At 32.5% G+C, this 72,089-nt stretch overlaps 5 protein-coding genes and 1 pseudogene across 5 annotated transcripts; 3 read left to right on the top strand and 3 right to left on the bottom strand.

Moving 5' to 3' along the window:
• Positions 1-3,389: 3,389 nt before the first annotated feature.
• On the bottom strand, positions 3,390-7,316 carry LOC107623518 (DNA/RNA helicase protein). Its single transcript, XM_016325828.3, has 3 exons — positions 5,933-7,316; positions 5,322-5,604; positions 3,390-4,394 (listed from the first exon to the last, which is right to left on the bottom strand). Exons 1-3 carry the CDS (start codon positions 7,262-7,264, stop codon positions 3,583-3,585), a joined length of 2,427 nt encoding a protein of 808 aa, XP_016181314.1. The 5' UTR covers positions 7,265-7,316; the 3' UTR covers positions 3,390-3,582.
• A 14,040-nt stretch (positions 7,317-21,356) lies between these two features.
• LOC107622056 (transcription factor RADIALIS-like) lies at positions 21,357-22,791 on the bottom strand. The gene is made up of 2 exons (XM_016323986.3): positions 22,492-22,791; positions 21,357-21,685 (listed from the first exon to the last, which is right to left on the bottom strand). Exons 1-2 carry the CDS (start codon positions 22,752-22,754, stop codon positions 21,661-21,663), a joined length of 288 nt encoding a protein of 95 aa, XP_016179472.1. The 5' UTR covers positions 22,755-22,791; the 3' UTR covers positions 21,357-21,660.
• Positions 22,792-34,001: 11,210 nt separating this feature from the next.
• LOC148582013 (uncharacterized) lies at positions 34,002-35,930 on the top strand (annotated as a pseudogene).
• A 12,711-nt stretch (positions 35,931-48,641) lies between these two features.
• LOC107621314 (serine carboxypeptidase-like 45) lies at positions 48,642-51,981 on the top strand. The gene is made up of 9 exons (XM_016323343.3): positions 48,642-48,897; positions 49,325-49,429; positions 49,997-50,092; positions 50,219-50,388; positions 50,628-50,912; positions 51,006-51,130; positions 51,232-51,324; positions 51,408-51,525; positions 51,598-51,981. The coding sequence occupies exons 1-9, from the start codon at positions 48,642-48,644 to the stop codon at positions 51,745-51,747; spliced, it is 1,398 nt and encodes a 465-aa protein (XP_016178829.2). The 3' UTR covers positions 51,748-51,981.
• A 1,238-nt stretch (positions 51,982-53,219) lies between these two features.
• Positions 53,220-53,911, bottom strand: LOC107624265 (10 kDa chaperonin, mitochondrial). The gene is made up of 3 exons (XM_016326753.3): positions 53,700-53,911; positions 53,471-53,610; positions 53,220-53,392 (listed from the first exon to the last, which is right to left on the bottom strand). The coding sequence occupies exons 1-3, from the start codon at positions 53,802-53,804 to the stop codon at positions 53,344-53,346; spliced, it is 294 nt and encodes a 97-aa protein (XP_016182239.1). The 5' UTR covers positions 53,805-53,911; the 3' UTR covers positions 53,220-53,343.
• A 1,075-nt stretch (positions 53,912-54,986) lies between these two features.
• Positions 54,987-55,804, top strand: LOC148582012 (uncharacterized). Its single transcript, XM_088494990.1, has 2 exons — positions 54,987-55,286; positions 55,562-55,804. Exons 1-2 carry the CDS (start codon positions 54,987-54,989, stop codon positions 55,802-55,804), a joined length of 543 nt encoding a protein of 180 aa, XP_088351116.1.
• Positions 55,805-72,089: the final 16,285 nt, after the last annotated feature.

Below are 72,089 nucleotides of genomic sequence, written 5' to 3'. Positions count from 1 at the left end.
ATCTAACATATAATGTCTTGGGAAAGCCGAAGGCAATCCTAGAACTTCTGACATATAATTAAATCTTATAAACATAATTAAACCATGAAAATGAAATAGGCAACTAGTTAAGGGTCTTTAGACTATCTAATACTCCTCAATCCAACTCCTCCGAACCTCCCAACTGTCACTGGAATCGGTTGTTACAAACACATTTATTACATACAAGAAAATCACAGGTAGAAGGCATTTACAGCAGATAAACAAGTAGCAAGTAGTTATGCAATCAATTAGGCATTCCAAACAAAACACACTAAACAAACATATAGATGCATATGATGCATGCCTGTCCTAGTGGCTGATGAGTCTCATATGTCGGTTATCAAGCCAACCCGACATGTCTGGTAGCTAACCCGGACACAATCTCTTTGTTGCGCATTAATACCATTAGAGGAGATTCGTGCTCTGTCACCATTAGAGGGTATCTGTGTCCTGTCATCCTTACAACCAGAAAGAAAAATACAAGCATATCACATTCATTCATTAATCACATATGCATCTCTAACATACTCGCCACATTTTCACACTTCCTCAATTAATCACAATCATTTAATCATCAATTATATTTAAGTAATAATTCTTCTTTCATTTTCACTTACATTAAATCATTCACTCAATCATTCATTTTTTTAACTTTTTTCATCTCCAAGTTATCACTCCTCCCTACCTTCTTCTCACCACTTAACATACAACTAAGGTTTATGGGCTAAAAAAGTGAAAATATAGGATTAGAGGTTCAAAATTACCTTTTAAAACACAAAACTCACTTTGTTTATTTCAGGGGTCACGTGTACGCGTGGGCGTGCATTTTTGCTTCCTCGCGTACGCAGCCGTGTGCCTGCATACGCATGCGTACCAAACAGAAGCGAATGACAGCATATAATGGGGTCCGCATACGCATGTATAGCAGAAGCTTTAAAAAGCTGCTAAGTCCAGAATTTTCAGCTTTGTACACCTAACTTTGATCGAGCATAACTTCCTCGTTTTATATAATGGGCCTTGGTCCCCATTTGGGTCCGGTGCAATCGGTTTGGCCTGTTAGCCTATTTTTGGGGCCAAATATTTTAAAATTAATGTCTAAATTCATATTTTAATTAATTCTACCACATTAAACGAATAAATGACCATTTGTACACATAAGAGATGAAAACGCTGATATTTGTACCCATGAAAGCTCGAAACTAATCTTGTACCCATGATAGATGCTGTCCATGTGACAAAAGTGCCCTGCCTTGGATCTGAGCTTGGTTTGTGGGTTTCCGAACCTACCTGGCACTCCCACCCCCCTCCCCAAAGCCATATCTGAGCCAACCATTCACCATCATCATCTTCATCTTCTTCACCATCATCCCCATCTATCACTGTCTCTTCTCAGCCACCATAACCTCCATCACCATCACCTCGGCACCGCCACAGCCACCTCCCTTCACCACAACCTCCGGCGACAAAAACACATGACATACACACTAACAGAGGAAATAAGAGAGCAAGGAGGAAGAGAGCAGAGAAACGAGAGATTCAGAGAGTAAAGAGAGAGCACGAGAAGAGATCCGAGAGAGGGATGGTATCGCGCCGTCACCAGCCACCGTCATGCACCACCACCGCCGTCAAGACGCCGAGCCACCACGCAAGAAGAGGGAGACATTGTCGTTGTTGCCAACGTCGAGGGAGAGAGCGTGCGTCGCGAGCCAGAGACGCCGCAAGGGGGAAGAGGAGCCGTCGTGCTCCGCCACTGCCCAGTCACTGTCGAGCTTCGAAGAGGGAGAGAAAGTGCGCGAAGATGAGAGAGAGAAGGAAAGCCGATCCTGTCACCACCGCCACACCCAGTCGCCGTCATCATCACAGGAGCTCGTTGCCGTCACTAGCGGGAGTCGCCGCCGCTGTCGCCGAAACCACTGTCTCCGTTTGTTTCTCAGCCTTGTCTCTGTTTCTAATTCCTCTCTTGTGTGATGAGATCGCTGCTGCCGTGGTGGTGGCCGTGGGGTTGTTTGTGCTTAAACGAAGCTAATACTGCTGCCGCTCCATTCCTCTGTTCTTTTCAAGTTTTAGTAAGTTGTCCTTGTTCCAAAACCCTTATTGTTACCGTTCTATTTTCATGGTTGATTGAGAATTTTGAGACATTATTGCATTAGGGTTATGTCAATACCTTTGCAAGTTGTTCGATGGCATTGTTGTTGCGGGAAGCTGTTGGTGCGGCTAATGCCGCTACTGCTGCTGATTCGATTTAAAGTCGTTGTCGCCGGAGGTTGTGGTGAAGGGAGGTGGCTGTGGCGGTGATGAGGTGATGGTGATGGAGGTTATGGTGGCTGGGAAGAGACAGTGATGGATGGGGATGATGGTGAAGAAGATGAAGATGATGATGGTGAATGGTTGGCTCAGATATGGCTTTGGGGAGGGGGTGGGAGTGCCACGTAGGTTCGGAAACCCACGAACCAAGCTCAGATCCAAGCCAGGGCACTTTTGTCACACGGACAGCATCTATCATGGGTACAAGATTAGTTTCGAGCTTTCATGGGTACAAATGTCAGCGTTTTCATCTCTTATGGGTACAAATGGTCATTTATTCCACATTAAACTATAAAATTTTATTTTTTAATTTCCTGATTAATAACTAATTTATTCGCTAATTATTTACTAATCTCTCGGATTTTACATGAAAATCCTAACGCTAGTAACAAAAAGCAACGCAATTTCGAAACCTACCTCCCACAGAGGACATCACAGAAACAATCTGTCTGGATTCCACTCTGTTCCAGACTTAAGTACCACAGCTTCAATTCCGTGCAAACACTTGAGTCAAACTTCTTTTTTTTTCTTCTTCTTGTTCCTCAATATGGAAGATTCGCTACCAACAGCGCTGCCACAATTTAGGGATAACGAGCTCGATTTTTCTTAAAGTGAACCCATGTTCTTAGTTATCCGTTAGGGTTTCAACAGAAACCATCTTCTTTCTGAAGATAAAAGAGAACGAAGGTTTTCTAATTAATTTTGTTTAATTAATCTTTAAAATAAATAGTTTATTTTGAGTTGGCACTAAAAGGACAGCTCACTCAAAAGAACAGTGCCAGCAAAGAGTAAAGAGAGCCACGTGTCCACTCAAATTAACAACGCCACACATTGATGGCCGAAAAGGTGAATGTGTCCGCCGGAGTGGATAAATATTGTGCACGCGTGACTTATTAAATGATTGAAGTATAATCATGTCCAACATGTAAATTTTTAAGTGTATTTTTGTACCTTCTTTCTTTTTTTTTTTAAATTTATTTGTCTATAAAATCTTATTTATATTTAAAGTAACTAAAATATTATTTTTTTGAAGTTTATTTTCCTAACACAATTCTCACATATCATACGAATGGCAAGGTCATAGGAAACTGTATAATAGGCTTTCTATCCCCAAAAAGAGTAGGTCACCACCAAACATAGCTTTGGTTTAATTAGTATCTGAACTAGGGTGCCAAAGTAAGAGGTTAGGAGAAACAAAAATAGCAAAACAAAATAATTTCCTCCCTTCCCAAAGCAAGGAAAGTCCTAATCGAACCATCATTCTATGGACATAAGGAAACTTAGATCTTTATAGTTCATGCCACCAGATTCACTTCCCCTCTTGTTAAATGTTTCTCTTGCTAATTCCCTCTTCTTCTCCTGCAACAACAGTATCTTTTCCTCAATGCTGTCCAGAACAACCAATCTAACAATCTTCACCGCCTCTTTCTGTCCAATACGATGGATGCGATCCATTGCCTGTTCCTCGACAGCCGGATTCCACCATGGCTCCATGAAATACACCGTGGTGGCGGCTGTGAGATTTATACCTGCACCTGAAGCCCTAAGGCTTGCAAGCAGAACGGTCGGTCCGTTTTCTTTAGTGTCTTGAAATTGATCAATAACATTAGCCCTCTGTTTAACTGTCATCGAGCCATCAATGCGCAAAGTCTTGAAACCAGCCTCCTTCAAAGGCGCTTCCAATAACACTAACAACTTGCGAAATTGTGAAAACACTACCGATTTTGCTGTTGGCTTCTGTTCTCTTGATTCTTTGAGAAATTTTATCAAAGCAGATGTTTTGGAAGATAACTTTTTATCCGATGATGAGGATGAAGAGGTACTGTCAGCTTTAGAAGGCTCTATTGGGGCTGAGAACAAGTCAGATTCAGATAGAGCTTGACGGCAAAGAGGACAACGGGATCTGCTGGATTGTAGAGATTTCAGAATACAGAGTCGGCAGAAGATGTGAGCACAGCTGGTGATAATGATGTCCGCTGAAGGAGAAATGCAAATTGGGCACTCGTAATCTTCACATTCTTGCAACATCTCAACTAACTTTTGCAACAACTCTGGGTTATTCGAAACATCTGCTCAAAAACAGTATGGTTAGTAGAATATACTAAATGTCATTTTTACCTCTTCTTCAGTTATCAAAGAAAATAGATATTTCTATCTGAATCAACATACCAAGACATCATTCATATTGTGAAACCAGTAGCCGAAAGAACTGTGTATATTCTTTAAAATGTTCTAAGGGAGATTAAAACGAATTCATCCATATTCCAAGATTCAAAACACTGAGCACTCTGGAATTTGATAAAAAGAAATTAATTGTACATCAAACACTAAGGACTTGTTTGGGTGCCATTCTCGCAAAATATCTTTTACAGAAGTAAAAGTGATTTTATGTTTGGATATCTCATGTAAAAAAATCTTTTTATCTATCAATTATTTTTTGGTAAAATAAGATAAAAGTATTTTTTTGTTCATTTATTATGTGAAAAAACATTTTTTTTAAAGGAAAAAAGATCTTTTAAAAAAAGATATAAATTGTAGCTTCTCAAAAAAATTATTTTTTTTATTTTTCTAGTGTTTTTACTTTTACTGTTAGAAATTTGCCAAACACACTAAAAAATAAAAAAATATATGAAAAAAGATTTTTTTATCGATTTAATGACACCCAAACAAGCACTAAATTATGTTGAACATTCTGATTCTAATACTGCACTAATCCAGAGAAGTGCCAGTAATTTTTCAGGAATTATGACTCAGCCTCAAGTGGTAAGTTTGGTGTCTCTTTAAATTTAAGGATCAAAAGTTCAGCAACATGCGTTAAAATTTTGTGAAAATCCTGTTCTCAGGTTTACACTTACATTTCATGAGAAGGATGTAAATTTACTGTAATAAAGTAAGCGACGACCCTGAAGCAGTCACATGGAATTATAAATTGAATATAGGAATCTACTAAGTAAATATCTACTGTTTACTGTGTGGCAAGGAAAGAGAGTATATACCTTCAAGATTAGTTGAACGGAATGTCGTTGCGAGATCAGTGGGGCACAATGCTAAATCAGTACAGATTTGGCGAAGACGCAAAAGCATACTTAGTACAACAGGAAAATTGTTAGTTCCATTGGTAAAACTCCTCATTAAAAGCATCGCTTCTTCTTTCATCCGATCATACAATTCACGTTCTTCTGAATTAAGTTCAACATATTGAGTCTCAATAGTTTTTGGTGGCACCCCTAACAATCCATTATCTTTTGTTCTTCTTAACGAAATTGCAGCCATCAAAACCTAATGAAACAAGTTGGTATAACAATCAGAAAGACTGAAACCACTTATACAAGAAACAAAAACCCAAAACACATAAGAACAATCAATGAAGTTCATTCAGCCCAAAGAAAGAGAACAATCAACACAACTACACAAGAAATAAGAAAAATAATACATGTGTGGAACAGGCTTAAAATACATGTTATAAACAAATAATGTGCTGAATTCAGCTTAGGCTAATGACTAATGTAAGGTACCACAAGGCAGCATAGTATGCAATGTAACACAATGCAACAAAAGCTTTGATGACAATGATAAAGATAACTAACAAGTTATTATTGTAATATACCTGCAGGCGTGAGAGGCCGCTCTGAAGGCCCTGATTAAGAGGCCGTTGCACAAGGCTGCGCCAATAGCTCTTTATGGAGAAGGGCTCAAAATGCAGGAAAGCCATGAGAGAAAACAAGTCCAAGGAGCCATTCTGAATAGGTGTGCCGGTGACAGCCCACCTCCTCTTGGCATTGAGACTAATAACCATCTTGCTCTGCCGGGCATTTGAATTCTTGATAGTGTGAGCCTCATCCAATATGATCCTCCTCCACACCACTTTCTTCACGGGCGAGTCGGGGTCATCCTCCTCCACGGAGAGTGTAGAGTAAGTAGTGAGCACCAAATCATAATCCATGAGGTCCTCAGCATTCTTAGCCCTCTTGTCACCATAATACATGCAAGTCCTCAGTGAACCAGGCACAGTGTGTTCTTCCAATTGCGAAATCCATGTCGAAAACACAGAAGGAGGGCACACTACAAGCGTTGCACTGCTCTCCCCAATCTCAATCTTTCTTCTCTTCTTTCCCTTTCTCTGACCAGAATCCTTGTCAAGGGCAATAAGAGAGAGCAAAGTGAGAGTCTTCCCGAGCCCCATTGCATCGGCCAGGATCCCTCCCCTCAAAGGCTCTGGCTTAACGCACGTGCTGTAATTGGTCAACACGTTGACAAACTCGCCCCCTTCTCCCACCTCCCAAAACGGTGGAAGCTCCTCGCTTTTCTCTCTGTTGAGTAGCCACCACAGCCCTTCCTTCTGGTGCGCCATGAGCTTCGACCTCACAATGCTCTCGGGAGGCTCAAGCGCGTGAGACACACGCTCCTTGACCGTCAAGCTCTCATCAACAAGCCTGAAAATCTCGTCCACACTCTTGAACCTCGAATCAGCGCGGGTTTCTTTAACGGCAACGGACTCCGATAACGTAAAGGAGGCGTCGTTTTGGGTTATGAGGTGGAGGCCTCTCTCGGAGATGAGCTCAATGACAGTGGGGAACGAAGGGAGAGGGGCGAAGATGTGGATTTGGCAGAGGAGGCGGAAGCTGTTGGTCTTGGAGCGGCGGTTGGGGACAATGGCTTCGACGGTGATGAGTTCAGAGTCGATGAGAGGGGAAAGCGCGGCGGCAACGGTGCGATCGATGTGACCGACCTGGATGGAGCGGGTGTTGAGGACTTTGATGGCGTTGGGGTCGTAAGGGTTGAGGGGTTCGCGGAGGAGGGCGACCATTTCGCGGCCGTTGACGATGCCGGAGTAGTAGCGGAGGCCGACGATGTTGGCGTTGATGAAGCCGATGAGGTGGGGGTCGCCGTCCTCTTGGGTGTAGGGTTGAGAGATGTCGGTTTCATCTCCCAAGTCCATGGCTTCTCTTTTCTTCTGTCACTCTCAATCCAATTTTCAAACTTCAAATTCCAAAAGACCAAAACTGAAATGTTTGCTTTTAAAGATTTCGCCACGTGTGTCTTTTTATTTTATCCTCTACCATATACAAGTGTGTTTGGTTAATGGTTAAATTATTGATTTACTCAATCACTTAGGGTGTGTTTGGATTTGCGTTGGAGAACGAGAGAAGCTTGTTTGGGTTTTTTGAAAACTTTATCTTTATGTTTGGCAATATTTTTATGCTGTAAATGCAGAAGTGATTTCTGCTTTCAACCCAGGTTTACCAAAAGCTAAAAATTCTAGCTTTTCCGTTCACCTTTTCACGTTGGATTGAACTTTAGGTTCTATGTACCAATTATGTCCTTCGTAATTCATATGTTTATTTTTTTTATAGTACTTTTTTCTAATACTCTCTTATGTATATTATTATTTTTTATAAAATTTTTATTTTTTTATATGAATTCTTTTACTGTTATTGTTATTTCTTTTTTGTATGGAATATTTTTTTTACTTTGTATTATAATTCTATTAATTCTATTAGAGTACTAAAAAATATTGAGAGTACTAAAAAAATATTAAAATTTATTTAAATATTTAAAATAAAATTATAAGAACATAAAATAATTATTTAAATTCATGTCTTTTTTGTAATTTTTTATCTAAAAGTGATTTTGAATAATGTAATCCAAACAATATTTAGTTTATTATAATCCATTTTGAATAAGAATTATCAAACATAAACCACGTTAATACTAACTTACTTTTGATCAAAATCAATTCTACAAAATCAATTTTATACAAACTTCAGTTTGCAAACCGTAATCCAAACACACACTTATTAGTTGAATTGGTAAAATTGGTCATAAAAAAAAGTTTATTTTTAAACGTTTTTTGTTAAGTATAGAGTGTTTTACACTTTATTTATTCGTTAAATTTAAATTTTTTATTTAAATAGTCTGAATTTAAAAAGGTAATCTGTTAATCAAGTTAACTATTTTTTTTATAAATTTTAGGTTTTTTTATAAGTTTTAGATATTAAACTGAAATTCAAAAAAAAATAATATATAAATATTAAAAATAACATATTTGTATAACAAAAAATGTTATTGGACTTTAAAATTAAAATAAATAATACACAAAAAATAAGTTGAAAATTCATATACTAAATTTAGAAAAAAAAAAAAGATGTATTAAAATCTTAAAACAATAATATTAAAATCAATTTTACAAAATTAATTTTATACAAACTTTCGTTACAAATTTTAATCCAAATATACGGTAAGTATTCTAATAACTAATAAGTTTAGATGTATAAACAATATTTATAAAATTTTAATTTTAATGAATTTGATTTAAAAAATTACTTATTAGCAAAACTTAAAAGTGAGAATTTTTCTTAACAAGCGTAATAAATTACTTAAAATAGAATTGTATTTGAGGTTTTTGTTTGTAGCTATGCAGTATGAACAAAGATTTGAGAGGTTTTAGAAATTTGGCGAACTTACAGGTTAATTTTGGTGAACTATCAACAGTGGTTTCATGATTTAAAAAAAAAAACGATAAATTATGCTTTCAATTTTTCATTTTTTAATGAATGAAATTATGTTCATTGGTGTTTATTATTTTTTGGTCTTGATGTTCATTGTTAAGAAAGTGAGACTTGAGGGGTTTTTCAATTTAATTTTATTTGGAAGGACATTTTTTTGAAAGCCCATTTTGAAAACAAACAAACCAAAAGGACTGGATTGTATAAGGGAGCCCAGTTTGGAAACAAACATAGATGGATTAAATGAGCCATAATGCTCATCTTTACCGAATGACATTTCATTTGGGTTAGGGCCATTATTTTGGAAGATAAAGGTAAAGTCACTGTGCCAGGCTGAAAGAAATACATACCAAAAAGAAGGATGTCAGACCGAAAGAAGAGAAGGGAATGAACTAGACAAAAAAAAAAAAAAGAGAGAAGGGAATGAATGCGAGTGAGTGAGTGGGGGTGTTTGTGTTTGAACATGAAAAGGATTTATGTGTTGAAATATTTATAGAATAACAATATTAGCTTGTTTTGCTTCTCAAGTCAAGTCAGTTACAAATTTTAGAGACACGTATTCAAGCAGGTCTGATCCATGTGGACTAGGTCACCTGTATTGGGCTCTACGCTATTATGCCGATTTTGTTAGGTCCAATCTCAAACATAACTTATATGTTAACATCGAAGTGGGCTGAGTTTATATTATGTTATGAAAAACATTTTTATTATATAATAAAATATATACCTTTTATATGCATTTTAAATAATTTAGAATTTATATAAATAGATAATTTCATAATAATGAAACGCATGTAAGAATTAATTTACTTATATTTGATTATAAATTTCAAATCTAAATTGATTGGTTCCAAGTTCCGACGCAAATGCCTTACATCTAAATATATATTAAAATTACTTACAATTAAAATTTTTTTCCATGGTTTCTTTTGAGTTTTATTTAAGATTTCCACTATTTGTTTTAAAGTATGTTGTAATACTGTATATATACATAGCAAGCAATCAAAGAGTGCTTCATGTATGTGCAGGTATAGCTTTGTGTCCAACTACACAGTTAGCATTATCGTTACATTTTATGACTTTGAGGCTAAAAGATGGTGAGAAAAATTTTAGATGAGACACTGCAGGTATAGTTCAAATTGTTATTTGAGTACTTCCCAAATTTGTTCATATTTTTTGATAGAAACAAGAGACTGAGAGAATAATATGAAAAGTGTATTATTGAGTTGTACCCAAAAGTACAATATACAAGAGGTATTTATAGGTGCTAAATGAATCAGAGTAATAAAAGCATAGAATCCTATAATTAATATACAGATATACTACATAAATATAGATGATACTAATTGATCCTAATTAATGCTAATGATTCTCTAACATCCCCCCTCAAACTCAAGTGGGAGCTAAGGATACCAACTTGAGTTTGGATAACAAAGTCCGGAAACGAGTCGGGTGATGAGCTTTCGTGAAGATATCAGCAGTCTGATCTAGTGTTCCAACAGCAATGAGACGAATAGCATCAATAAGGATACGTTGCCGAACAAAGTGACAATCAAGCTCAATGTGTTTGGTGCGTTCATGAAAGACATCATTATGGGCGATCTGAATAGCACTGCGATTATCACAAAAAACATCAGTAGGGGACGACTGAGGAGCACCCAAATCTTCGAGAAGCCAACGAACCGAGACAACTTCAGCAGTGGTGTCAGCGAGGGCACGGTACTCAGCTTCTGTGCTTGAGCGAGCAGTGAACGTTTGCTTCTTAGCACGCCAAGAAATAAGAGCGTCGCCAAGAAACAAACAGTAACCAGTAGTAGAACGACGATCAGTGGGATCACCAGCCCAATCAGCATCGGAGTAAGCCTGAAGAGATAAAGAGGAATGGGCAGAAAAATAAAGACCATGAAAGAGAGTGCCTTTGATGTAGCGAAGAATGCGCAGAACTGCCGCATAGTGAGTAGTACGAGGAGCTGACAAGAACTGGCTAAGTACATGAACTGGATAGGCGATGTCTGGACGGGTGACAGTCAAGTAGACCAGACCGCCAACTAACTGTCGATAGAGAGTCGGATTATCCAAAACAGTGCCATCCATAGGGGTAAATCGAACATTAGGCTCAAGAGGAGTAGACTCAGTGCGACTATCTGTAATCCCAGCACGAGCAAGAAGATCTGAAGCATACTTAGCCTGAGAGAGATAGATGCCATCATCGGTGGAGATGACCTCGAGACCAAGAAAATAGCTGAGAGAACCAAGATCTTTCATCTCAAAGGTACGGTGAAGTGAGGCCTTGAGAGCAGAGATACCATCAACATCATCCCCAGTGATTATCATGTCATCAACATACAAAAGTAGAAGAACAACTCCATGTTCGCTTTTACGAATGAAGAGCGCATTCTCATGAGGGCTAGAAGTAAAACCAAGACTGCATATGGTAGTGCTGAACTTGTCAAACCATTCACGAGGAGCTTGCTTAAGTCCATAAAGTGCCTTGCGAAGGAGACAAACCTTATCAGAAGGACAAGGATATCCCGGAGGTGGTTTCATATAGACTGTCTTTTTCAAATCCCCATTAAGAAATGCATTCTTCACATCCATCTGACTGAGAGACCATTTTTTAACCGCGGCAATGGCAAGAAGAGCTCGAACAGACGTAAGGCGAGCGACAGGGGCAAAAGTCTCTTCATAATCAATACCATACTCTTGCGTACAACCTTGAGCAACCAAGCGGGCCTTATAACGGTCAATAGAGCCATCAGAGCGAGTCTTGATCTTGTATACCCATCTACTGCCCACAACTTCCTGATCAGAAGGAGGATCAACCAGATCCCAAGTGTGTGCTTTTTCAAGTGCCTGTAATTCTTCTTGCATTGCTTGTTGCCAATTTGGGTTGGAGGAGGCTTCTCTGAATGTCTTAGGTTCATGTTGATGAAGAATAGTAGAAAAGCAATGATAATCAAGAAGATGAGGAGGTGGATTCCTTACCCTAGAAGAACGAGCGGGAGGAGGAGGCATGACGGTAGGAGCAGGATCATCGTCCGGTCTGGAATCAACGGGAGATGGAGAAGGCGGAGGAACAGGAGGCTGTGGAGGGTCACTCGAGATAGAACCTGTAGAATCATCACTAGGAAAAAGATCAACATTGGGGTTAGTAAACAAAGGTGACTGAGTAGTAGGAATCGACTCAAAGGATGAGAACCGAGAAAACATGTGGTGCTCCCAAAAGACAACATGACGAGATATACGAATACGTTTAGAAAGAGGATCCCAACAACGATAACCCTTATGTTCAGTGCCATAACCAAGAAAACAACACATACGAGCCCGAGGTTCAAGTTTACTATGTTCATGAGGCTGAAGAAGAACAAAACATACACAACCGAAAACTCGAAGAGAACTGTAATCTGGGGGGGTATGATAAAGACGCTCAAAGGGAGTAACATTACCAAGAACAGAAGAAGGGAGTCTATTGATAACATAAACAGCAGTAAGAACAGCTTCACCCCAAGTACGCTCAGGACACGAAGAGGAAAGGAGCATTGCACGGACGGAGTCAAGAATGTGACGGTGTTTGCGTTCAGCTCTACCATTTTGTTGAGACGTACCAGGACAAGAAAACTCAGACAGAGTACCCTGTTCTGCAAGAAAGGCTAAGAGTTTGGAATCACGGTATTCCATAGCATTATCACGTCGGAAAACCTTAATGGCTTTGGAAAACTGAGTTTTAATCATAGTAGCAAAGTTGATATAGATCTGAGGTAACTCATGGCGATTAGTCATCAAATAAACCCAAGTAAAACGGGAATAATCATCAATGAAAACAACAAAGTATCGAGCTCCGCCCATAGAGGCAGTGGGAGCGGGGCCCCAAACATCAGAGTGAATGAGATCAAAAGGAGAGCAAGCAAGGGATGAATTATTGTGAAAAGATAAAGCAGGTTGTTTGGCAGTTTGGCAAGAAATGCAGTCAAAAGATTCATTCGGAACCTGACCTAAAACACCCTGAGATACAAGAGGACGCAGTTTTCCTAAGGAGGTGTGGGCAAGACGTTGATGCCATAAGTGAAGGGTAGAGGGAGAAGAAGCAGCACAGAGATTTGGTACAGGAGGAATATGAAGACTTTCAAGTTCAAACAACCTTCTGACCTTACGTCCAGTCCCGATGATCTGTCCCGTCCGAGGATCCTGTACACGACAACCAGAAACAGAAAAGGTGACGTCAAAACCCAGATCAACAAGTTGACCAACAGAAATAAGATTGAAGTTTAATTTGGGAATGTAGTAAGTATCAGGAAGATTAAGAGATGACTGAGATATAGAACCCTTGTGTGTTGCATGCAAGAGGGAGCCATTTGCAGTATTGACAGAAGGTCCATTTGTAGTTGCAGACATAGACGAGAAAATATTACGCAACGGAGACATGTGATTAAAGCAACCTGAGTCAAAGTACCATTTAGAAGTACCTGGAGGGCTCGATAAAGCAGCAGGGGTATTACCAGAAACAGAGAGAAGATGCTGTAGAAGAGATGCAATATCAGATAGAGAGACAGTGGTAGGTTCAGTAGTAGCAGCAACAGCAGAAGCAGGCGCAGGACGTGGTGGACGAGTAGGACAGGTAGTAAGCAAATGTCCCGAGAGCTTGCAATAACGGCAGAACAACTGTGAACAATGGTAGCTAATATGCCCTTTCTGGTGGCATGTGCGACATTCAACAGAGGGACAGCTGGAGAACGGGTGCCCAAAATGGTTACAGTTGCGACAGAAGACCCCTTTTCTGTCTGTGGCAGCAAAAACATCTGACTTTTCCATAAAAGTAGTCATAGAGAACAAGGAGAGGAGAGAAAAACTGCAATTTCGGAGCAGAAAATGAGGAAACGGATGGCAAAATCGGAAAGAGCTCACCAAAAAACCTTAGGGAGGGTCCCACTTGTCTGCCACGTCAGCAGCCACGTCAGCGCCACGTCAGGGCAACGGAGACACGTGGCAGCCCGTGAGAGGATGAGGAGGACGAGCTGGCGTCGAGGTGGCGGCCGGGTCAGCGCGCGGGCCGGGTCGGGTCAGGAGCGGGTGCGCGGGTCGCAGGGATGGCTGGTGGCGTGACACGTGGCGGCTTCAGGATCGTGTGATCAACAGCAAGATCCAACGGCTACTGAAGCATCTCGGGGGAGGATCAATGGAGGTGGACAGCGATCTTCCAGCGGCGCGTGGGGGCGCGTGCGGCGGTCTCTGGAGGAGATCTTGGCGGCGTTGGAAAGCTGACGGAGAGAAGAACACGATGATGCCGGAGGTGACGAACCAAAGCGTCGGTAACAGCTCGAAAATTGCGAGCAAAGTGGCACGGGTGGAAGCTGGAGGGAAGATCAACCTGGTCGTGGCAGCGTCTTTCGGCGGCGCGTGGAGGCGCGTCCGGGGGCGGATGGCGACGGTTCTGGTTGCGTTGGAATCACGGCGACAAGAGGAACAAGATGGTTATGGGGGTGACGAACCAAAGCGTCAAAAAGAGAACGAAAAAGGAGGCCAAAGAACACTGCCGACAAGGAAAAACAAAGGGGCTATGAACTAATATTCATCGGAAAAAAAAAAAGACCTAAGCTCTTGATACCATGATAGAAACAAGAGACTGAGAGAATAATATGAAAAGTGTATTATTGAGTTGTACCCAAAAGTACAATATACAAGAGGTATTTATAGGTGCTAAATGAATCAGAGTAATAAAAGCATAGAATCCTATAATTAATATACAGATATACTACATAAATATAGACGATACTAATTGATCCTAATTAATGCTAATGATTCTCTAACATTTTTAAACTCCAGACTAGTCACGCGCAAATTAGAGGATGGACTTGGAGGCTAAGGTGGATGAAGAAACAAATCAAAGACTTACTAAACGAGTCATAGAAGAAGTCAAAGAGAAATGAAAAAAGCAATATTTTCTATCAATGCATTCTCAGTTTTAGGGGATGACGGATTCACTGCTAAATTTTATCAACACTTCTAAAAAATAATTAAAGATGATCTTAATGCTGTCATAAAGAGCTTTTTTGCAGGGAGAAGAATGTTGCGGTACTTCCAAAATTTGTTCACATCTTCAAACTCCAGACCAGCCACGGGCAAATGAGAGGACTTGGAGGCTAAGGTGGATGAAGAAACAAATCGAAGACTTACTAGACGAGTCATAGAAAAAGAAATAAAAAAAGCAACATTTTTCTATCAATGCTTTCTCAGTCTCAGAGGATGACGGATTCACTGCTAGATTTTACCAATACTTCTAAAAAATAATTAAAGATGATCTTAATGCTGCCATAAAGAACTTTTTTGCAGGGAAAAGAATGCTGCGAGCAATGAATCATACTCATATATGCCTAATCCCAAAGGTGCCAAATACAGAATCCATGACCCAAGTTCGTCCAATTAGCCTTAGCAGTATTTTTTACAAGATTATTTTCAAGATTCTTGTTCATAGAATGTAGGGTGTGTTGGATAAAATTATTAGTGATAATTAGAGTGCCTTTACTAAAGGGGTTTGATTAGTGATAACATCCTAATTGCCCACGGATTTATATATTTTCCGAAAAACAAAAATTATGGAGGCTATGAGATGGCAGTAAAGCTCGATATGAGTAAGGCTTACGACAGAGTTGAATGGTCTTTTGTTTAGGAGATAATGAAGAAGCTTGGTTTTGCAATAAATGGGTGGACTGAATTAAGGAGTGTGTTACCACGGTGTCCTATTCTATTACTGTAGATGGACAACCATATGGTTTTTTCAAACCATGTAGGAGATTACGACAAAGTGATCCCCTCTTCCCTTACCTTTTTCTACTTTGTGCAGAAAGACTTTTTCATCTGTTCCACAGAGGAGAACAAAGGAGAGAAATCTTAGGTTTAAGACTCAATGGTAGATGCCCTATAGTCCACCACTTATTCTTTGCAAATGATTCCATTCTCTTTTGCAAGACAAATGAGATAGAATGTCACAAGTTGATGGAGACACTGGAGTGCCATGGTGATGTTAGTGGATAGACAATTAATATCTCTAGGTCATCTATTTTCTATAGTAAAAATACTCATAGTTTAACCAGAGAATTTTTGTCTCATTTACTTCAGATTACGCACATAGATAGACAAAATAAGTATTTGGGACTGCCAGCAGTGGTTAATAGATCAAAAACTCATACCTTTAATTTTATAGAGGAGAAAGTTGATAAGAAACTGCAGGTTTGGAAGCGATCATTATTATCGTTCAGTGGGAGAGAGGTATTAATTAAAACAGTGACTACGACAGTTCTGCTCTATACTTTGAGCTATTTTAAACTCCCAGACACACTGCTAGACGAGATTCAGAGAAAGATGATAATTTTTTGGTGGGGACAAAGGGGCTCGGAAAGAAGATTACAATGGATCAGGTGGGATATAATTTACAAAGAAAAGATGTATGGAGACTTAGGTTTTAAAGACTTGAAAGCCTATAATTTAGCCACGTTGGCTAATAAACAAGAAAACCTAATTCTCTAATCAGTAGAATTTACAGAAGCAAATATTTTAATTTTTTCTTTTCTACGAGCTGACACAGGTCGGAACCCTTCTTGGGTCTGGAGAAGTCTGCTAGAAGAAAGGAAAATTATCAAACAAAGTATCTGTTGACAAGTGGGGCGAAGCAGTCAGATTAGAATTATGGAAGAGTGGTGGCTAAAAATGTGAAGTCAATATCCGAACAACAGCAAACAGTTACAAACCCAAATTTGATTTGGGTTAATCAGCTCATTCATAATAGACAGTGAAAGGAGAAATCATTTCAATGCAGAAATTGCATCAGAAATCTTACAAACTGCTATTATGGAAGTAGGAGAAGATCAAATTACCTGGGGAAGCGAGAGGGATGGCAGGTTCACGGTGGCTTCCGGTTACAAAACAACTTTTCAAATGGTGCATTCTCCAATTAGCCAATTACCCTATTTGTGCAGGAAAAAGAGACTATAGAATTCGTTGTGGGAACTTCAATGTCCGCCGAAGATTAAGATATTCCTGTGGAAAGCCCTTCATGACGGCATCCCGCTTCGTCGTCGACTTCATGAAAGGCTACCAGCAATCCCAGAAATCTGCCCTAGATGTAACAATTTGGGAAAAAACATTTAATCACTACTTAATTGATTGTCCAAAGTCACAAGAAGTTTGGCAGCAGTCAGACCTGTGAGCTTATCTGGTGCAGAACTGCTCAGAGAAATTTTGGGTGCGATGGAGCCGGTTCGTGGAAGAAGCACGGCGAAGACATCATTGGAGAAAAAATTTAGCACTGGCAGTAATTATTCTATGAAAAATTTGGACAGCGAAAAATCTTCTTGTCTTTGAGAACAAAAGCACTTCACCATATTTGATTATTACTTTAGTGCATGAATTCATGGAGGAGGTCCAGAAGAGAAATGAGACTTAATATGTGTGTTTAGTCATGCTTCGTTAAAGATATGCTAATTGTTTGGAAATCCCTTTCTTACATTGTCGTATGGTTGTCCAATGTGGACCCACAATTTTTATTTATTTTTCTTTAATAAATAAATACCATTTTGCCTTTGAAAAAAAAAGTAATTAAGATATTTTCTGTTTATACTCTGGCCCAGCAAAACGAAAGTTAGGCTTAATAACGCAAAAAGGCCCACCAATAAAGGTGAACTTCGTGATAAGCCCAACCTCTTTAAAGAGGTCGGACAACCACTTAGAGGCCTAGTTCTACTTAGCCTAACAAGTAACTGTTTTCTTAAGATTCTCCTACTATCTCTATCTTCTCTAAAAGGAAGATCCCAACAAACTCTCAAGATAAAGGGAATGCTTATCTATCACAAAAGATAGAACTACTCCAACAAAAGTAGTTATTTACTCTACTATAAATAATACACTGATACAACTCACATTCTAATCTACTAAAAACCTGCTAAAAATCCTTGCTAACTTAAGAATCGGAGTCTCTTGCAGGTATCACTTCCCATCTCCTCACGAAGAACTCAGACAGATGGCACCTCGAAATCAAAAAAGTCAAACGCTGCCATATCATTCAGACCCAAATTAACGTTTTAAGTAACTCTCAAAACATTTTCATACTGCAACCCCTTTTTGTTTGAGTTTTTTGGTTGATGGAGGAGAGAAAATTTTATGTGTGGGACCATCATAAATTTTTTATTCTCTTCTACTGTTCATACTAAACCAAACCAAGTGAAAATCAATTTTTTTAATCTTCTTCTTTCTGAATGTCTTTCTTACTATTTCTCTTGATCCAAAGGTGTGTTAATGTTTCCTAATGAAGAAGGGTTTGTTTTGTGGAAACGTGATAACAGTTAAAAAATGAAGATAATTGTTCATTATTTAGTGGACCATTAACATTATCAAGAATGCCGAGGCACCAAGTTGTTGAACAAACAAACCTATATATTTATGTGCATCTACTATATGTATCCGATGAATTGTCTAATTCAGGCTTCAACATTGGTTGGACCATTCTCATCTCATCTTTCTATTGGTCGTAACAAAATGCTACTCTCTAGTTTCTGCTACTTATTATATGCAAAAACCATAATCTACGGGAAAAAATCTCGTTTGCCATTTAAAAAGAAAAAAAAAAGTTCCATTGGCACAACAGTATAATATATAATCACGTGATTGATTTTTCTAAGATATATGGGGGCAGTGAAATGCATAATATATACAAGCTGCTGCTTGATGCTGGATACTTCAATTATATATATATAGAGATCAGTCAATGATAACCACCCTTGGGCTGAATAAATATTAAATAAATTTGAGTATAAACTTGTGCAAATTAAAGTAATTGATATTATAGTGTTATAAAGGGTACTGTACTACTGTGTATCTAATGAGGAAAATAATTATTATTTTTTAATAATGAGAAGAATAAATTTAAAAATAATCTTATACATCTAAATCTTTTTATTAATTAAGTTTAATTAAATTAGTTTAACATAATAAAAATCAATTATAACTAATATTATATTAAGTTTTATTGCTTTATTTAATTAGATTTTATTTATAAAAAGACTTTGATATGTAATATTATTTTAAATTTAAACCCTATAATAATGGTCGTCATCATCATGATTTATGAAGTAATTAAGATGGTGAAAATTATATAACTAAAACTTTAATTTCTTAAAGGAGAAGCATGGGTAAATAATTTTTAACTAGTTAATTTTAAATAATTATAATTAATAATTATTGATTTATATTTTAAAAAATAAAATTTAAATCTTTACTAATTAATGACAATTAATTGATTAGTATGAGATATAGCTCAAAAACACATGTTATATATTATCTAGCAGAATTATTTCCTAAAATATTCTTAACCTTCTTCAAACATAATTTTTTTTATTCTCATGAACATAAAATTTCTAAGGCAAAACCCAACTAATTTATTTATTTATTTTTTCGGTGGGAAATGGTGAAAACTACTATATATATGCATAAAATAGCTAAACTCAATGTTAAGATCACGATATATATGCATGAAATTAATGGTTTCAGTATATGTATTCAACAGCAAACCAAACTCATCACAAACATTGTAACTAATTAATCACAATAATGTTTAGGAGGCAACCAAAAAGCTCAAATAATTAAAATTATTTTATTTAATATTTATTAATTATCGTTAGAATAATTGTATAATTTTAGATGTAATATATATGTAATTTGAATATTATGTGTATAAAATTATAAATATTATGTTATATAAGATAATTTTAGATATTATTTTTCTAACATTACCAAATTAATAAAGATACTATGGGCACACGTATACATATTAGAGTAAAACAATATTAGAGTAATACTACACTTCCAAGTCTTTTTATAAATTAAATTCAATTAAGTTAAACAATAAAATTTCGAATAATACTAGTCATAATTGATTTTTGTTATATTAAATCAACTTGGTTGAATTTGATTAACAGAAAAACTTGAATATGTATGTAGTATTTATCTCTGTCCCAACAGATAAAAGCCAGACCCAATAACACAAAAAGACTCACCAGTAAAGATGGACTTCACCAAAAATCCGACTTCTTTAAGGAGGTCGGATATCAACGTAGAGGTCCAGCTCTACTTGATTTAGACGAGTAACTGCCTCCATATATTTCTTCCCTACGTCTAGAAGGGATATTTTAACAGACTCCCAAGATAAAAGGAATAATTATCTACCAGAAAAGATATAACTATTACAACAAAAGTGGCTATCTACTCTACTATAAATATACTAGCACCCCAAGTATAATAATACATGTTCTACTTTACTAAAAACCTACTTAAAGTTCTTGGTAACTTAAGCATCGGAAGTCTCTTACAGGTATCACCCCATCTCCTTACGAGGAACTCGGATAGGCGGCACCTCGACACCAAAAAGGTCGGACGCTGCCACTTTAAGGAATTTGAACCTCTCAGGTCCAAATCAACGTTTTAGATAATCTTCAGAACATGTAGTATTATTCTAATTATTATTGACATTATTCAAGTAAAATACGATTTTACTTTTGGAAAGACCGAGAAGAGACAACATGATATTCTATGCTCAATAAAAAAGGACAATTGACAATGGTAAATGCATGTGTTATATATAGAAACCTCACTCAATTTGGTTTTTAAACTATCATTATTCAAATTTCGCTAAACCCGTACTAATAGTTAATGCAATAATTAATGTATCATAATAAAACTCTCAACACCTTTTTAATCTCCAAACCTAACTTTTTGTTTGGGTTTTTATTACACCATCATACTTGATGGGATATTGCAACACTTACCCTAAATAACTGGCTTAAAAAGAAAGAATGTAAGAAAAAAGGAAACAAGAATAAGCAAAATGAAGGGCCAAATAGATGTGCTGTCAATGTAAATGGTCAAAATAGTAATTATGTTTTCTTTGTGAATCAATAGTAACTGATTCTCTCTATATATTTTTCAATTCCATTACGTTACCAACAGCATTTCTATCAATTTCTGTTAACTCTTATTTATAATTGTGTTTAATAGAAGTGTCTTTACAGATATGTCTAATAAAAATATCTTTTTTATGCCTATATCTACTAATAAAAGTATTTTTATAAATATATTTTTTAAATTTGTCTCTTTATACATGTATTAAAATATAATAATTAATTATTATTGATAATAAATTGCCAGATAATATGTTGATACTTTATACCTTTCTTATATTTTTTTACCACTCAAAGCAAATTTCCCGCTTCTTTATACGTTGTGAATTTTTCGGGGTCCAACAAGCAATGATTTCAGTTCACTGAATTTATATATATACTTCTGCGGTATGATCCATAAATATCTTAGAATTTCCTTCATATCATTATTTTATGTTATTTGTAAATATTTAAAAAAATAATAAAATTATTATATACCATTTTATATAAGATAGGTCAGTTCAAATGTTAAAGATTCTATGTATAGCAGCTATTAGCATTGATATTTCTATTTATGATACATTGTAATGATAATTGAAGCTCATAGTAAAATTAAAGCTTTAATTTATTTAGGATAAGAAATTGAAACAGTCATTCATTCTTTTTGTTGACAGCATGAACAATAGAAAAATAAAAATACAAAGAGAGATTCATAGAATATATATGATTCTTATGATAACTAAGTAATATATATATATATATATATATATATATATATATATATATTCTCATGCCACTGTATTAGCATTTCCTGACATTAAAATACTACTACGGATTTTATATCATGGAAAAAGGTATTTGGTTACGTCGGTCCGAAATTAGAGGTTGATGATGATAGTGTTTGGGCATTAATTTAGCTTTAGATTCTTAAGCCTGCAATCAAAAGAGGAAAGGTATAAATTAAATTATTAATTATATAGATCCGGGAAGATCAAATAATAATATACTTACTCTATGCAGAGTTGGTACGTATATATAATAACTTAGCTATGGTTGAATTTAATGACCTTACTATTTATATGTGCACACATGGCATTTTCTTAAAGAATGCAAATATAGACATTTTAAGTAAAATAGTGTTAATTAAATATTTAAAAGCCTTAGTACGATCTAGGAAAGATAAAAATTAAGTTACATTTTTTTTTGTAAATAAGTAGAGTATACATTGTTTTAAAAAAAAATTAGAAAATGCAAATTAAAGTTATCAATATAAAGAACTTTTCTTAAAAAAAAAAAGAGATTTATGAAAAATATATGTAACACACAAGAGATTACTCTGTGTGTGGAGTTGTTTTAGAGATCTAATTATTTATATATTCTTTTTAAATTTTCCTTTTGTATATCTTTTATTTAAAGTGATTAGTAAGAAATAGAAAAAAAAAATTTATCTTTTATACCATAAAAATATATAAGAAGTGTAAAGAAAAAAAATAGTAAAAATATCATTTTTTTTTCTAAATTGTTGAAAGAAACAAAAATCACATATCCAATCTAAAAGTGATTTTGAATGGTACAAGTTAAACAATATTTATTTTACTATAATTCATTTTGATACAAAAATTATCAAACATAAATCACTTTAACACAAACTTACTTTTGATCAAAATCAAGTTTGCAAAATCAATTTTATACAAATTTTCGTTTGCAAACTGTAATCTAAACACACACTATGTTATTACCTATTGTTGTCATCTTCTTGTTGAGAGGTTGGATTAAGATTTTTGTGGTATGGAAATGGAACTTGGCCAGATTCAATGAACTTAATATCTCGAAGAAGAAGCTCATAGTGGGTCTTGACGTCGTCGGGGGTCTTGCCGCCGCCAACAGCGTTGGCGACGTTATTCCAACGGTCAGGAGTGTCCTTGTCATAGACAGCCAGTGCCCTCTCAAAGGCCTTGTTGTCCTTGGCACTCCATGAACCTGAGGCCGACATTGATGCCATTCTTCTTCTAGAGGAAAAGAAGAAGAGAAGTATATATGTTATGGTTCTTGTTGAGAAAAGGGTGGGAAATGCTTGATGCTATTTATAGGGACTAGTAGTGTGGGGTAGTGCCAGTTGGCATAAAAAGCTTTGCACCAAAAATGAAAGCGCTGTTTATTTGCATGATTTGTGTCCTTAGGAGCCACGGAAAGGAACAATATAATCACCATCCATTATTCTATCTTATGTTAATTATGTTTCTATGTATGAGAATCGGTATCTATCTTCATCTATTCTTCCCACACTAGAAACTAAGTTCTTCAGTTCAATACATGACTTGCATTCTTGCCAACCTCTACTTCTTTTGTATTCTCACTATCTACCATTTAACATGCTAATTTACATATAGAGTACGTTAAGTGTACACTAAAATCAACTACTAAAATTAGTCACTAATATAAAATATATATTAAAATATAAATATATACTGAAAATAAATTAAACCATACATATATTTATACACAAATACATTGATAATTAATTTTAGTGTAAGAATAACATTTTTGTTAGACAGTCATTCGTATAAAATATACATTAAAATATAAAATATAAAATATATATATAAATAAATTAAATAATATATTTACACATAAAATTATATACATAATATTTTTGAATAACTTATAGGTATTTTAAACGATAAAATAAAAAAAGAACTAATTTGATATTTAAATAATATTGACATGGTACAATTAATTTTTTATTATTAAGATAAATTATTTTTTTAATAATTTCTTATCAAGTCATACTTCTGAAAAAAAAATCACTATTTTCACGAAAAAACTTACTATCCAAACTAATTCAAAGAAGTTTGTATCAAAGTGCCAATTAAAAATTATTCAGGAGTAGCTTCTAAAAAAAATTCATAGGGCCAAAAGTTCATGTGGATCAAAGTTGTTCAAGGTTCGGCTGACGACGGACATTTAGGTAGGAAAGTTTCAATTAAAATAAAAGAAAAATATGTTATATAATACATTTTTTTTGTCTAATTAATAATATATAATAGATAAATAATATGTTTTTCGCTACCAGTAGTCGAATAGTATGATTGTACATAATTTTTTTAGATCATTCGTTACAGTTGGATTATCATAAAAATTATTAATCCATCTCCTTCAATATTGTCATGAAAAACAGATTCATAATCATGAGCTATATAATAACATCAAAATACAATATATATTCATGACTATCACTCACAACACTCCTTTTATATGTTTTAATTCCTAATACATGTTACTAACATGCCACTAAAATATAAAGCATTTGATTTTAATGAGTAAATAAACAACATACATGACTAATCATATATATATATATAAGAACCTTCTGTATATCTATCCGGTGCTATGACGTCATGGTGTGCCTATCAATTATTCTGTGCACAGATGCTCAAGAAAGGGAGGTATATATACCAACTGAGAGTGATGATAATAATAACATATCAAAATCAGCTCAAAATAAATAATAAATTGTTAGAGAATTTTAATGTATAAAATTCTCTAATAAATAATAAATAATTTAAATTCACTAAAAATTAGTTCAATATTTTTTTTGATATTTGCAAAATATATACTTAAAATAATATTATATTAATGTTAGTATACAGTTTTACAATCATCGACCGTATTTACTATACGTGATTCCTTCTTAAAAGTTATTTTACGTACGTGTGCAGTTAAAAAATAAATTATTGGACTTTATTTTATTTTTTTAAATTATTATAATTATGCATTATTCATTAAATGCTACTTGTAATATAATTGTAATATTGTAATATAATTATAATAAAGATATTTTTCTAAAATAAATTTAGAAGAGAGAATAGTACTTTCATTTTGGAGGAAAAATGAATTCATGAGAAATTGACACTTCACTTTTATTAGTTGATAATGTATTAAATATTGATTTTATATAATTATAATAAAGATATTTTCTTAAATTAGTATAATCATGCATTATTCGTTAAATGTTAATTGTAATATAATTATAATAAAGATATTTTTCTAAAATAAATTTAGAAGAGAAAATAGTGATTTCATTTTAGAGGAAAAATGAATTCATGAGAAATTGACATCTCACTTTTATTAGTTGGAGGAAAAATCCAATTTTAGTATATTTCTCGTTATTATATATTTTTCTCTAATCATATATCCACTATTTTCTTTCCTTCGTTTTAGCATTTTGAATCTGGGTTAACTTGTTATAGTTCTCACTCATCAGTCATTCTATTAGATGTAGTTGATAACTATTGAAATTCTTTGATTAACATAGGAGAAAAATATATTAATATATGATAGAATTAATATGAGTATATTTTGTTATTAAATACACAAAATTAATGTAAAATAAAATTACACATAAAAAAGCAAAGAAAATAAAATTAAAATAACAAAAACGATAAAAAGATTATTTTTACAATATTATTTTGTCATTTTTATGTATAGAAGATTAAAAAATAATAAACTTTTGACTAAATTAATTTTATATTTGTTATATTCAAATTAAATAAGTAATAAGTTATATTATTTTAATTTATTCCTTAAATTTATATATCATAAAAATCAAATCAATATACAAAATTTTAAATTGTGTGATACTTAAATATCTAATCAAATTAATTAGTTGATATAATTAATGCATCATAATGAATTATATTTAATGAGTTAAACAAAATAAATTAAGAAACACTCTCAGAAACATGCTACGTTGACTCTACCATTAAATGTAAAAAATCGATTTTTATATAATAGAATCGATAATATAATAGACGGCGAGAAAGAGAAAGATAAACATTTTAAATCTTAGGTTGTTTTATTTGGATGTTGTAATGTGGGTATCACATTATTTTACTTATTCTACCCTATGAACCTTTTTGCAACTTTATTTCAGTATCAATAAAATTTCATTACCTTTTAGTAATAAATTAAAATTTAAAATAAAATTAAAAAAAGTAAAGAATATAAAATTATTGATTGAAATTTTATTTTATTTTTTGTTATTATAACAGATATTTTTATTTAATATACCAACACCGTACAAAATTAATCGTAAAAAAAGTATAAAATATAAATAATATACTGAATTAAGAAATAAAATTATATTTATTATCTCATTTTTACTTTTAGCAGCACAATAGAATATCATGTACTCAACATAATTTAAGATGCAAATTATAATTAATTATACTTTTTATTTTAAAATATTTAAAATTAATCTTAATATAAATAAAAATAATTTAATATATTAAATAAATTAATAGAATAATATAAGTTAACTATTTTTTTATTAAATTTGTTATTTTTTTCTTAGTACCTTTAAAATTATGACTTTTTTTTTAAATTTGACCGTGAAATAAAATTAGAGTTGTTGGTCTACACCATTAAAAAAAAATAATACTATGCAATTACATTTGTACATATAACATGTTCCTAAATTTTTATATGCTAAATTTAAGATTTTGTATTTCTTTGTTTATGCCATAAATAAGTATTATTTAGAATGATTCGTATTGATTTAAAAGTTTAAAATTTTTGTACGTATTAATTTTATATTTAATATTAAAACATGAAAATTTACTGTGTTATTTTACTATTTTTTTTTTTTACCAAAGATAGGAGACTCGAACCCGCAACCTCTTAATTGAGTATGGGGAGACTATGCCATTTGAGCTATTACTCATTGGCTATGTTATTTTACTATTAATGTATATAGTATTATATTATAAAATATAAAAATTAAAATGATTATTATATAGCTTAGATGGATTGAATTTTAGTAATTTTAATTAGTTAATAATATAAAATAAGATAGAAGTAACTATTTATAATTGAATAGTTTTGGTTGATTAGACTAAAAAAATAAAAAAACACTCTAAATAAAAAGCCAAATTAACTTTAATATTAAATTCATTAATACGATTTTAATTTTATATAATAGTTAGATAATAAATTAGTAAAAGCAAATGGAAGGATGGCTTTAATTAGTATTTGATAAAATATTCATTTAGAATAATTAAAAAAAGTAAAAGTATGATATTATTAAAAATAATACATTTTTATGTTTAAAATACATTTAAATAAAATATTTATAAAATATAAAATTTAGAATAACATAGCTTGATGAATATTAATCATTAATGAATTATGAACTAACATAAAATTATAATACAATTTATTGACGAAAAATAATCAACAATTAATATTAATAAATATAAAAATCATCCAAATACTTTGATTAAAAGTATGAGTGGTTAATTATCATTTATATTATTAATAATATTTTATTCATAACTAAAACTAAAAATATAATTATTCAGATTTAGATTTTAGAAGAATAAACGTATAAGTAACAAATAATCTATTTTAACATGCATATTATAAATCAATGAATTAAACTAACTGATATAATGAATTATAATTAATTAATTGGTATAAATTATAATAAATTATATGATATTTAAAAAAATAAAATGAATAAGAAGAAAATAAAAAAATAGAAGAAATAAAAGACTACAATAAAATAAATTAAGTGTGAGAGTTTTATTTTATTTTTTACAAATTTTATATCACATCCGTTTCAATAATAATAAATAAAAATACATCAACTTGATATCTAAGAGAAAATGATGAGATAAAATCATAACACAGTTCTAAAACAAAAGCTTAAATTAAACCATAATATCATTATACAACACAAATTGAAAGTAATTTCACATTATAATATACCACAAAAACAGGTAAATGACTTAAGCTTAATTACGGAATTTTTTTTATTTATGCATACATGATAACACCATAGTCTATAAATGCTTCATGGATAACATATCATATATTGCTCTGAATGATGAGCACAGGAGTTGAAGAGTGTGTGGACCGTTTGTGTCCACGATAGTTGACTTCTTGCGACGACGCCTCATAGGAAGAAAAAGAATTGTTGTAAAAGCTACCTAATGAAAGAGTAATTGGTAAATGAATGATATTTTTTTTTCTAGCATATATGGTCTTTTATAGTGGTAAAATAAAAATAGTAGGAATAAAATTTTATATTTTTATATTCGAAATAGAATTTGATATTTATCGTAATAAAATTAAATAACTAATCAGTTATAATTCATGTATTTAAATAAATAAAATAAATTAAATAAAAATATTTTTAAGAATTAATCAAATCAGTTTGATACAAATAATTAGTATAATTGATTTTATTTGATTTATTGAATTCAAAAAAATAAATTAGGAAATAATTGATTAAATTAATTTGTTGATATAATTAATTTATTATAATTGATTGGATTTAATAAATTAAAAAAATAAATAGGAAAACATATGAGACAATAATTTTTTTAACTAAATTAATTTGTATTTATTGTATTTAATCATTATAAGTAACAAATCATCTATGCTATTATGTACCTTATAAATTAATGAATTAAAATAATTGATATAATAAATTACAATTATTTGATTGATATGAATTATAATAAATCATGTGATATTTAAATATCTAATCAATCAATTAGTTGATATAATTAATTTACTGTAATGAATTATATTCAATGAATTATAAAAAATAAATTAAGAAACACGCTCAAAAGTAGTGACGGATCCAGAAATTTTAAATAGTGGAAGTAAACATATAACATATAAAAATAATAAAAAATATTTATATATATATCAAAATATATAAAAAATAAATAATATAAAAATATTAAATATTAAATAATTTTTATGTAATCATTATCAATATTAATATATTAATAAATAATAATATGGTTATTAATTTATCTTTCTGTAAATTAAATATAATAATAATAATAAATAAAATTAATCAAAATATAAATAAGTTATCTTCTAATCAATAATAAAAGTGAAATATATTTTTTTATAAATTATATACAATAAATGATATTTTAAATAAATGATTTTTTTATGTTATATTTTTTTCAATAAATGATATCACGGGTAATTATCATTATCATATTATTATTATTATTATTATTATTACTATTATTATTATTAAAATGATTAAAAATATTTTTAATTAATAATTGATAAGTAGTTTAATAATGCATTAAATATTGATTTGATATAATTATTATAAAGATATATTTCTAAATTAGTATAATTATGCATTATTTATTAAATATTAATTATAATATAATTATAATAAAGATTTTTTTATAAAATAATTTGGAATAGAGAATAGGAAAGTTCATTTTAGAGGGAAAACAGAGTCACGAGAAATCGACACCTCACCTTTATTAGTTGGGGAAAAACCCAGTTTTAGTATATTAAGTAGATTCTAATTGAGTAGTTGAAAACTACATAAAAATATGGTTTTGTCAACACCAAATTTTTTATATTTCAAATTTGACTTAAAGTCAGAGATTTAAAAAGGAAGAATATATTTATATGTACTAAAAGAAATGAAATTGGTATGTTTTTGTACCATTATCTGAAATATTTGGCTAAAAAGGAATAGGTGAATTTTTTAGAATACAGAAAAAGGGATTGACGATATCATCTACTAGTCCTCCATGAACTATAAGGAATAGATATGTGTAGATTGTTGATGGCAATGTCGAAGATGACAGTGGGCATCATTTAGTCTTTTTATAATGTACTCTTTTATAATTGTGGCTTTTGGTTTGTTTTCTACGCTCCACTTGTTGTGTTGAGCTCTTCCTTTCAAAAAAAAATAAATAAATAAAATTAATTTATCACAAAAATGCAAAAATTCTTGCTCATTTAATATTATATTCGGCTACCGATGCAGTGGTTTTTGTTTATTTGACACTGCACGTGCGAGTCATACATCGTGTTATTTTTGAGAAATGATCTAGTTTTAGTATAATAATATTTTTTATTCATATCATAAAAATTTGACTAAAATTTAACACAATTCTCCTCCTTTATCTGAGTTGAGGTCGGCTATGTACGATAAATGTAACATAGCCAGAGTTAGTAACTCAAATAATAATTTTAATTTATCGAAAACCCATAACATACATGTGACGAGAGAAGAAGCCAAAATTGAAAGCTACATATAACAAATTTGATAAAACGGAAAATAACCCCAAAAATTCTTTATTATTGTTATATTGTTGTTACGCTAAATTAAAACAGTGTGATAGAAAGTACATGGATTCTCTATAATCTGTTGCATTCCATTGTCTTATGCTGTTACATCTGGTCATAAGTGCCATGAGATCATGATAACGATGATAAGAAGAATAAGGGGTACCCTCTTATCCGGTAAGGAATTAGTTATAGAATTCTGATAAAATTAATAAACATATAGTATATCAACTCCGTTACATTATTAACAAGGGTCCTATTAATTTCTGCTAATTTTTATTGGGTTGGACTTCTAAGTCTATTTCATTAAAAAAGTTACATCTCTAATTAATTTAGGTTAATTCTAACGTCACTAATTTATTACTGTAACCCTAATTTATCCTTTACCCACATCTTGTTACTGTGTAGCCACTTCCACCCCTTCACCACTTTCAGCGTCGCACAACACATCTTCCTTGCAGTTTTCGACGGTCGCTACCGTCAACGGAAGTCAATGCCGCCGGAACACTAGACAGCGCCACTCGCGAGTACCTTCCCGCATTCACCAGACAATGATTTGAGAAAAGACAATGATAGTGAGAGTCAAGAGCTTTCGGAGATATTTATACTTTTAGAGAAATCAAACCTTGTTTACTTATCTTAAAGTTTGCAAAGATCTTTCACGATAAATCTTTAGTAACTGATTTTCAATTCCTTGGTTCCTCAGTTTTTGAAGCATTATTTAGTCGTCAATTAATTAATCAAGAGATTAACCACAAAAACTGATTTATTTTTCTAATAAGATTTAAAAGTAGTCCTTAGGACGAATTACATGTCACATATTCAAGTTAGTCCTATCCAATAATCATGCAGTCGCACACTAATTGAATCACTATTCCTAGCCGAATTCAAAGAGTCATGTGAAAGAGTTTTCAAGTTTTAATTCAAATATCAAATTTGACAATTATAATAAAAGAATTCAAAAGGAATTAACATACCTTCCGATATCACTAATCCGAATAAAAAACGAATAACTCAATCATAAAATAGATCAATGTAAGATTTTAAAATAAAATAAACGTAGATTAATAATTCATAAAAAATATAAACAGAACTCTTAACTCTTTGACAGAAGATTAGTTATCCATAAAAAAGTGAAAGAAAAACAAGAAGAAGATATGTTAAGGAATGTGATATAAATTATTTGTTTAAGATCTAAATTGTATGAAAATAAGAGCAAGTTTGCCATATCAGTAGACGAACTTATTTTAAATTTAAAAAAAATATTTTAAAAATTAAAATTAAAATTATTTATTTTAAAAAATAATTATTTTTTTAAATTTATCTCAAAAAAAATTTCGCTGCAAGAAGCTGTGCAAAATGGATACAGGTTTCTATTAGGTAGTGATCCTATAATTTCCAGCAAATACTTTATGTGAATATTTGTTTCCATTATAACCATGGCTATGTGCATATAGATTAGAATAAGAACTTTTTAATTTTAAATATATGTAAGTATTATAATAATATTCTCATAAATTATGAATACAAGTTTTATAATGATATTTTTATAGGGTGTTTGATTCCAAAAAGTCTCAAAAAAATTACTATTTTGTTTAGGTTGTTCAATATAATTATTGATGAAGTTTGCAAAGCTCTCAGAGAAGATAAAACTAATGATTAAATAAAATAGCTATTCAATTTTTCTTAAATTTGTTTTATTTCACTCATTGAAAATGACTCAAACCAAATAAAGTATTGAACATTTGAATATAACATTTATTTATTAGGGATTAAAAACTCTTTTATATTTATTTATTTTACTTTATTTTTTATATACTTTATATTTATTTTTTACTTGACTTTTTTTTATTTTTTTCGATTTGGCTTTAATTTTTTTTCGATCTTCATTTTGGCTTTTCTAAAAAATTGTTAAAGTAACTTTTGTTCCTTATAATTTTTTGCTATTATCTAACAACCCATATATTATGGACTTCAAAAACCATAAACCTTGTTGAATACTGTGATTGTGAGAGAGTCTAAAAACTGAATTGATTTACTCAATTGTGTATATATGTATACAAGGTGATGGTCTAACTAACTCTATATCTAGTCTAACTAATTAATATAGCTAATTCAGGTCCTAACTAACTTGTTAAGTTATAACAAATTGTACAAATATATGCTATGACTAATATCCTTCCTCAAGTTGGAGCATACATGTTGTATGTTCCGAACTTGGCCATAAGAAATTTGAACTGAGGTGCTGGGAGAGGTTGGTGAGTAAATCTGCGAGTTGATGCTTGCTCGGTACATGGACGAGTTTGACGATTCCTGCTGCCACTTTTTCTCTAACGAAGTGGCAATCAATTTCAATGTGCTTGGACCTTTCATGTAGAGTTGGATTGGTGGCCGTTTGAATGGCAGAGACGTTGTCACAAAAAATCATTGCTGAATTTACCTCGACATGCATGAACTTGAGAAGGGAAATGATGGACAGAACTTCACAGGCAACGTTGGCTAGAGCTCTGTACTCTGTCTCCGTTGAACTCCTTGAAACTACATCTTGCTTCTTGCTCTTCCATGATACTAATGAATCTCCCAAGAATGTGCAATAGCCGGTCGTGGACCTCCGTGTGTCGAGGCAGCTGCCCCAGTCAGCGTCTGTGTACATGGAGAGGTGAAATTTGGATTTTGATGAGAAGAGTAATCCCTGAGTAGGTGCTGCCTTCAAATACCTGAGGACATGGTGCACAGCTTCGAGATGAGGAGTTCGAGGATTTTCCATGTATTGAGCCAGTTTTACCACAGCAAAAGTGATGTCTGGTCGAGATATAGTGAGATACTTGAGGCGACCAATTAATCTGCGATAGCTCGAAGCATCAGGGATATGATCACCTTCGTCAAGCCTAAGTTTCATATTAGCATCCATGGGTGTATTGGCAGGTTTGCACCCTAAGAAACCAGTCTCCTCTAGCAATGAGAGTGTATATTTTCGTTGACTCAGAGTAATCCCATCTTTTGATAAGGAAAGCTCAAGACCAAGGAAGAACTTAAGGTCACCCAAGATTTTAAGCTTGAAGATGGATTGAAGCTTGTGTTTAACATTGTCCACCATTTCATGTTTGGGAGCAGCAATGATGATGTCGTCCACGTACACAATGAGATAGGTAGTTGCCTCACCCTCTCCTAGAGCAAAAAAAGAGTAATCATGTCTGCATTGTGTAAAGCCATGGGTGGTCAGTATGTGGCAAAACTTAGTGAACCACTGCCTTGATGCTTGTCGCAACCCATACAAGGACCGTGTGAGTTTACAAACTAACCCTTATTTCCGCTGAGGATGACCCAAAGGCAATTCCATATAGACTTTCTCATTAAGTTCATCATTGAGGAATGCATTATTTATATCCAGCTGTAGGAGGCTCTAGTTCTTGACTGCAGCAATGGTAAGTAAGGTTCTCACAGTGGTGATCTTTGCCATGGGACTAAATATGTCCCCAAAGTCAATACCAGCTTGTTGAGTATATCCTTGTGCAACCAAACATGCCTTGTATTTCTCTAACGAGCCATCAACCCATTACAAGAAAAAAGGTCTATGGCCACGCTTTTTTTTGCCACACTTTAAAAGCGTGGCCAAAAGTGGTCAATGGCCACGCTTTTGTGAGGGTGGCGATTGAATATAGATTCAGCCACGTTTTTTTCGCCACGCTTCAAAAGCATCGCGAAAAGGGTCAATGGCCACGCTTTTGTAAGGGTGGCAGTTGAATAGAGATACGGCCACGTTTTTTTTCTGCCACACTTCAAAAGCGTGGCCATAGACAAAAACATGGATGTTTTGAAAGCGTGGCAACAGGGTTTCACTACAGTAACGTTTATAAAGTGTGGCCATATCCTGGTACTTTTTTGCCATGCTTTTAAAGCGTGGCCATATCCTGATGCTCTTTTGGCACGCTTTAAAAGTGTGGCCAAAAAGTTTTTTTAAAAAAAACCCTAATAACCCGCCCTAAACCCAATAACCCCTCATCGAGACTCTCTCACTCTCAACTCTTACACTGTCACTCTCATCGATTTATGGCAATCTCCCCTCGCTGCACCATTTTGAGGATTTGAGGAGAAGAGCTCAGATCTCCGCCCTCGCTGTGCCATTTTGATGTCATCGCGATTCCTTTCCTGCTTTCGGCCATCCCACACTTTCCGTAATTGTCCTCCACCACCGGCGCCACCAGGCCCCTCCAACCCCAACCTGACCACGTACCTGTACCACACCGACATGGGCCTCGTGACTCTAACATGGTCACGCTCTAACTTAGGCCGCTCCCTCCACGTCCACGTCCACAACCACAACCCCTTCGATGCCCCTCCTCCTTATAAAGCCCTTCATATTCTAGAAGAAGCACGGATCCAAAACCCTCTCTTCCACCACGCGACTCTTCTGGAACCTCTCCAAGGCCAAGTTCTCTTCCTTCTTCTCCCCCGAACCCCACTCCTCCTTCTACCTCGCTCTCGTCGTCCACAACCGCATCGTTCTCCTCCTTGGCGATTCCCCCAAAGACGCCTACTCCAAGTCCAAGGCTTTCCACGCTAACAACCTCCACTCCCTACTCCTCAAGAAGGAACACGTCTTTCCCGACACCGTTTACTCCACCACCGTCATTTTCGGCGGAAAGACCCGTCGTATTCAAATTGACTGTGGCTCCTCCAGGGATAATGACTCTCCCTCAAATTGTTACCTTGTTGCTGAATTAAATATCAGATTGATAAGTAGATCCACTGAAATGACCCAAAATGAATAAGTTCTTTTTAGCTGGAAGGCAAAATTCTAATTTAAGTCCTGACAAACAAATTTTCAATTTGTTTTTACTGTTTTATTTTTGGCAGAATTTGTGTGTGTATTGATTGTATAGAGTTAGTGTAGTTTGTGTTTTTGAACAATTTAGTGTAGTTAGTGTACTTATTGCCCCCTTTTTTGCTTAGCTATTATCTTGGAGTTTAATTCATGCTTGAAATTGCACGATCATGCGTACATTCTAGCAGAAGAGATGCTGAATCCAATCCTTTGGACTATCTGTAACTCTATCTTCATGCTCAATATTAGATAGAATGCATAGCTAAATTTATCTGGATTTTCTTTATTCATTTGTTCCATTTTCTACTTTTTATGATATCTGCGTTAATTTACTGTTCCCATTTTTCTTCTTCCAGATTCCAGAACTGTGATGGAAATTCTTGGTAATGGTCTCCTCTAATTATCATTCTTTTTTTATTCCCCTCTCTTGTCATGCCCCAGTAGCAGTTTTTCATCCCCTTGCCCCCTCCCCCCACAAAATTATATAAACAGCTCAAAGTATAGTGTTTGATTTAATCTGATTTTGATATATATTAATATGCAGGACCTTGTTGGCAGCCTTTTCTTTATTTTAAGTGTAAAAGCATGATTTTAAGTGTATATATTCTTGGCAGCCTTTTCCTTATTTTCCGTTTGGATGTTTATTTATCCAACTTTTGCTTGTCAAGCACAAGATCATGATTCTTTTAACTTCTGCAGGTATTGGAGGCAAGAGCTGGGTTCTATGAAAAGCCAATTACTACAATAGATTTTGCATCACTATATCCATCTATTATGGTGGCCTATAATTTATGTTATTGTACCCTGGTAAATCTTAACTCTTCATGTTTTTAGCTGCTACCACGAGCAACTTAGTGTTTTTTTTATCCCATGTTGTATTTATTTTTATTCATTAGGGTTCATTGATTTTTTTTGGGGGGGGGGGGAGGGTAACAGTTTTGACTTTTGAGCACTTCTTGTTTACTGTTTTAAGGTGACTCCTGAAGATGTTCGGAAATTTAATCTCCCTCCAGAATCAGTGAACAAAACTCCATCTGGGGAAACATTTGTTAAATCAAATTTGCAGAAGGTCTGTTGCTTTTAGTTTGGTATTTTAAGCATAGTTTTGTTTCGTGTTATTGTACTTTTAGATTTGCATTTACCAATCAGTGAGCATAGTTTAGTTTCTGTTGCTTTATTGTTCTTGATATTTTGCTACAGGCTAGTATTGGAAGGGATAACTTGAACGCTTAATGCACAAAGTGGAGCAGTTTTAGGTTGATTCTGATCTTTTACTAAGTATTTTGGCTGATGAGCATCTCTATTAGTGTAATTTGATATATTATGAGCAGTTCTAACTTGTATTGTTTCTGTATTTTTCTTCGGTTTTTATTTTTGGAATTTAAACTCGAGATTTATTTTGTATTTGAATATTAGTTTTTTAATGTATAAAACAATTATAGTAAATTATATATGTCACTAATTATTGTTTGATATGTCTTGTAATAAAAATTGCATACTATATTTATAGGTTTGGTAATAAAAAAGGATTGAAAATTTATATTGTGTAGCAATGAAGATCAAGTAAGGAAAAGAATTTTTTTTTAATTTAACAAGGCTTTCGCCATGCTTTTAAAGTGTGGCTGTATATCTTACTATGGCCACGCTTTAAAAGCGTGGCCGTATCTCTTCCTATCGTCACGCTTTAAAAGCGTGGCCATACCTCCCCTTTTGCCACGCTTTGAAAGCGTGGCCATATCTCTACCTATCGCCACGCTTTAAAAGCGTGGCCATATCTTCCACCTACAGCCATGCTTTTAAAAGTGTCAATTTGTAAAAAAGCGTGGCGATAGACTAAAAAAGCGTGGTGATAGAGCAACCGCCACCCTTTCATAGGTCATCCTTTCAAAAGCGTGGTGGTAGTTCAAAAAGCGTGGCGAAAAGCTATCGCCACGCTTTTTTCAGCTTTTCGCCACGCTTTAAAAGCGTGGCAATTGACGTGTTTTCTTGTAGTGGCCTTTAGCTTAGCTTTGTACACCCAGCGACAACCAATGGCTCGCTTGTCTGGTGGTAAAGGTATGAGGACCCAAGTGTTGTTAGCCTCAAGCGCATCAAGTTCTTCTTGCATAGCCTGTCTCCATTATTTGAACTGAACTTCCTGGTGGTAAAATTAAGGCTCAAGTATGGTGTCTAATTGTGCGATGGAGTTAAGGTATGTGAGGTTAAGGCGATGGTTACTAATATGATTGGCTAAGGGATAGGGAGTGGAGGTGTGGCAGACGTAGTCATTGAGGTAAGGAGGAGGTTGAATGTGTCTAGTTGATTTTCTTAGTTGTTTGGGTGGGGAAGTGATGGTGTTTGGTGTTGGTTCTTGATGTTGAGGTTCTGAGTTTATGACGGTTGGAGTCAGCTGTGAGAAGGGAGAAGAGATGTGATCAAAAATGGATTAGAAAGTACAAAGTCATTGAACAAGTCCTCATTAGACTGCAGATGAGGTGAGGTACTGAAAGGCATAACATGTTCATGAAAAATGATGTCTCTTGAGATAAAAAAAAATTGTTTGGTTCTAAGGTTGTAGAGTTTGTAACCTTTGTAACCAATTGGATATCCAATGAAGACCGAGGGATCAACTCTAGGACAAAATTTGGTTTTGGAATTAGAGGTGTTTGTTGCATATGCAAGGCAACCGGAATTTTTTAAGGCATCATAGTTGGGTGTCTTTCCAAATAGCAGTTCAAAAGGAGACTTAAATTATAATAATTTGCTTGGGGTTCGATTGATTAGGAAAGCTGCAGTGATGATGCACTCCCCCCAAAAGAAAATAGGGACTTTTGACTGAAAAAATAAGGATCTGGCCACATTCAACAGACGCTGGTGCTTTCTCTCTACAACAGCATTTTGTTGGGGTCGATAAGGGTATAAGAATTGATGCAGGACACCTCTCTTCTGTAGAAACTCCTTAAGTGCAGAATTTAACTAAAAGGGAAGCTTCTTGAATTTAACTAAATGGCAGATTTCACAAGTATGACAACCTGATTTATTCGACAAATGTAAAATACTATCTAAGTGTTGTAGAATGTTAGAAGGTACATGACCAAGACGTGTGTGCCATAAATCTGGACTACACAAATTTATTGAGATATAATCAGTATGAGAAATATGATTAGAAATAAAAGAATTTGAGGAATTCTGTGAACCATGCAGTATCGAATTGGTTGGATCATCGGTCATAAAACAATTCACTTCATGTCAGATCATCAATTCATATTCCACGCGTCAATATTGCAGGAGAAACAACAAACTAAAAATTATCAAGTGTATCATTCACCTCATTCTGCCAGGTGCAGACTATAACTCACCTCTATATAGCTGGCCCTCCACATTTAGTTTGTTTGGCATTTATATTTATAAATGAGGATCGGAACATGTATAAGGTGACATAACCATTCGCCAGGTGTGGTAGCTTTTGGGTTTCCGAAGAGGGTTATTATAATTATGGGTAGGAAAAGTATAGGTAAATAATGAAAATATTAAACAATGTAAATAATAGATATATCAGATGTTCATTTTACTAGTGTATAGATGGTTATTTTAATATTAAAATTTAGAGGATTAATTTAAAAATGTAATATATTTTTATTTGATTAGTAATTGTTTATATTATTTAACAAAATCATTGTCCCTCTAGCATTTTCCTTATGGGTATTGCATTTTGTAAGGATTGTTGAAGCAGAAACCTTGTTCTTGAAAGGATCTGATTTGTACGTCTACTATCATGGATACATTGCTGGAACATAATAAAGTAGCTAGTGAACGTTTTTGTCATTATTTTTAGGGGATAAGAAAAGAATCATACGCTGACAAAGGGATATATATGATGATGAGTTATAGCTGGCTGCTGCCTTCAATTAGTGCTATATTTGTGTTTGATTTTACGGGTATCTTAAGATTTTATGGTGGGGTATAACCATTTATTTATTTTAAGGTGATCATTCACTCAATATTTTTATGTCAAGAGGATTGTTAAATGATTCCATAAATTTAATTAAATTATTATTTGACGATTTTTAATTATTATTTTTGTATAAAAATAATTTTATATCAATAGTTATCTTATTTTAATAATGTAACTTTTTTATTATACATGATTTTAAATTTATAAATATTTATTATTTTATGTGGCTAAAAAATTTAGATATGTCATGCGTGTGTATATTATGTATTGATATGAAGGATGGGAGTGCTATACATAGATGTGAGATAGTTTTTGGCTGAAATATGGTGCAAGAAATCAGACCATCCGAATTCTGTTAAAAGAAAATTGGGTTACCAAATCAGATGGTCCGAATTGTGAGAGGAAAAATTTGAAATTCACAGTTAACTAATCGAACCGTCCGATTAGTTTTTTTTTTTTATAAAAGAAAAACGGACCCTTCGATTAGGGTTTTTTTTTATACAAAGAAAACGGACCCTCAAAATTAGTATAAAAAATATTTTTTTTGCATATGTGAGTTGGTATAAAAGAAAACGGATCCTCCGTATTCTTGTATCCAACTCCTTCAATCCAAGTTGTGCTCCCCTAACACCACATGCAGGTAAAACTCATGTGCTCTCCATAATGCTACAATACACCAACCTCTCTTCCATATTAAAAATAAAAAGTGATTTTATGTAGTATTTTTCAATTTTACGGTCAATGCCAGTGAAATAGAAAAGAAAAATTTAAATTTATAATTTTGCAGTCAATGTTAATAAGAAAATATTTTTTATTTAAATTTAAATAAAATATAAAAAAATCAAAATAAATAAGAATAAAATTTAAAATTTGTGTTTTAGTTCATCTTAAAAAAAATATACATTTTTACAAAATTTTGAATTTAAAATAAAACGATAAATAATTTCTAAAAATTTATTAAAAATTATCTTTTGACTTATTAACATCTAAAGAGTTATCACTAAAATTTTTTATGTTAAAAAATTAATATAAAGTATAGTCCTCTAAAATGGAATATAAGTTACAACTTAGATTTTTTTAAAGTCAGAAGTAATAGATAGTTATACAATATAAAAAGACCAATTATATACATTATTTCTAACTCTTAAAAATCTATATTTAGGTCGTTCTTATACCACCTTAGAGAACTATACTTTATATTAATTTTTTCAATATAAAAAATTTCAATAATAATTCTTTAGATACTAATGAGTCAAATAATGATTTTTAATGAAATTTTAAAAATTGTTTATCGTTCCGTTTTAAATTCATAAATTTGTAAAAAAATAAATTTTTAAAAATTTAAACTAAAGCACAAATTTTAAATTTTTATATTATTTTAATTTTTAAATATTTTATTTAAATCCAAATATAAATATTTTTTATTATATTTATGTTTTAAAATTAATTATGTTAATAGTCTATTTTCTGCTGAAATAATTTTGCTGGTATTATCTGCAAAATTGTAGACTTAAATTTTTTTCTCTATTTTATAGACATTAACTTCGAAATTAAGTGTCTGTAAAATTAAAAAATATTATGTAAAATAATAAATATTTATAGTTTAGTGTAAAACGGTAATTAATATGATTTTTTTTAATTAAAAAAAAAAGGCCTTCGAGAAGAGTGACTTACTTTCCTACAAAGCTACCCCACTTTAATTTAGTACTAAATCCTTGTAGGTACGTGGAAATATATGCTTTAATTTGAATGAAGTAAAATTTGGATTCTGGAATAAGAGTAATAAAAAGTTTAGAAAAGCATCATATTTTAAGAGGTCGGTGTGGAGAGATACCATGGCTATAAGGTATCAACTTGTTTTAGATTGCCCCCTCCCTATATCAATGGAATTTGTTTTCTTTTCTTCTTTACCATTATCTACCAAGTAGGCTTAATTTCAAGCAAGTCTCTCATGGTATATTCATTCATTTTTTCTTTCCAAATAATAACCAATTCCAATGCTGATTTTATTTCGGAATTGCCGGCTGTAGTTGCTCATTTAGGAAATTTTTATTTAACTCAATATAGCTCATAATTCATTGAACAACTTTTTATCTTATTATTATGTGATGCTTGTAACAATAATGATAAGAATTTTGACTCTTCTAAAAGTATAAGGCCTTTATGCAACCCCATCAAATCAAGCATACTTATCTTTCCAATTCTTGTGGATATTAGTTAAGCACTACGAAGTACCGATACGACACGCGATACGGACACGACGACACGATACGACACGCGATACGTCTTTTTATAAAAAATTGGATACGACAGATTTAGAATACGTTGTGAATTAAAATTTAAATAATATATTAAATTAATAAAATATCATATTGTAAATATAAGAGTAAATATAGTTGTATAAAAAAGTTTTAAAATTATGTAATTATTAAAAAAAATAAAAAAATTTAAGCTAATGAATAAGCAAGCTACCAAAGATAAACGGTAAGTAGATTTAGGTTTTGATTTATTAATTATTTTACTTTTAAATTTAAATTTTGATTTGTTTTAATTTTAGAATATTTTAAAATTAGAAAGAAAAAATTGATTAATCGGGCCATAAAATCACAAAATCAATTGAAGATTTACAGTCCAGCAGAAAGATCCGTCTCATGAACATCTAAATCGAGTCGAACTCATTCGGATTCGTGATAACTCCACCAAAATTCTGTACCACAAGAAGACATGTCGCCGATACGCGATACGCCGGCACCATAAAAAAAAAAAATCCGTGCTTGATAGGTTAAGCATGCATTTTTTACTTTGATAATAATAAGAGAGAAATGAATTTTGTTCTTTCAACTAGTCGTGTCTTTAAGAATAAATTAAAAATTGTGTCATTATTAAATTATAATTTTATCTTTATCGATTCTTGTTAAAAGAAGAGTAGTTTTGGATCTATGATATCAAAATTATGTATCTAAGTTATAAAATAAATTATTAATATAATTATCAGATTAGACTAATTATATTATATTATATTATTTAGGTTCGGTCTTTTTTTAAATTTATATTAATCTAAAATACTTTTATACCGAATTAACATTTTTTTTTGGACAATCCTTGTTAAAATTTGGAATGGATAATCAATATAGGAATTGCTGTAATTTAATGGCTATATATTAAATTTTTAAATTTTATATCCTATACGAAGTTATATAGTATGTAACAATTACATCGATATTATTATTTAGTCATATATAAGATAAGGTTTAATAATGGTTAGTTTTAATTAGTGCACTTTTTGTAGCATCACCGCCTCAAACATACACTTTGATTTAGTTAGCATAAGATTGAAGCTACAGGGTCGAAATAGTCCATAAGGAAAACAAATCAAACTTATTACTAAACTTAAAATATCATGTAAAAATTAGGATAAAACACACTAATAAATTATTTCATTCTCAAAATTACGATAAAATTTTATTTTAATTTTCGTTACAAATACGTCCTAAATGATTATATATATATATATATATATATATATATTGATTCGATCTATAATTTTACATAAAATTATTTAAGATATACTTGTAATGAAAATTAAAATAAGACATTCACGTAATTTTAAAATTAAAATAATTTACTAGTGTGTTTCATCCTAAATATTATCATAAAATAACTTATTTCAAAAGTTTAAAATATATATATAATAAGTGTTTTAAAAAGAAAATGATGAAGTGAATCTAATGTGAGTAGTGTAAAGTTGCAACGTAGCAATCATGATGCATGGTTGAAGAATGAAGATCTGCCCCTACTACTCATCGTTATTATATCCAGAATCCTTATCATTATAAATATCCCATTCCCAATGTGTATATAGACTAGTCTTGCTTGTTCTTGATATTGTTGCACTATTCCTATCTTTATGGTCCCTAGCTACGTCGTTCATTATTAATTATTTGAAAAATTATTGACAAGAATGTTTAGGCCATTGTAACATTATGCAAGGAATGTAGCTAGCTAGCTAGGGTCGAACAAGAAATGCTCCCCGGCAATTAGCATCTAGTCTGGGCCTAAATTGGTTATCTGTGTCCAGAGCATAAAGAGAAAATAAAGAAAACCTCTAATCATATGGAATTTTATTTTATTTTCGTCAATAGGGATTGCAGATTCTCTTATGATCAAACTTACACACACATATATATCTTCAACGAACTTTTTAAATTTTGTTTTTGTTTTACATACACATCTGTATAATAATTAGGGTAAATGACTAAAATAAATTAATAGAGATCTAAAATTACTGAATTATAACTTTTGGATATTGCATATACGAATGCAATTTTTATCAATCTATAGAAATTGTAATAGGAGTTTTATGGTTTTCAAATGAACATAAACTGTTATAGGAATCTTGCGGTTTACGTTGATGTTGCAAATGGTCAGAAATCGTTATAGGAGTCAAACAATTTCTGTGTAAATGGATTAATGTGCATAAACTGCTACAGGGGTTCAGCGGTTTATGCTTGCACCAAAAACGCCTATATATACCAACAAGGAAGGAGTGGTGTGATGTAGAGGGTCATTTTCATTTCACAAATGGATAGTGAAGAGAGATTTTTTGTTCTAATCCATTGCTCCGGAAAAATTAAAAAAAGCAAAAGGCACAGTGAAGGATTACCATGTGTTCATAACATGCAGCGGAAGAGAAGAAAGTAATCCTTAAAGGTCTATTTTGTGCTTAAACTTTATTTCAATAATATATAGATCAGATTTAAATACCTTTAGACGCTTTAGTAAAAATCACATTCTCCTTCGATGGTACGAAGGCGCTATGCGTACACCGAGACCAACTTTTGTTATCAACTCCTTGACCAATGGACATCTGATCTAAATTGAGAAACCTCTTGCAACCCTTGTTATTGTGTAGAGGTAAAGGAATAAAACCCTTGTTATTCTCTCTGTCTTTCTCATACTTTCCTCTACTCTTGGCATACATATATATAATATGAGATTTGTTACTGATTTTAAATTTGATTTTCAATTCAAATTTAAATCATATCTTAAAATTCCGAATCTAAATCCTTCAAATTTTATGAATCATATCATAACAATTTAAAACATAATCGATTTGGATCTCATCCAAATTTATAATTCAAATTCAGAAATAGAATAACTAATTATTCTCAAATCTCATTTAATATTCTCAATTATCATATTATTATTATATTCTTGGTGCTAGCAAAGAATATAATAATATTCCATTTGAATTAATATAATTATTTATTTGATCAAATCAAAATAATAATTAAATAATTCTAAAGCAAAGATTAGAACACTTGTTAGTGTGTGATCCCATAGGTTCAATACTAAGCGGGTAGTAAATCAGTCATACTAAATTTACTAATCAAGGTTGGCATCTAGCAACACTCCTCAACGACCCAATAGTATGAAGTAATATATTTTTACTAAGAACCTTAGAAGAACAAAGTATAATTCCTTCCATCTTTCCAGCTCTTGGTTAACCCTTAGAGTATGGTTTAATTGTCAAACTCTAACTTGTTACCATTATTATAATGAACTGTGAATGACCTAAGAAACTCACTTCTTCATTCATTCAATCCCCTTGGCCAAGGTTTTATTCATCTCAGTCATTATAATCATAGAGCTCAAACTCTTTACCGAGAGTTGACGGATTCTTTATTGACTAATCATTAATTCTACAAGTATTTAAATCACACTCACTATCCATTCAACTAGCACCCTAGGGTATTAGGTGTCCGGGATCAAAGTATAAATACATTGTTAATTACTATGACAGTCGCAGGTCAAAGGAAACTCTATTACCATGTTTATCTTGAGAATATTCTATTGACAAATATGTGGTAATTATAACCATTAGGAATTTTCAGAGTGAGTCAGTTCAATGGTCATATCTCTATATGCACCATCTATATATATATATATAATTTAATAAATGAGATCTATTAATCTTCATCCAATGAAGACCATTATATATATATTGATCTTTCTGGATTATTAATGTCATTTTTAATAATCCTATGACCAAGAACAATTTAGATTAAATTATAAAAGATTCATCTCTCAATATTGTGATCACTATCACATTGATAAATCTCTAAATTTAATCAAGGATGTTATTATATTAACATTTTAATATAATAACAATAACAAATTATTTGACACATGATTGATTGAATTGTGGTTATACTTCTTATTCCCAACACACGGTGTTATGTTCACTAATAAAGTTTGTCAGAGTTAAAGAAGAGTATATTGCAAAAGGCAGGTTTGTGTGGGGCCAAGTGGGTGAAGAAGGTGTTCTACATGATTCCGATTGCGGTTGTGTCAACTGGTGTATAGTATGAAACATTTGTGATAGGATCGGACGAAGACATGCAGGTTTTGTTTCATTGTCAACGCAGTTTTTCGGAGGTGAGATTACACGAGCTGTATGTCAAGTTGGAAGATGGTGTCGCCAGTTCGAAGACATCAGCACCGAATCTTCAGTCGACGACGGTGGATGATGCTTCTACCTCGATGCTTGTTGTTGTACCTGGTTGTCTGTTGGCTGAACCTCCATCTGTTCCAGCTGGGTTGGTTAGGTCACCCAATTTGATTTCCGGTCTTTTAGGCGACAGTGAACCGAATCGGGTTGAAAATGCGATGCAAAAGGATGATTCGGACGATGAGCCAGATCACATATTGGGAGACAGTGACGAGGATACCCCTAGGAACCCACGAGCACATCAGGGGCCATCCAGTTCTGGGTCTCACCAACACCCGCCACATTTCTCAACGTTGAACTTAGAAGCCATCGGCCAACAACCGAACATAGATTCCACCTTCGGAGGTCAATGATTACACGACGAAAATTCTTCTGAAGAATTTCATATTGGCCAATCTTTCCAGACTAAGAAGGAAACTGTGTTGAGTGTTAAGGATTATAGCATTCATTTGAAACGTATCTAAATGTATCACACAACAAGTGATAAAGGTCCAACTTTTAAATCCATAAGTCCTATGATAATAAATTTAAAATAGTAAAACTTAAATATAAGAATCAAATCTTTAATTTAAAATAATCCATTACTAAACCTATGATTTTAAAAATTAAATCTTAAATTTTAAAAAAATAAACTACAAAACTTATAATTTTTAAATTTAAGAATGTAAAATAGCATCCATTAGGTTCTTTTTACTAAATTTAATTTTTAAATTCTAAACCTTAAACAACCAAAGCTATAATATTAGAAGTTAAACTTACATATTCAAATAAAAGTTATAATTTTAAATCTTAGTTTTTATATACAAATCCTATATTTTGATCTTACCTTTAAATTTTATATCTTAATTTTGAAATCTTAAATTAGCCAACCTTAAATTATGTGTTCTAACTACTGCACCCGAATACTATATTTTATATTATATGAAATTCAATAACTAAAAGAAAACAAACTTACCTCTTTGTTGATGCTGTCGGCAACGTGCGCAACGCTGTTGAGCCGGTAAAAATTGTGTTCGTCAATGGTCTCGGCCCAGCAAAATCCAAATGGCCAAATTCTCACCACACTTTCCTCTCTCCCTCTCTCTAGAACGTCTCTTTCTCTCTCTAAAAAGATGGAAACGGCTCAAACTGAATAATCTGCGACTCCCTTTCGTTGTATTTATACTAAAGCATAAACTGTTGGACTCCTGTCGCGGTTTATACCTTTGCCGTGATTTTTAGTTATTTGAGTTCTCAACGTAAATCGCTAGAGTGGATAGCGATTTACACTCATTTAAAATTCGTGAAACCCCTCTCGTATTTTATATAGAATAACAAAAAATTACATTTGTGTATGCAATTTGTAAAAATTGTATTTGAATAAATTTAAGACCCAAATAATTTATTTTAATCATTTGGCCTAATAATTAGGTACATACTCTCATTCATATTGTAATTGTAAAGAAAATACAGAATAAACGTAAAAATAAAATCAAACATGTGGATCCTATTATTTTTTTAAATAAAAAAAAATTTCACTACCAAATATCTCGATACTATATACCCTATGTACATATGTATTCTGTATGTGAGCGGTACTCTAATAATTTTGTAAAAATGCATAAAATAATTAAATGTGGCTAATTGAATGTAAATACTATAAGCTAAGTTAGTTAGATTTCAAGGCATACAATGTAAATGACTATTTAGATAAAAAGATCTTTATATAAAAATAGTAATTTAAAATTATTAAAATTTTTACTAAATTGCTTAATATAATATGCTTCAATATTTTAACAATTCTGCTACGTTACCAATAGTATTTTTGTCAATTTTTGCCAACTCTTATTTATAACGATATTTAATAGAAGTATCTTTGTGGATGTGTCTAATAAAAATATCTTTTTTATGGTTGTATTTAATAAAAATATCTTTATAGATATATTTTTTAGATGTGTCTTTTTATATATATACTAAAATATAATAATTAATTATTATTGACAATAAATTGATAGATAATATGTTGGTACCTATATTTTTTCATATTTTAATTATTATCCTTATATAAAGATACCGTGAGTTCTAGTTAATAACCACCTATAATATAAGCTAGGAAGGAAGAAAGAAAGTGGAGAGAGATATACCTTAATTGATATCTTTGCATAGGATGCTACCGGGTGGGTATTCCATGTTGGACCTTTTGATTTTGATTCTCTTATATATGCTTTTGTCGCTTCTTGATCTCCAAATAAAGTTGAAGGGAATGGAAGAGAAGGGGAGATCAGAGAACATGGATCATGCATATTGCTTTCCAACTGTTGTATGCATGCGTGTGCCTAAGTGTGATCCATATTATGTATGCGATAACTCATTAAATTTTTAAATGAAATTCAGATGCGCAACAGATTATTGGTTTTTGATGGATGCTACCGATAACCAAAAAGTGTGACCAATCTGTATGTATTACTTCATTAATGTTGCCTAATTTGTCTTCAATTCTATTTTTAAGTAGTAGTTGTGTTTATATATCCAAATAATTAACATGTACGTATACGTTCATGTTAATAATCAAACTAATAATTATTGTTGCTAATGGGTATAGGTGTTGTTAAAAGTACAAAGGAGAAGATTGAGGCTATATATATGACGGACCCCATCATTATAATATAGGGACAAATTAATGTACCATAAACTTTTGAGGAGTGTATCTCTTTTTTTCTGATATATAAGATTCGTATACTGAAGCAAATAATATCCTGCGCTATATGCTCTATGCACGAAACATAGATATACAATGGAGTAATGTTACATGTACACTAAAATCAGTCTATCAGTATAAAATATATGTTAAAATATAAATATATATTGAAAATAAATTAAACCACACATATATTTATACACAAATACATTGATAACTAATTTTAATAATTAATTTTAGTGTACAAATAACATTTTTACATACAATGCAAATCATTCATTTCTCCAAGCAAGCTAGCTAGCGGGTTCATGCAAATTGAATTCAACAATAATAGTAATAATAATTATGGTCATAATAAATCTAGTTTTAAACTAGCTATTTATTAGATAGAATTTTTGAAAAATATTAGAGATTATTAGAATTTATTATTTTTAGTCATTATTTAATTATCAATTCAATTTTTTTAGTCTAATTCTTTTAATCTAATAATCTAACAACATACTTTATTTCATATTTTTAAATACTTAATTATTTTCTAATATTACTCATTTTTTTTCTCTTGGACGTATTTTTTTTTGTAATGAGGTCGTGAAATTCAATGTTGTTAATTAAAAGTATAGAAAAAAACAACAAAGTCGGCAGGAAGTAGAATTTGCAGGCTATAGACTACAATAATAATTGAAATTTTTGGATCGGATTTACATATTAATATATTCTCTAATAACACATTTAATTAACCCTTTGATTACTATATATATAATATACTTTGAGGTTGAAGCCTCATCATCAAAACTAAACCTAGCCACAACTATAATAATCACGATGATACTAATTCATAAGTCACACACTATGATTGCATCATTTGTTTCAACACTACTACTACTTATTGTGGGAGTAGTGAATTCATATCCGGAAGGCGATAAGATAAGCAGTTTGCCAGGCCAGCCACGTGTCACATTTCAGCAATATGCTGGCTACATTACTGTCGATGATAACCATGATAGAGCTTTGTTTTATTATTTTGTTGAAGCTGAATCAAACCCTGCTTCCAAGCCACTAGTTCTTTGGTTGAATGGAGGTATATATCTAATTAAGAGTGATTTAATTTAGTATATTAAAAAGAACAAAAATATATTATTCGCACACTAAAATCAGCCTGAAATATATTTATGTATAAATATATGTGTGGTTTAATCTATTTTTAATGTATATTTGGTGTACTCGCAATGTAATCGTAAAAAAAAAGAATGAATGATTTTTTTAATGGCCAATTCTATAGTGCTTATGAATTAGTGCCTAAATTTTGTCTAACCTATTTTTTTTGTAGTAAATTTTGATTTTTTAAAATTATTTATTTTTATATATTTTAAATTAAATATTAATTATTAACCTTTTTTAACAAGTAAGTACCACTTTTTAGACACCAGAACATTCACTTTTTTTAATAATATGGACATTAAATTTAAAGAGGACTAATAAGCTATTATTGTTTTGACATTTTAAAGGGCCTGGTTGTTCTTCGGTTGGAGTTGGAGCTTTTGTTGAGAATGGTCCTTTCAGACCCGGTGACAACAATATTCTTCTAAAAAATGATTATAGTTGGAATAAAGGTAATTCATAAATTGATAAAAACAACAATTTAGTCGTCGCAAATTAATTTTATTATGGAGGCATCGTTAGTGTAGGACGCAGATATGGAGAGTAGGGAAGCTTTACCAGGCTGTGGTGTCAGGAACACAGTAATCGGATCCTGCGAGTTGCTGATGGGAACTCGGACCCTCCGATTTCCTGTAAATTAAAAAAAAAAATTCCTCTCAAACAGAAATCGGACCCAGCGACTAGTATAACGAAATAAAAATAAAAAAAAACCAACAAAAAAAACGGACCTTCCGTTTTGATGAAGACATATCGCACAGTCCAATTTCTCCCATGTGAATTTTGTATACAAGCAAAACGGACCCTCCGATTTGTTTACAAAATTTTCAAAACAAAGAACTCGGAGGGTCCGATTTCTTCTTTCCCATAATTCGGTGTAGTACCCCACATTCCATAACCCGGCACAACACCTGCCCCTCTTCCATAACCAAAAAAATTAGCCTTTAGTCGTCATGTGTAACATTGGTTATATATTAATTATGTTAATAATGTTATTTTCTTTTTATATTATCATATTACAGAGGCAAACATGCTATATTTGGAATCACCAGCTGGAGTTGGTTTCTCATACTCTAGCAATAAATCTTTCTATGACTTGGTTACAGATGAGATAACAGGTTCATTAATTAATTTGATACCACATTTAATTTCATTATGCATTATAGCGTTCTGTTCTAGATTTTTGCTGATTAGCCAAAAATAATTAATACGAGAATTAATAAATATTAAATTTTTTGGTACAGCAAGGGATAATCTTATATTCTTAGAGCGCTGGTTTGCTAAATTTCCTGAGTATGCAAAAAACGAGTTCTTCATTACTGGGGAGAGCTATGCAGGTCACTATGTTCCACAACTTGCATTTCTTCTTATTCAATCCAACACCACCTTCAATGTTAATCTTAAGGGAATAGCGGTGAGCACGTACTGTCACGTCATTAAAAATAACTAATTTTAAAATATACTATGGTGGAAACTCATGTGCAATCGACTTCACGTGAAGTTGATAGATGAGAGCAGTTAGATATGATTTGATTGATTTGACTAAATTTTCATAAAATGGTTCTCAGTTATCAACTTTACGTGAAGTCAACTGCAACTGAGTTTTCACCATATACTATTTAAAGATATGAATCTGATTAGATGTATATGCAGTTAGGGAATCCTCTGCTGGATTTTAATGTTGACCTGAATTCGGAAGCGGATTATTTATGGTCTCATGGGCTAATATCTGATTCGACATACGAACTATACAATACAATATGCAACTCTTCTCAATATATGAGAGAATCTATAGATAGAAAGATTAGTGCTGATTGTGCAAGAGTAAATAATGTATCGTCCACCGAGATATCCGATTATGTTGATCAATATGATGTCACTCTTGATGTTTGTTTGTCACCAGCCAAACAACAAGTTTATATGCTCACAAATCAAATGGTAGGTAATTTCTGACCGTGGTTTAATCTATTATGTCCTCATCATTTAATTTAAATTTGTTTGTTTAATTTGTTGTTCCACCACTATATATAGCATGCTACACAAAATATAGATGTTTGTGTGGGAGATAAATTAGTGGTATACTTAAATAGGAAAGATGTGCAACAAGCACTCCATGCTAAACTTGTTGGAGTTACCAAATGGTCAACTTGCAGCACGTAAGTTCAATAAATTGTGAGCATTTCTTTTTTGAATTACTAGCTATGTTTATATTTGTGAATTTAAGTTCAATAAATTGTGAGCATTTTATATGTTACAGGGTTCTGAATTATGACTATCATAATCTAGAAATACCAACACTTCCTCTTCTAGGTACATTCGTTGAGTTGGGTATTCGGGTTCTCGTATACAGGTATAGGTAACATACGTTGTTATTTAGTACGTAGCTTCTCACACGAGTCATGGTTCACGTATATAAATCTTTGCTTTGTGCAGTGGAGACCAAGATTCAGTGATCCCATTAATTGGGTCAAGATTTCTGGTGAATGCATTAGCCAAAGAAATTGGACTCAATACAACAGTGCCCTATGGAGTCTGGTTTGAGGGAAAACAGGTTAATTAATATAATGATATTTTTATTCAACAAGAATGTAATTTCACTGAAACTTTATTATATTAATTATAGGTAGCGGGATGGACACAAGAATATGGCAAGATATTATCATATGCGACGATTAGAGGAGCATCTCATGAAGCTCCATTCTCTCAACCAGCCAGATCTTTAGTGCTACTTCAAGCATTTCTTCAAGGAAAACCACTTTCCAATAATATATGAGCAGAGATGAATAACGCACCCCTTACTATTATTTTTTTTAATCAGATATGGATGAATAATATATACTTCAAATAATGCTCTTTTTTTCTTTTAGGTGAGCTTCATATCTGCCATAAGTATGTAATCTCAAAATCTAACTTCGATAAAGAATTGAAATTGCGTCTTACATTAGGTCGTGGTTGTAATATTAAATCTCAACAAAATAAAAGTTAGTTTTGGTTTCTTTTGTTTCCATTGTTATAATGTTTTATGTTTAATTATGCACCTCATATTAAAATACAAAATATACATAAAAAATAAATTAAATAAAGGGTAATGTTAAATAACCAATAACTTTTTTGAACATGAACAACCACTAATAAAATAAAAACACACTACACCTTCAAATTAACCACCCAAATCTTAATATCAGAATAACCATCTACACATCTAGTAAAATAAACATTCGATATATCTATTGTTCACATTATTGTTCACATTATTCACCAATGTTATTGGTTACCTATACTTTTCTATAAATAAATTATGTGCTAGTCTTAAGAATAGAGTGGTCCAATACAAAGTGAGCAGAACAACGTATATAAGAACATAGTTTTGGGTTAACGATACAAAACTGTTATTATCCTTTCTTTGTGATCTAGAGTTTGAACCCCAAGTAAGAAGTGAGAAAGAAAATAATAACAAAACCATGATGAGAAAAAAACTGGTATTAGCAAGATACATGAAACCCGGTTCTATGGTGACATTTTGCACTTTGTAGATAGGAAATCCTCTCCTCGACTTTAAAACTGACTTGAACTCTAGTTGTGAGTTTTATGGTCATGGACAGATCCAAGTTCAGCATATGAAATCTACACCAGTCTGTAACTATACTAAAATAAGAAAGGAGACACAAGATAGACGTTTGTGCTGAAGACGAAACAATGGATATACTTAAATAGGAAGGAGGTGCAAGAAGCTCTCCATGCTAAGCTTGTTGGTGTGTCCCTGAATAATCAACTTGTAGCGAGTAAGTGTTTTCTTTAATTGTAATTCTACACATCAAACTTAAGAATTTAAGAATTTACATGCGACTATAAAATATACTCTTGTGTTCATTTAGCTTGTCACCCTTGTATTACAGAGTTACAATTATGACTATCATGATCAGGATTCATACCAAAATAAAATATACATTGCAATCAAAAATTCAAAATATACCTCAGAAAGAGCATTACTGGGTACCGATTCTGAATGTGAAGTTAACACTAGACCGAACCAAATTGTAAAGAAAATCCTATGAGCAATACTATGATAATAGAATTCAATATTATGCCTGATTCTTCTTTACTCACACTTCAGAATCAAGAATTCTGGTGCATTGGATCACCATATATATAACTCGATGATTTTCATTTCCAATTGATTAAGTCTGATTCCAATATATGAGATACCAATGAAAGGAAAATGCTTAAGCAAGCAAACACAATGCATTAAAAAAGAGTTTCCCCATTTGTTGCAGAAAAATGGCTTGTTCCAACAGCAGACAACATACATTAAAAATGATGATAACAGAAAGAAACAGGTCAAATTAAGCAGAACAAGAATTGGTACAAATCAATCATGCAGCGTCCCCAGTATGTCTTCATCTCTGTAAAGATGATACCTACACAAAACAAACGCGATTAACATATAATATTGAACATGTACATGTAAACAAATGATTACGATTACGATTACGTACTGTTTATCAGCAAGGTTGACCTCAGTTCCACCGTATTCAGGCAAAAGCACAGTGTCGCCTTCTTTAACAGAAACCGGAATTAGATTCCCTTCCTTGCTACGAATGCCAGGCCCAATCGCAACTACTTTTCCAGAATTCAGCTATGAAAGTAACACACACATGCCATTTAGTTACTAACCACATCAATAAACCATGACGGAAAACAAGGAACTCAAATTCAACTACTAACCTTGGTGGATTTCTCCGGCAACAAGATGCCGGCGTTCGTTTTCGATGGGGGAACGATCTTCTCCACCAGAACCCGATTCAACAACGGAACCAGCCGCTTCGCCATTTCTCTCTCTCTCTCTCGCCTTCTAGAGAATTCTGAATCTCAGGTTCTTTGTTCGCCTCAGTTTGGGTTTTTATTTCCCATGTTAGGGTTTTACAGAGGGTTTAATACAACGGGTTCTAGAATCTTCTCTTTACATCTCGTCTCTTCTATTTCCCTTTCTCTACAAAATTAATATTTAATTCAAGTTTCATTTTATTGAATAATTTTGTTGTTTATGTATTTTAATTTAAGAAGGTTTTCCTAAAGGTAAGATTGGATAGTCTTCAATCCTAAACATTATATTACACATTTACATACATATGTAAAGGTTTTATCTATTATTTGGTTAATCCGGATGTAACATATTAAAAGATAACGTTTTTAGCCACTTAATATGTTTAGATATTATATCAAATTTGGAATCGAAAAAAAAAGAAAGAAAACTGGGCTGGACTTTTTCCATGAGAGATCAAACTAGGCCTAGTTAAATGCCAAATAAGCCCAAATGAGATCCAGACCACAACAAATGAGTAAGCAAAAAAAATAGACAAGTTCTATCAGGGCCCATTTTTTCAAACCTCGCCAATAAGTTTTGTTAAAAGAGATAAAAACTCAAGTGCAAAAACAAAAGAGGTAAAAGCCTATGATTAGTGATCCCAACAACAATAAAAGCCCGTTATGCTATCTATGATTTTCCTTTCAAGAGAAAAACTCAAAATAGCCTCGACAATTACCTCGAAAGACAACCATGTCCTTAACAAAAAAAAACTCCAATCCGTCCCTGACAATTACCTCGAAAGGACAACGAGACTCCTGTCCCAAAAAAAATTCAATGTTGTTTTTTTTTTTTCTTGGAGGACTCGTCCTTTCGATATAATTGTCAAGGTATTCACTCTTTTTTTTTTAAAGAGAGAAAAAGAGATTATGACCAGGACGAGCAGTTGTGGCTTCAGAAATCAAGAGCTAATTGAAATAGAGATGGGGATAGAAACACTAGGTATTACCATATGAAAATTATTATTCGAAGAAGGAGAAACAAAATTCTGAGCCTCAAAAATGAGGAAAGTGTTTGGAAAGAAGAGCAGAACAATCTTAAAGAAATGGCTGCCACTTATTTTAGTAATCTCTTTAAATAAGATAAAATTTAAAGAAAGAGATGTCAATGCACCAAAACTTTTTTTTCCTGTTATTGAAGAGAGAGTCATGGGGGGGACCAGAGTTACTGATGCAGAAGAGATTAGAAAAGCTTTCTTTGATATCGGTGCCTACAAAGCTACTGGGGTGGATGGCATTCCTGCTGCGTTCTATCATCATAATTGGGATATTGTTCACAAGGAGGTCGTAGAGATGATCATCAATATCTGGAGAAACACTAAGAATGTGAAGTTGATAAATGAAACCATGCTTGTTCTCATCCTCAAAGTGGACAGACCAGAATTCTTGAATCAGCTTCGGCCTATTTTTCTTTGCAATGTCATGTATAAGGGTCTTTCAAAAAATATGGTTACTAGATTGAAACTTTTTCTCAAAGATAGAATTTTTCCTTTTCAATTTAGTTTCGTACCGAGTAGAAACATTCATGATAACATTGTGATTGTTAAAGAAATGGTTCATTCTATGAAAAAAAATCAAGGGAGCAGGAGATTTATGTCTATAAAAATTGATTTAATAAAAGTCTATGATAGAATCAGCTGGAGTTTCATTCATGATTCTCTTTTAGAGTTTGGAATTCCGGATCAATTGTGCACTTGTATTATGAATTGCATATCTTCTCCCAGCTTCACTGTGTCGTGGAATGGCAAAGAAGCCAATCTTTCAACCCTTCTCGTGGTATCAGGCAAGGGGATCTGCTATCCCCTTACCTTTTCGTTATTTGTATGGACCAATTGACACATCTTATTATGGAGGGAGTTGATAATGGGAGCTGGAATCCGATGAGAGCTGGGAGAAATGGACCTCAAATCTCTCATCTCATGTTCGCTGATGACTTGATCTTGTTTGTTGAGGCCTCTTCGGAGTAGTTAGATAGCATTCAGACTGTGCGCAATAGATTTTGCAAGACTTATGGTCATGCGGTGAATAATGAAAAAACCAATATTTAATTCTCCAAGAATGTCCCTTTTCGAACTAGACAAGATGTTGCTAATAGAAGTGGTTGGGCGGTATCTTGGGGCAATTATCCAAGGAACCAAAATTAGTAAGAACCATTTCAATCACATCAAAAATAGTATTAGTGCCAAACTTTAGGGGTGAAAAACTGGTTGTTTATCTACGGCAGGTAGAGTCACATTGATGCAGGCTGTAATGGGAGCTATGACTATTTATCCAATGTAGCATCTAATGGTTCTTAAGAGTATCTGTAAATTCATAGAAAAAAAATCCAGAAAGATTTCATTTGGGGAGACACGGCTACAACAAAAAAACGCATTTGATTAGATGGGAGAAAATTTGTACTCCTAAAAATCAGGGTGGTTTAGGATTCAGAAAGCTCAACAAAGTGAACGAAGAGGGTAAAACATCATCAACAATCCGCAAGACCTTTGGATCCAAGTTATGCTTAGGAAGTATGGTAGAGGTTGTTCGATTTCAAAGAGTGTTCATACGTATAGTGGAGACTCGCATCTTTAAAAAAGTATTGTTAACATTTGGCCAAAACTTTTGATGAATACTAGTCATATTATTGGGAATGGTAAAAAAATCAACTTCTGAAAAGAGGATTGGATTGCACCAGGTTCAAAACTCATTAACCTGACATCTCTGATACTTATGTCAGGTGAGGAGAATTGTAAACTAAAAGAGTATATTTGCAACGATGGAACCTGGAATATTAACATGATGGACAATTTATTCCTTAACCATACTATAAATAGAATCAACTCCATTAATCCCCCCAGACATTATGAAGGAAAGGATACTCTTTTCTAGAAACCAAACTCTCATGGTGAATTTACCATCAAGTACGCTTGCCAAACTCTTACTAATAATGATCCCCTTTCCTCTCTAATGTGGAAGAAAATTTGGAAGTGGAATGGCATCCCAAGAGCCAAACAAATCAAGTTGCAGATGGACTAGCTAATATGATTTTGGATTGTGATCAAGAATTTATTTTGCTGGATCATTCTCCTCCTGATTTTTTTTCTGGTTTGGTGTAGTTTTTTTATATTCTAGGCCTTTGGACCTCCACGGGACAAAAAAAAAACAAAGAAAAAGAGATTAGGGAAAAAAAAAAGTGTCAAAATGTATGTCCTCATGTGTGGAACGATGTTAATTATAAGTTCATCCTAAATAATAAAAGAAAGCATGCTTAAAATTCTGTTAATAATGATTATGTAATTTCAACAAGTGAACAAAAAGTGCAAGTGGAATAAATCAGACAGGTTGGCTATGATAATGGTTGTTGATTTGACCACCCTAAACCTAGCTAGTTTTTGTTAATGTATCAGTTCTCATCATACCATCCTGGTCCTGGTCTCAATAATCATATCGATTCATATATTAATGCATGGTTGTTGCATTATTTTGCAGTTAGATCGAGTATACAGTGCTCTACTACTATTTCTAAAAACGTCCACATATTATATAATCTTGTTAGAATGACCCATTTTTCTTATTCTTTAAAAAAAATGTATATATGTTATATGTGCGTAATACATAAAAAGTCTTAACCATGTTCTATTAATACTTCAAGTTAGCATGTATATATGCATTGTTGATGACTACCACATCTTAATTAATTTAAAATTTTTTTTGGATAGACCACCAAAAAATACAATCGAATTATTTTAGGATTGACAAAAATATTTTTAAATTTTATTATTAACAAAAATATCTTTAAATAATTTAAAAATGTTCGAAAAATATCTAATTGTGATTAAAGACCTGCTCTATTAATGAAAGAGTGTGATGTGACTCATTGCAAATATTAGAGTCTTATTCACTACATAAAAAATTCAGTTTGCATATTACTTTTTTTTTAACATAGAACGTCTCAATTTACACATGTATATTTTTGTTACGTTTTAAACAATTTAAAAATATTTTTGTCGATAATAAAATTTAGTGTCGACGATAAAATAATTCAGATGCATTTTTAGTGGTTTACCGGACGTGGTTCACTATGGTGATCAATGAATATATGTAGGGTTATGCTAGGTAACTAATAACTTTCTTGAATAACATAAACAACCACCGATCAAATCAAAACGCAATACATCTCCAAATTACCCGCCTAAATCTTAATATTAGAATAACCATCCACACATCTAGTAAAATAAACATCCGATATATCAATTATTTATATTGCCTACCTATACTTTTTCATATATGTATAGTAGTGTAGCAGTTATGTGGCAATGATGGTAAGAGGGAAGAAATTTGGGGGGAGGGAGGGGTTTGACCCAAGGCTAAAGTAAAATGTGGAACATAAAAGAAAGGTTACACCAAAAAGTGAGAAATGGTTCTTTGCCCTAATCATGCCGCTTGTACTCATAACGACATTCCCCATTTTTGCTCTTGTTGCAATCCAAACCAGATGCCACTCATCATCATCATCATCAACAGCAACATTTATATTTATAATTATTTCCCATCAAATTCAATTCATGAGGTGCTATGCTGGACGTGGGTCTTAAAACTTAATACAAACAAACACTAAAAGTAAATAAAGCATATGTAGCTAACAACTCCAACTCAATTACATATAAATTTAACTTTTTCAAACTTATATTTATATATGTTTCTTTGCTTACTCATATCACATTATTTCTTCAATTTGAGTGAATAATATGTTTTTCTCCAAATATATATATATATATACAAAGTCTTGACAAAGTATATTATACAAAGTCTAAAAATATAGGTCCATATCATAATTATATATATCAAGTCTTTCTTGAATTTTTTTTAGCATAATAATACAAGGAGTGGTCTTTGACATTCCAATTACTTGGTTTGAACACTTCAGAAGAGAGAGAGGGGAGCAATATTAGACCTTGAAGTCATCAGAAACACAATTATAATTAGATTGTGACAAACAAAAGCAAGTTGTAACTTTTTTCGGAACCTTTATATAAGGATTGAGAGATTATGTCATTTGAGTTATAGTTTATTCGCAAAAGCAAATAGTAACTTACAATTTCATCTTTAGATCAATTTAAGGATTTATATATTTTTCTTATCTTCAAATAAGATTTGGAATAATAAGATTAAATTAAGAAGTTTAAAATTTTTTATTATTTAACATATCCATTTCCGTTACAACCAGTATTGGATTTTTTTGTTTGAGCCATACGAGATGAAATTCTCATATACAGTTTTATTGTTTAGGTCCCTCCTCATGTCAACACATTCTATTGTTTAGGAAGAATTACACTTTTTTTTTTTTACAAAAAATATGAGACTCGAACCCACAACCTCTTAATTGAGTATAGAGAGACTATACTATTTGAGTTATTATTCATTAGCTAGGAAGAATTACACTTACTTGCTTTTTAGTCCATATATATATATGTCCGCATTATGATTTCACATTATTCTATTCTATATCATCCTAGCTCTGATTTTTCACACACGAGCAGGCATTGATTTCTCTTTGTTTTGTTCCACGTACGCCCTCACAAACTTTATATAATTCATGTCTTCTCATATCAATTAACTTCTAATGGAAGCTTGCATATTGTGATGATGGCAAAATGAAAAATTAAATTGTGGACATACATACATAAGTGAAATTCTTTATCTTAGTTTATATTTACAATTACCCCTTTTTCTTCTTTGCGTTATCTTTTACGTACCATATTTTACAGTGCTCTAGTGAGTATGATCGATGGGCCCTCTTCAAGAACAAAAACAATCCCTGTGCACGGGTAGAGGCAGAAATAGTGTATAATTTGACACTACTACATCACCTAAAATAATTGAATCACATTTTTCTTTCTTACTATACATTACATTGACTTGTATTTTGTATATATTTATATAATGCTATGGATATATCGTACATCTATATGTATAGGTATGCTTTTACCTATCTTGGATACCTCGTTGTCCTTTCGAAGTAATTGTGAGGGTCGAATGAGAATGAGGTATTCACTTTTTATTTTATTTATTTTTCAAGTTCTAGGTCTTATTATGTTGAGTAGTCTAGGTCTTATTATGTTGAGTAGTGTAGTGAGTGATCCTTCGTAATTAATGAGACGTGGTTAAAAGGGATAAGGAAAATTATAAAAAGGAAAATTGAAATAAGACACTCTTCACTCTCCTTAGTTTTGCTCATTATATTGTCTATGCCTTTTACAATGCTCTACTAATTCAAGATCTACTTAGAACTATTAAATGAAACACCAGCAAAATATTTATTTTTAGAAATTGAGACTGAAATTGAGATTTAGCATTATGTTTAGTAGTCAGTGATTAAAACTAAAATTTTAGTCCTTTCAGTATTTTTAAAAAATAAAAATATAAAAAATTAAAATTTGTAGAGATAAAGTCCAAAATTTTAATAATATTTTTTTAAAAAAAATATTTTTATTTAATTTTTTAAATTTTAAATCTATTTCATTTTCTATATTTACCTTAAATTAAACATAATATTAAGACATAACTCAATCTAATATATTTTACACTAAATATGATACAAAGACTTAATTTAATTTTTATCTCTTAATTTCTATCTCTTTTCGAACACAACCTAAATGTTGCTTGCTTACTATAAAATTCACATTTTCTAAACATAAAAATTTAATCATTCTTTTTTTTTTTATCTTATTAATACATAACACATTTACACTGCATACTCACACGCATTAAATAGATTCATATTCCACTTCTAATTTCAACCAGATTCGAGTCTGGATGCATGTGGCTATTTGAGAAATACAAGATGTGTCACTTGAATTAGGTCTCTAACCACAATAATCATTATAAGTATGAGACAACACTTTAAAATTATTTTTTGGCATAAATTAATTAAGCTTACTTAATTTTTATTACTTAAAAAAAATGAAAGACTAGGCGATATGATTAACTCAATACATACTAAATAGGTACACATATACACCCTTAATAAATTGTATTTGATCATATATTAATTTAAGAATAATATATTGATTTAGTCAATAACATTTGAAATTTACAACTCATAAATATCAGTAATTAAGACCCAAAGTCTGTATATAATGTCTCGGAAAGAATTAAAGAGGCAGGAGAAACCATGCATTATTGTGCATTTATATTATCTTTCTATAAAATATTAATAAACTATAAATGTGGATTCATAATCTCTCTTAATAATTTTAGCAACTTCAGATAATGAAGCTTGATTGGTTATTTTTTATAATATTTTTGGCGATCATCAGCTCTTGTATGACTTTCATGTACTGATCTTCCAAATATATCAAAAAGTGACCAAAAACATAATCATTTGTAATAAGAAAGTATCCACTACATGCATTCTCTGAAATTCACCCCCTACCCTCTTTAATTTCAGGCCCACAACAAGCTCTTATTTCTTCTTTTTTCATTTACTATATGGCATTCTCTATCTTCAGGTTTAATTTAGAGTGAATACTCCATAATTATTTCGAGAGGACAACGAGAGTCTCAAGAAAAAAAAAAATACTAAATTCGACTTCTGATTTTTTTTGGGACAGATTAGTCTTTATGCTAAAAAAACAACATTGACTTTTTTTTTTGTACAGGAGCTTCGTTGTCCTTTCGAAGTAATTGTTAGAGGTCGAATTGAGTTTTTTTTTTTTTTTTGTCAAAAATTTCGTTGTCTTTCAAAATAATTGTCCAGGACTATTTTAGGTTTTTCTCTTTAATTTACTTTTTCGTTAATTCTATCATCCTTTTTCTAATTCTCTTATGATGCCAATTAAAGAGACTGAATCCCAAATCTTCTACAGCTAAAGGCTCAAACTTTTCGTTATCTTGTTTTCCAAGTAAAAGTTTCATTTGATCCATATATAAAATAATTACAATTCAATCACGCCTTATAATTAATCAGTTCTTAATAAAATTTAAAATTTAGTTTCTGAAATGTATTCACAATTCAATGAAAATTGACCAGTTATTAGGGGGGAAATGATATATACAAAATATAAATTTATAAAATATTAAAATCAAAATAAAACATACCGGTATCATTTTAGAAACTAAATTAAATAAATTTTTGCTCTTTGTTTTTCGTTAGCTTTTCATCAGTGAGATAAAAATTATTTGTGTTAAATATACACTAAAAATTAGCTACTATGTTAAAAAATACCTAATAAAAAAATTTATTATATTATTATAAATCAGTTTAATTATTCGTTTATTGAAATTTTAATTATTTTACTATGACAATTTTAATTATTCTATTAATTAATTACTAATTAAAAAAATTATGTGAATCAATATAATTATATATAGACTAATAAATTTAATAACTGATGTATATATAACATTTTTAAATTACAATAGATAGGAATTGCTATAAGACCCATTTAATTAATTAAAGCTATTACGGTGCTTTATCATACTGTGTTTGGGTAATTAAGTACGTGCCCACTTAATCATATCCATGCTAGGTCCCGACTATGATGTAATTGGATATGAATTTATTAATTATTTATGCTACCGTGATCAACTTTTCTCTTCAAAGGAGTGATTATGTTATTGACTATAATGTTTATAAAACAAGTTTATCTCATCCTTTTTGACTTAATCAATGTTCTCAGCCGACTCTTTTTCTCTCTTTCATTTCCTTAATTAGCTTCTTACTCAAATGTGTCTTCTTCTGTGATATTCTTCTATCGATTTTGCTCATAAATCAATCTTTTTAAGTTAATAATTCACTAACAAAGTCGTAAATGAATAAAACAAAAAAAAAAAGTTAATTCATAATATTTTCTTTTCTTCCGTATGCAATAATCAATTGTTGCCTTAAAGCTTTGCTATATATGTTAGGCTGTGTTTGTTTTCGAGAACAAGATAGGATAAAACATTAAGAATAAGATAGGACAAGATATTGATAGATAGAGACACAAAATTTTATGTTTTTGTATTCTATTTGGTGATAAATTAGAACAAATTATGAAAATCTAATTTATTCTCATTTTTTAATTCAAAAATTTTGAGATGAAAAATATAATAATAAAAAATATAATTATAAAAAATAACAAGAATAATGAAAGAAAAAATAAAAAATAAATTATGTCCCTTGTTAGTATTTTTGTGTCTTTTCTGTTAAAATGGACACAAAATACATTAATTCAATGTCTCTAAATTATATCTTTTCTGTCAAACACGATTTTGTGTTTCTATCTGTCTCAGTGTTTTAGTGTCTTATCTCTGTAAACAAACACAACCTTAGTACCATTATTATTATAAAAATTAGTAATTCAACTTTCACCCAAAGAAGGAAAAAATCAATAAAGAAAGAATAACTTGAATTGTGGTGTTAATTACGAGCTATATATATGTGAATGAAGAATTAATGACAAATTTAATAGGTCTACATATACCTGGTTGGGATCTTAATATTTAATTGGGTTTAGTTAATATATACCTTAAAAATACATTATAAGATTAGTATTAATAGAATATTTTAAATATTTTTATTTAATAAATAAAAAATAAATATATTAAAAATTTAAATCTTTTATATTTAAAAAAATAATTTATCATCTTAACATGTATTTAAAACACAAATTAGATAAATTCTATTTAATTTTATATACGGCCGAAATTTTTCCAATGGTATTCACCAAAAAGTATCACATTGATTCTGTAAAAAAAATATAAATAAAAGGAAAGTGTCACATTAATCAATTACACACGTGAAAGTATTAAGGTCAAGGAAGACATTGAAAGAAATTATTACTACAATAATTTTTCTAGCTTACACGCCTTTATCTTCGAGTTTATTTTTAGTTTTCTACACTTGCATTAGCTCACTTGTGATGGGATAATAACTAATAATAAGATTTAAATTTTATTTAAAAATTTATTTTTGATCAATAAATTATAATATATATAAAATAAAATTTAAATTTTAAATATTTACTTAAATGGATACCAGCTCAAGTTAGTTACATTTTCTTTTTCGTTGATAAAAAATAGTATAATTGTATATAAAAATAGTTTAACTATTATGTCGATCTCTATAGTTTTACTAAATTTTTAATTAGATCCTATACTTTTCTTTTTTAATTGAGTCCCTATACAATATCAAATTTTGTAATTAAGTCTTTGCCGTGACAAAAATATTGAAATTAACATAATATTCCGTTAAACAAAATAAATATGCCTAACATTTAATTCAATATTCTGTATAGTTTAACAAAATATTTTATTAATTTCAACGTTTTTATCACTACTATAAGAACTTAGTTACAAAATTTAATATGATATAGGGAACTAATTGAAAAGAAAAAAAAATATAAAAATCTAATTAAAAATTCGGTAAAATTATACGAACCGACAAAGTAATTAAACCAAAAACTATTAGTTACCAAATCAACCAAAATATATTTATGTATATATGAATTATTTTATTTATTTTAATATATATTTATATGAATGACTTATTTGATTTCTAACATTTTGTGTACAGGTAGTATAATTATTTTTTTATTATCAACCTAAAAAAAGTTCAGTAAATCTAAAAGCCAACATAATAGATTGTTGCTATAAATTATAATTAAATATGAAAAATATTAGAGGTTAACAAGTTTTATTAATATTAGTCAATATTTTTGGCTAATATTTTAATTTTATACTATTAAAATGTAGTTTTTAGTATTTAAAATTTACTAAATATGGACTAAAAATAATAAATTTTATTAGTTATATAATATTACTCATTAAATATAAAAGATTTGTACTCTTTTGTTTTTAAATAAATGTCTCTTTTTTCTTTTTAGACTCATTGAAAAATTAATTTATTTGGACAATCTCTTTTTCTAAATATACTAATTTTTAATAAATTTAACCCTTTATCGCCATTTCGTGCTGATGGCAAGGAAAAAAGTATCCCGTCTTTTATATATCACGACAGTACAAGTAGGTTTAAAAAATTAAAACAAAATAAATACAAATGAGCACAAAATATAAGAAAGAAAAATAATCAAAGCATGATCAGGAGTCCGCCTGGACGTTAGGAGTAGAATCTTCTAAGGTTCGTCGCGTTCCAAGTCCTGGGTATCTTCTTTCCATTTAGTCGCTCCAACTTGTATGTGCCTTTGTCTTGTACCTCTTTCATTCTGTAAGGTCCTTCTCAATTGGGGGACATTTCCCCTTTCCTTGGGATCGGTGGACCGATGTCGTTGCGCTGCAGCACCAGGTCTCCCTCGTCAAATCTTCGGCTACGTACCTTGCGATTGTAACGTAGTGCCAACATCTGCTTCAGTACTACTTCCGAAAAATGATTCATTGCCTTAGTCTCATCTACCAGGTCTTTTTCACTCGCCTCATCACCTCCTCCCAGCAGCAACCTTGGGCTGGATCCTCCTATCTTGATAGGGATTACGGCATCTACATCGTAGGTGAGCCGGAAAGGCGTCTCTCCGGTAGCAGATTGTGGCGTTGTCCTGTAAGACCATAAGAACGAAGCTAACTCGTCTGTCCACGAGTCTTTCCTCTGTTCCAAGCTCTTCTTTAATCATTTCAAGATGACCTTGTTTGCTATCTCTGCTTGCCCGTTACTTTGAAGGTGCTCCACAGAGGAGAACCTTTGCTTGATACCAAGGCTTGATAGGAACTCTCTAAACTTCTTATTGAAAAACTGTGTTCCGTTATTCGATATCACGATCTCAGAAATTTCGAATCAAGCGATCACTTGCCTCCACAAGAATTTCTTGCAATTTGCGGACGATATACTTGCCAATGGCTCTGTTTCTACCCACTTGGTATAGTAGTCAATGGCCACAATTAGGTATTTGACTTGTCATTGGGCCGTCAGAAATAGGCCTAATATATCGATTCCCCACTGAAAGAAGGGGCGGGAGGCCATGATGGAGCTCAGCTCCTCTGCCAGTGCCTTATGAAAGTTTGTATTTTCTTGGCATCTGAGGCATTTCTTGACATATTCGCTTGCATTGGTCATCATAGTGGGCCAATAATAACCAGCTCTAACGAGCTTCCAGGTCAACGACTTTCTCCCAATGTGGTGTCCATAACACCCCTCGTGTACTTCTTTCAAAACATACTCCATCTGCCCGGGCCGCAAATATTTCAGCAAAGGTTGATTGAGCCTTCTCTTGTACAGTTGACCTTGCACCACCGTATATTTGGCGACCTCTCTTCTCATGACCTTAGCTTCTTCCGTGTTTTTTGGCAAATATTCTTCCTCAAGGAACCGTTGGATCGGGTCAATCCAGGAAGGTGGTCCCTTTTGGCTCTGGACCAAGCATAAAGTCACCGATGGCTCCTTCACCAAACCTTAGATGAGAGACCGATTTTTCACTCTAGACTTGGTATTGGCCAATTTCGACAAGAGATCCGCTCTAGTGTTTCTTTTCCTACGTACATCCTGGACTATCACCTCCTTAGAGCCTTTGCATAAATGTTTGGTTTTTTCTAAGTACTTTTGTAGTATCGGGTCCCAAGCTTGCTGTGTCCCATTTATTTGGGCCGTTACTATCTCGGAGTCACTGTTGACTTCGAACCTTGCTACTCCGACCTCTCTTGCTAGCATTAAGCCTCTAATCATGGCTTCGTACTCTGTTTGATTATTGGAGACCAAAAATTCAAATTTAATAGATTGCTCGTAAGTCACTCCCTCTGATCTTTCTAATATTATCCATGCTCCACTAAACGCTTGGTTGGATGCTGCGTCAACAAGGAGTTTCCAATGTGTATTCGAGGCCTCGAGCGGTTTACCAACCACCTTTACTAAGAAGTAAACCATTGCTTGGACTTTGATGGCATGGTGGGGCTCGTATTGAATGTCGTATTGAGACAACTCTATTGTCCAGGTCATCATCCGTCTCGCTAGGTTGGGTTTCTGTAGTATCTGCCTGATCGCCTGATCAGTTCTCACTGTAATTGAGTGTCCCTAGAAATATTGTCTTAGCCTCCGAGAGAAAACTAACAAGGAGAAAGCCATCTTTTCTAGTATTGTGTACCTCAACTCTGACCCTTGGAGCACCTTACTTTTTCGTGGACTCGTCAACCCGTTGTGTTATCCCTAAGAGGTTGATCGGGTGCTTTGCCTTGGCGATGTGAGTGGTGAACTGGGTTAGGAACTTCAGAGAAATGTCCGCAAAGGTGGTTATGGAACCTTGTAGGAGGAAATTGAACCAACGGATCGCCAGCCTAGGGTCACGGGAAACGCCCGACACCTAACCGCATCTCCCACACCCTCCAGGTTCATCTTGGTTTCGAAGGCCGTGATGTGCTCTTGTGGGTCTTGGGTACCATCATACCTCATGTCAGTCGGCTTGTTAAAGTTCTTAGGTAGGCGAACTTTGAGGATGGAAGAGTGGAAGGGAGCGGCGCTAATTACCATGGGATCTTGGCGTTTCCTTTTTCGCTCCTCCCTACGTTCCTGGCTTCTCGATTTGTCTCGGGAGTACAAGGGCTAGGTATGACCGTCAGTTTGGTCGCGCCCATCGTCCTCCTTTCCCTCATGTTGCCTTTCTCCCGATCTCCTCAACGGGGACCGGGTGAGAGAATGGCTCAGCTGAGCCTCTACGCGTGAGCAGGTGTTTTGGCTAACCTTAGGGTTGTAGCGGTCTCTTGCTGCCAACTCTCTTTCGAGATTTTGAACCCTGTGCTCGAGTTCTTGCATGATTCGGGAGTTGTCACTGCTTGTATCCCTAAATGGACACCTTTCGGGAGACTGCTCGTAGGAGTGGCCATGATCAGAAGGGGTTGGTCACCTCCGAAAGGTCCTCGTACTCAGTCTACTCATGAGGCAGCCCATCTGCCGCTCATTGTTTGCCTCCTTTCCTGGCTCATCCTCCGGGTGGAGGAAGACTTCCATCATCATCTCGCGTCAAGTTCCCATAGACGACGCCATTGTTCATGGGTTCAGATGGTCAGTTGGTGATGAAGTGCTTGGGGTGTTGATGGGAACTTGAACGTGAACTTTAGACAGAAGGAGCTGTGTGCGCGATTTGTCGGTTGGACGGCGGATGGGGCCACCTACAAAGATACTCTGATACCAAAGTATGTGTCCGTACGATAAGGCAGCTTGGTTAGGGTTATGGTGACGTACTTAAGAAAAGGGGTAAGTCCCTCTTTCTTTATCTCAACTTATCCGGGTAGGCCATCTTTTGCCAGGACCCAACCCTCTGGAAGTTTCTACCAAGTAGTAGGATCTCTTCAAAAGATCGGAGGACATGTAGGGCGTTATGTCATATGGATAGAAAGCGGGTCCGTTTGGTGGACCCACCATCTTTTAGGCTAGGCCAGAACAGGTGGCTAACCTAGTTCATAAAAATGGCTTATATAATTCTATAAAAAAAGAGTATGCCCACCGGCAGGGGCGTGGTAGTAGTACTCGAACCCACAAGTACTTATTTCGTCCTTATCCGGTTGAGGTGAGTTCTAATTAAGGGTGAGCCTCTAGTAAAACAAAGTTTAATTTAGTGTATATCCATCCCAATATATATATATATGTATGTGTGTGTGTGTTTTTTTAGTTACTGTGTCTTATTTTGACTAATTTTATGAATTAAGCAGTATAAATTTGACAAATTTAAATTATTAGTCTTAGTCCATCTTTTTTATTAATTTGACAAGTTGTCCAGCAAATTCGGTCCATTTTACTTCTCCTAATTTGATCTAAACTACTAATCAAAACTTTGGCATGTGAATCACTAATTACTTTTTTATTTTAGCGCAGCCATATATAGAATCTATACTAAGTCAACTGTTGTCACAAGCAAAGTTCTTAATTAAGGTGTCCATTTCTTAATTAAGGTGACATTATTGGACAATATAGGAGAGTGGCAGGTTTAATATAATGAAATCTTACACAGAATTTAATACTAATTAACAATCTTCTCACAAGTAGAAAAAGTAATTGGTGTTAATTGACAATTAATAATTAACTCACTCTCCGATCCCTTTATGAATTAAGGATTTAACTATGTCTTAAGAACATATTTTAAAAATATAATAATAATTTTTTTTAATATTTTTATAATAATTTTTATAAAATAATTTTTTTATGGTATACATGTTTAATCTATATTCTTAAAATATAAGTTAGCAAAAACTATAAATGTATGCCTGAAAACTTTTTATTTATTTAATTTATCAAATAAAGCATCCTAGACAAATCATACTCATCAATTTAAAAATAAATGGTGTGCTTCATTCATATTGCTTGGCTGGTGTATAGACCAAAGAACTTGGTGAATATATATACTTATTTATATGGTTACCCAAGAAGAAATCAAGGGCCACGATGATCACATACATGCATTAAATAGAGAGTGCGGGGTAAATTAATGTATAATAAGGATGGAGGATCATTCTTTTGTGGGTTTTTTTTTTTTTTTTTTTGTATATGGAAGTAAAAGTGGTGATATACCTTAACATTGTAATTTTTTATGTTATTTAAAAATGTGGAAGATACATAAATCGGAGGGTCCGATTTCTATACTTCAAATTTTTTAATTTTTTTAACAGAAATCCCTCGGTCCGATTTCTGTTCTCTCACAAATCTCTTAGTCCGATTTCACAAATTCCTCAATCTGATTTTTGTATCCTCACAAATCGAACAGTCTGATTTCTGTACTTCTCACAAATCGGACGGTCTGATTTTTGTTTATCTAATTAAACGGTTCCACGTTTGAAAATAACATCCCATCAACCCACATTTTGAAAAAATACCGTTGCTACTCCAATATCAAAAACAAAATCTGTTCTTTTGTGAACCACATAGATTGACAACTTATTTGTAGTGTATATATAAATATATAGTAGATTAGAAAGCATAGTTGTAATAATCGGACTAGATCGATTGGTTGAACTGGAAAACTGGTAAATCGGTCATAAGATCGGTCTGGTTGAAGTATCTGACCGCTTAAAAAAAACTGGCAGAAATCTATTTGGACTGTGCGGATTTTATAAAAACTGTTGAACTGGCGATTTTGAATAATCAGCCGGTTTTGGTCAAGCCCTCCTAATTCTAAATCCCTCTTTCTTGTTTACTCTCAATGTCACGCAACTGCCCTTTTTCACCAGTCTCTCATTCTCTCTCAATGCCACTCAGCCCTCTTCCTCATCAGTCAGTCTCTCCTAAAATTTCGAACAGCTGAACTCCAGAGTTTAAAAGTCACGATCACAAGCTCCTCTGCTTCGTCTCGCCGGTTCTAATGCGTCTCCAACATTGCGCCGTCGCATCTGTGGCTCCCTGTACTGTGTCATCGCATCTCATTCTCTGGTCGTCGCGTCCTCGTCCGTTGCTGCTGTCACCCCTTGTCAGAGTTTGCTTCACCGTGCTTGGACAGGTTGATTTTCTCGCTTCTTTACGTTTTTGAATCTTTCTATTTGTTTTTTTAGTTATTCAGTTGATTTATAATTTGATTAAGTGAGTAAAGAACTGATTAATGATGTTGATTATGAATCTGTTTATTTTTTATTGTTGTTGATTATAACTTGTTGATGATTATAACTTGTTGATTATGAATCTATTTTTTCAGTAATGATTGATGTTGATTCTTGGCAGTATAATATATATAGGTTTAATAATGGATTGATGTTTTTTTTTTCTAATTATTGGTGTTTATGATTGTTTTTGTTGCTGTGCTAATCATTAACCATTTTATGTTGAAGTTGATGATAAATGTGTTTAGGCTATATTTTGTTCTATATTTCTTTTTCTCTTAGATTGTTAAATGATAACTTTTAAAAATAATCCACGGTAATCAGCTTCCACATTTGTACCTAAATACCATGCCTTGTGATTTCATTTAATTTTCAGTGTTATTAAAACAGATCAAGAAGTTCAAGAATGCAAGATTCAAGAACTTACAAGAACTTAACTGAGTTACGGCAAAAATTAGTTTTTTATTTTTACTAGTTTTCTTGATATGAGCTGCAGCTTGATATATTTGGTGTATTATTGTATATAAAGTGTAGAACTTTGTTAAATCAGTGATTTCAGAGAATAAAAAAATAATTTCATTTTCATCAAGTAATGAATGAGAGAGGTTAGGTTTTATATATATACAAGTGATTGAAGAGTAAAAAATTAGCGTTTGTAACTAACTACTGTAACTAATCTAATTTTACATAATTAATTTGTAAATACAAGTGGGTCTAATATCCCCCCTTAAGTTGGAGCATACAAATTGTATGTTCCTAACTTGGACATGAAGAAAAGGAACTGAGGTTTTGAAATGGCCTTGGTGAAGATATCGGCTAATTGATGTTTGGTTGGAATGTGCACTAACTTGATGAACCTGGTTTCAACTTTCTTGCGAATGAAATGACAATCTATCTCAACATGTTTGAATCTTTCATGGAAGGTTGGATTAGAGATTAATTGAATAGCTGAAAGGTTGTCACAAAAAAGCATGGTAGATTCAGTAGTGATATCCATGAACCTCAGTAAATTGGTCAGCCAAACAACTTCACAAGCAGCATTGGCCATAGCCCTGTACTCAGCCTCGGTTGAGCTTCTTGATACAACAGGTTGCTTCTTACTTTTCCACGAAATTAAGAAATCCCCCAAGAAAGTGCAGTAGCCGGTAGTAGACCTCCTAGTATCGAGGCAGCTCCCCCAATCTGCATCAGTGTAGATTGACAAGTTGAACTTTGAGTTTGAGGAGAAAAAAATACCTTGACCCGGTGCTGCTTTGAGATATCTTAAGATTTGGTGAACTGCATTGAGGTGTGGAACTCTTGGGTCAGACATAAACTGGGCTAGTTTTGTCACTGTAAATGTTATGTCTGGTCTAGAAATTGTGAGATACATGAGTCGTCCAATCAATCTTCGATAGGCTGATGCATCTTCATCAACCTTGTCACCTTCTTTGGCCCTCAATTTAATGTTTGCTTCCATTGGAATTAAAGCTGGCTTGCAGTATAGAAAATTAGTATCTTCGAGTAGAGACAAAGTATACTTCCTCTGTGTAAGTGAAATTTCTTTTCTGAATTTTGCAATCTCTAACCCCAGAAAAAAGTTAAGATCTCCCAAGATTTTTAACTTGAAGACTGATTGAAGCTTTTGCTGTATTTGTTGTACCATATCATTATTTGCTCCGGCAATGATTATGTCATCAACATAGAAGAGTACAAAGGTGATTGAGGAGCCTTCTCCTATAGAGAATAAAGAATAATCACTCTTGCATTGACGAAAACCATGTT

This window comes from Arachis ipaensis, chromosome B10 (genome assembly GCF_059453495.1).
Source record: "Arachis ipaensis isolate K30076 ecotype BB chromosome B10, ASM5945349v1, whole genome shotgun sequence".
NCBI lineage: Eukaryota > Viridiplantae > Streptophyta > Magnoliopsida > Fabales > Fabaceae > Arachis > Arachis ipaensis.
Note: the sequence above shows the minus strand (reverse complement) of the source record. Positions and strands in the feature narration are given on the sequence as shown.

Bases quoted from the DNA above. Each gene is read 5' to 3' on its own strand.
- LOC107622056 (XM_016323986.3), bottom strand. From the start codon at position 22,754: ATGGCATCAATGTCGGCCTCAGGTTCATGGAGTGCCAAGGACAACAAG. The intron at 21,686-22,491 runs GTAATAACATAG...TTTTGATTGCAG, and splicing joins CAAGAAGATGACAACAATAG to GCTTAAGAATCTAAAGCTAA.
- LOC107624265 (XM_016326753.3), bottom strand. From the start codon at position 53,804: ATGGCGAAGCGGCTGGTTCCGTTGTTGAATCGGGTTCTGGTGGAGAAG. The intron at 53,611-53,699 runs GTTAGTAGTTGA...TTACTTTCATAG, and splicing joins TGCCGGAGAAATCCACCAAG to CTGAATTCTGGAAAAGTAGT. The intron at 53,393-53,470 runs GTACGTAATCGT...TGTTTTGTGTAG, and splicing joins GTCAACCTTGCTGATAAACA to GTATCATCTTTACAGAGATG.
- LOC148582012 (XM_088494990.1), top strand. From the start codon at position 54,987: ATGGGGGGGACCAGAGTTACTGATGCAGAAGAGATTAGAAAAGCTTTC. The intron at 55,287-55,561 runs GTTACTAGATTG...ATCTTCTCCCAG, and splicing joins AGGGTCTTTCAAAAAATATG to CTTCACTGTGTCGTGGAATG.
- LOC107621314 (XM_016323343.3), top strand. From the start codon at position 48,642: ATGATACTAATTCATAAGTCACACACTATGATTGCATCATTTGTTTCA. The intron at 49,430-49,996 runs GTAATTCATAAA...ATCATATTACAG, and splicing joins TGATTATAGTTGGAATAAAG to AGGCAAACATGCTATATTTG. The intron at 50,093-50,218 runs GTTCATTAATTA...TTTTTGGTACAG, and splicing joins GGTTACAGATGAGATAACAG to CAAGGGATAATCTTATATTC.
- LOC107623518 (XM_016325828.3), bottom strand. From the start codon at position 7,264: ATGGACTTGGGAGATGAAACCGACATCTCTCAACCCTACACCCAAGAG. The intron at 5,605-5,932 runs GTATATTACAAT...TTGTTTCATTAG, and splicing joins GCGGCCTCTCACGCCTGCAG to GTTTTGATGGCTGCAATTTC. The intron at 4,395-5,321 runs GTATATACTCTC...GTTTTTGAGCAG, and splicing joins CCGTTCAACTAATCTTGAAG to ATGTTTCGAATAACCCAGAG.